Below are 72089 nucleotides of genomic sequence, written 5' to 3' on the forward strand. Positions count from 1 at the left end.
CTGGCTTATGGGACCACCTCTTAGGTACTTCTTTCTTCTAGTGTTTTTAATATTCCAAAATAAATGTACGTAAAATTTGATGTCATTTTGACCTCTAGGGAATTATTTTCTCTGTTGTAGCTTTTTCAGGTCAGAATTCCAGCTGTCATAATCTCCTCTTTTGATATATCTTGCATTTTAAGAGAGGAAAAGCATTAGAACTGCATCATAATATGAAATATAACTACAAGATAGGATAAATAATAGTAGAAAATCATGATGCAAAATGGACATATCATCATGCAAGATCATTGGTTTGCAGCAACGATCTCAGTCACTTCATGGGTGCCTTATTGGTCTTATTTGAAGGTATTACTAAAGCGCGAAATAAGATTTGCTGAAATCACACATGAATGGGACAAGCTCATATGTATGATTTAGCTGGACTTAGGAGAAGCCCAAGGAAGGAGAGATGGGAACATACATATGCTATTGAACTAAGGTCTGAAGAAAGGCCCATGCTTGGGCAGCTCTTTGATGATCCAAAAATATAGGGGATCATGAGACTTTGAGGGAAGTATTTCAACCCAAATTTATTGATTCCACACAAATGGAGCCAAAGAATATTTATAAGTCTTAGTAGTTGAGTTTTCAATAACCACACATGGATAGATAACCTGCTTGCAATAATTAATTAGTAGCACAATAATATGATAGCAGTAGTGATAAAGTAACAAATTTGCAGAGTAGTAGTAGAATGCAACAATAGTAATTGTAAAGGAAGCAACAATAGTAGGAACTGTAGGCATGGAGTAAATGATGGGTATATAAAGATGAGATTCGATATGCAACGGTCATAACCTAGAGTGACATCAAAACTAGCTCCACTTCATCAATCATATGTAGACATGTATTCCATATATAGTTGTACGTCCTTGCGATAAGAGTTTGCACAACATCTTTTGTCCTATCCCCCCGTGACAATGGGGTCCTAATGGAAACTAAGGGTAATTAAGGCGCTCCTTTTAAGAACTAGAACAAACCATTACCACATGATGAACACATCTAATCCTCAAGGTAACATCTGTTGGGGATCGTAGCAGAAATTAAAATTTTCTACGCATCACCAAGATCAATCTATGGAGTTTACTAGCAACAAGAGGGGAGGAGTGCATCTACATACCCTTGTAGATCGCGAGCGGAAGCATTCAAGAGAACGGGGTTGATGGAGTCGTACTCGTCGTGATCCAAATCACCGATGATCCAAGCGCCGAACGGACGGCACCTCCGCGTTCAACACACGTATGGAGCGGTGACATCTCCCACGCCTTGATCCAGCAAGGAGGAGGGAGTGGTTGATGAAGAAGGCCCCAACAGCAGCACGACGGCGTGGTGGTGGTGGAGTGACAGTTCTCCGGCAGGGCTTCGCCAAGCACACGCGGAGGAGGAGAGGTGTTGGGGAGGGGAGGGGCTGCGCCTTGGACGTGGTGCTGTAGCCCTCCCCTCACCCCTCTATTTATAGGGAGAAGGGGGAAGGGGGCCGGCCCCTCTAGATGAGATCTAGAGGGGGGGAGGCGGCCAAGGGGGGAGGGAGCTTGCCCCCCAAGCAAGGGGGCACCCCCCCCCTTTAGGGTTCCCCCCAAACCCTAGGCGCATGGGCCCTAGGGGGGTTGGCGCCCAGCCCACTAAGGGCTAGTTCCCTTCCACCTACAGCCCATAAGGCCCTCCGGGGCAGGTGGACCCCCGGAACCCCTCCGGTGGTCCCGGTACAATACCGGTATACCCCTGAATATTTCCGGTGACCGTATGGTGACTTCCCATATATAAATCTTTACCTCCGGACCATTCCGGAACTCCTCGTGATGTCCGGGATCTCATCCGGGACTCCGAACAACATTCGGTAATCACATACAAACCTTCCTTATAACCCTAGCGTCATCGAACCTTAAGTGTGTAGACCCTACGGGTTCGGGAATCATGCAGACATGACCGAGACACCTCTCTAGCCAATAACCAACAGCGGGATCTGGATACCCATGTTGGCTCCCACATGTTCCACGATGAACTCATCGGATGAACCACGATGTCGAGGATTCAAGCAATCCCGTATACAATTCCCTTTGTCAATCGGTACTTTACTTGCCCGAGATTCGATCGTCGGTATCCCAATACGTCGTTCAATCTCATTACCGGCAAGTCACTTTACTCGTTCGGTAATGCATGATCCCGTGACTAACTACTTAGTCACATTGAGCTCATTATGATGATGCAATACCGAGTGGGCCCAGAGATACCTCTCCGTCATACGGAGTGACAAATCCCAGTCTCGATCCGAGCCAACCCAACAGACACTTTCGGAGATACCTGTAGTGCACCTTTATAGCCACCCAGTTACGTTGTGATGTTTGGTACACCCAAAGCATTCCTATGGTATCCAGGAGTTGCACGATCTCATGGTCTAAGGAAATGATACTTGACATTAGAAAAGCTTTAGCAAACGAACTACACGATCTAGTGCTATGCTTAGGATTGGGTCTTGTCCATCACATCATTAGGAAACCGTAACCATCTAGTGCTATTCTCCTAATGATGTGATCCCGATATCAATGACATCCAATGTCCATGGTCAGGAAACCGTAACCATCTATTGATCAACGAGCTAGTCAACTAGAGGCTCACTAGGGACATGTTATGGTCTATGTATTCACACATGTATTACGATTTCCGGATAACACAATTAAAGCATGAACAATAGACAATTATCATGAACAAGGAAATATAATAATAACCATTTTATTATTGCCTCTAGGGCATATTTCCAACAGTCTCCCACTTGCACTAGAGTCAATAATCTAGTTACATTGTGATGAATCGTACACCCATAGAGTTCTGGTGTTGATCATGTTTTGCCCGTGGAAGAGGTTTAGTCAACGGATCTGCGACATTCAAATCCGTATGTACTTTACAAATATCTATGTCTCCATTTTGAACATTTTCACGAATGGAGTTGAAGCGACGCTTGATGTGCCTGGTCTTCTTGTGAAACCTGGGCTCCTTGGCAAGGGCAATAGCTCCAGTGTTGTCACAGAAGAGAGTCATCGGCCCCGATGCATTGGGAATAACTCCTAGGTCGGCAATGAACTCCTTCATCCAGATTGCTTCATGTGCTGCCTCCGAGGCTGCCATGTACTCTGCTTCACATGTAGATCCCGCCACGACGCTTTGCTTGCAACTGCACCAGCTGACTGCCCCACCATTCAAAACGTACACGTATCCGGTTTGTGACTTAGAGTCATCCAGATCTGTGTTAAAGCTAGCACTACTAGAAAAAGGCCTACTAGTGGCGCACCAGTTTTGCCTACTAATGGCGCACTACTGGTGCGCCACTAGCATCACGCCACTAGTAATTTTTACTAATGGCGCACCAGTGGTGCGCCATTAGTATATGCCACGGTGCGCCATTACTATCTGACTTAGTAATGGTGCACCACATAGAAGTGCGCCATTAGTAACAAATTTTTTTCAAATATTTTTTCAGAAATATTTTTTTCAAAAAAAAAGTTTTTCAAAATATTTTTTTAATTTTTTTTCTTAATCTCAGGTCACTATGGCTTAATCTTAGGTCAATATGGTTAATTTCAAGTCAAATCGCACTAAGTGGTCAAACTTTCCGGAAGGTCACCCATCCTCACACTACTCCAGCCCGAGCACGCTTAACTTCGCGGTTCTATCCAACCCTAGCACCACCTCACTTAACAGCCACTTGTTGATATACCTATCATATCAATCCTATTAAACCTTGTTGATGTCTAGGACTTTGTTCATATTCATGAGTATGATGAAATTTTAAAAAAATATTTCAAACTTCCCTGTCAAATTACGAATCATTTTTTGAAAAAAAAAATTCAAAACCAATATTTTTTTTCTGTTACTAGTGGCGCACCTAGCAACCGGTGCGCCACTAGTAAGTTTGAAAAATTTTGAATTTTTTTGCCTCCAGATCTTGAAAGCCCCATATCTTTTTTTCTGTTAGGTTTTTGAGGATTTTGAAAATGTTTAACGGGGTTCCCCAGTTAAATTCGGATGTAACTTTTCGAGTAGATGATTTTTCATATAAAAAACTTTTTCATCCGAGTTCGTATGCAAAAGTTATGCCCATTTTAAGAAATTCCAGAGAGATTTTGCAAATAAAGTCGAAATTCATATTTGTTAATTTTCCCAACAACTAGGCCACATATCACATGGGAAACTTATTTTATTTTATTTTTTTGACATTTCCATCATTTTCTTTTATTTTTTTAAAAAACTGAAAAGGCGGTCCACAGGGGGGGCTGCATTCGGTGGAATGGGCCAAGTTACTAATGGCGCACCGTGGGGGTTCGGGGGAATTGACAAGGGAAATTGGCCCCAAACAGAGTTGTACCGCCGATACAAGTTTTTTTTAAGGAGAAGCGTACCCATTCAAGTGAGGGCGCTGCTGTGTACTCAAAGCGAGCGCTACCCTCACGTCCCTCGCGCGAGATGGGGCCTCGCACAGCGAGCGAGTGCACGTCTGTTTCTCTTTTTCCTCTTTCCTCATTTCATCTTTTGTTCGTCTGTTTATTTTAATTTATAATTAATGAAAATCGCAAATACAAAAAACTTTGTCAATTTCAAAAACAATCATGTGTATTTAGGAAAGTTCATAAATTTGAAAAATATTCCCGAATTCAAAAAAGGTTACTGAATTCAAAAAATATTCAAAAATTTCTCGTCATTTTAAAAAACTGCTTGCGAGTATACAAAATATTCATGAATTCCGAAATTCATAAATCCTCATGAATTCAATAAAAATAATGACGTATAAAAATTGTTCATGGATTTGTAATAATGTTTTTGAATTCAAAAATCGTTCACAATTGCAAAAATAGTTCACGAATTCAAACAATCGATAACCTGGAAAAAAACTGTGAATTAAAATATTGTTCACAGATTTGAAAATATGTTCACGGATTCAAAAAATGTTCGTGAATTCAGAAGATGTTACTCCCTCCTTCCCAAAATGTAAGACATTTTTTGACACTAGTGTAGTGACAATAATGTCTTATATTATTGGACAGAGGGAGTAGAAAATTCGGATGTAACTTTTTGAGTAGATGATTTTTCATATAAAAAACTTTTTCATCCGAGTTCGTATGCAAAAGTTATGCCCATTTTAAGAAATTTCAGAGAGATTTTGCAAATAAAGTCGAAATTCATATTTGTTAATTTTCCCAACAACTAGACCACATATCACATGGGAAATTTATTTTATTTTATTTTTTTGACATTTCCATCATTTTCTTTTATTTTATTTTTAAACTGAAAAGGCGATCCAGGGGGGGCTGCATTCGGTGGAATGGGCCAAGTTACTAATGGCGCACCGTGGGGGTTCGGGGGAATTGACAAGGGAAATTGGCCCCAAACAGAGTTGTACCGCCGATCCAAGTTTTTTAGGGAGAAGCGTACCCATCCAAGTGAGGGCGCTGCTGTGTACTCAAAGCGAGCGCTACCCTCGCGTCCCTCGCGCGAGATGGGGCCTCGCACAGCGAGCGAGTGCACGTCTGTTTCTCTTTTTCCTCTTTCCTCATTTCATCTTTTGTTCGTCTGTTTATTTTAATTTATAATTAATGAAAATCGCAAATACAAAAAACTTTGTCAATTTCAAAAACAATCATGTGTATTTAGGAAAGTACATAAATTTGAAAAATATTCCCGAATTCAAAAAATGTTACTGAATTCAAAAAATATTCAAAAATTTCTCGTCATTTTAAAAAACTGCTTGCGAGTATACAAAATATTCATGAATTCCGAAATTCATAAATCCTCATGAATTCAATAAAAATAATGACGTATAAAAATTGTTCATGGATTTGTAATAATGTTTTTGAATTCAAAAATCGTTCACAATTGCAAAAATAGTTCACGAATTCAAACAATCGATAACCTGGAAAAAAACTGTGAATTAAAATATTGTTCACAGATTTGAAAATATGTTCACGGATTCAAAAAATGTTCCTGAATTCAGAAGATGTTACTCCCTCCTTCCCAAAATGTAAAACATTTTTTGACACTTGTGTAGTGACAAAAATGTCTCATATAATTGGACAAAGGGAGTAGAAAATTCGGATGTAACTTTTCGAGTAGATGATTTTTCATATAAAAAACTTTTTCATCCGAATTCGTATGCAAAAATTATGCCCATTTTAAGAAATTCCAGAGAGATTTTGCAAATAAAGTCGAAATTCATATTTGTTAATTTTCCCAACAACTAGACCACATATCACATGGGAAACTTATTTTATTTTATTTTTTTTGACATTTCCATCATTTTCTTTTATTTTATTTTTTAACTGAAAAGGCGGTCCACGGGGGGCTGCATTCGGTGGAATGGGCCAAGTTACTGATGGCGCACCGTGGGGGTACGGGGGAATTGACAAGGGAAATTGGCCCCAAACAGAGTTGTACCGCCGATCCAAGTTTTTTTTAGGGAGAAGCGTACCCATCCAAGTGAGGGCGCTGCTGTGTACTCAAAGCGAGCGCTACCCTCGCGTCCCTCGCGCGAGATGGGGCCTCGCACAGCGAGCGAGTGCACGTCTGTTTCTCTTTTTCCTCTTTCCTCATTTCATCTTTTGTTCGTCTGTTTATTTTAATTTATAATTAATGAAAATCGCAAATACAAAAAACTTTGTCAATTTCAAAAACAATCATGTGTATTTAGGAAAGTTCATAAATTTGAAAAATATTCCCGAATTCAAAAAATGTTACTGAATTCAAAAAATATTCAAAAATTTCTCGTCATTTTAAAAAACTGCTTGCGAGTATACAAAATATTCATGAATTCCGAAATTCATAAATCCTCATGAATTCAATAAAAATAATGACGTATAAAAATTGTTCATGGATTTGTAATAATGTTTTTGAATTCAAAAATCGTTCACAATTGCAAAAATAGTTCACGAATTCAAACAATCGATAACCTGGAAAAAAACTGTGAATTAAAATATTGTTCACAGATTTGAAAATATGTTCACGGATTCAAAAAATGTTCCTGAATTCAGAAGATGTTACTCCCTCCTTCCCAAAATGTAAAACATTTTTTGACACTTGTGTAGTGACAAAAATGTCTCATATAATTGGACAAAGGGAGTAGAAAATTCGGATGTAACTATTCGAGTAGATGATTTTTCATATAAAAAACTTTTTCATCCGAATTCGTATGCAAAAATTATGCCCATTTTAAGAAATTCCAGAGAGATTTTGCAAATAAAGTCGAAATTCATATTTGTTAATTTTCCCAACAACTAGACCACATATCACATGGGAAACTTATTTTATTTTATTTTTTTGACATTTCCATCATTTTCTTTTATTTTATTTTTTAACTGAAAAGGCGGTCCACGGGGGGCTGCATTCGGTGGAATGGGACAAGTTACTAATGGCGCACCGTGGGGGTACGGGGGAATTGACAAGGGAAATTGGCCCAAAACAGAGTTGTACCGCCGATCCAAGTTTTTTTCGGGAGAAGCGTACCCATCCAAGTGAGGGCGCTGCTGTGTACTCAAAGCGAGCGCTACCCTCGCGTCCCTCGCGCGAGATGGGGCCTCGCACAGCGAGCGAGTGCACGTCTGTTTCTCTTTTTCCTCTTTCCTCATTTCATCTTTTGTTCGTCTGTTTATTTTAATTTATAATTAATGAAAATTGCAAATACAAAAAACTTTGTCAATTTCAAAAACAATCATGTGTATTTAGGAAAGTTCATAAATTTGAAAAATATTCCCGAATTCAAAAAATGTTACTGAATTCAAAAAATATTCAAAAATTTCTCGTCATTTTAAAAAACTGCTTGCGAGTATACAAAATATTCATGAATTCCGAAATTCATAAATCCTCATGAATTCAATAAAAATAATGACGTATAAAAATTGTTCATGGATTTGTAATAACGTTTTTGAATTCAAAAATCGTTCACAATTGCAAAAATAGTTCACGAATTCAAACAATCGATAAGCTGGAAAAAACTGTGAATTAAACTATTGTTCACAGATTTGAAAATATGTTCACGGATTTAAAAAATGTTCGTGAATTCAGAAGATGTTACTCCCTCCTTCCCAAAATGTAAGACATTTTTTGACACTAGTGTAGTGACAAAAATGTCTTATATTATTGGACAGAGGGAGTAGAAAATTCGGATGTAACTTTTCGAGTAGATGATTTTTCATATAAAAAAACTTTTTCATCCGAGTTCGTATGCAAAAGATATGCCCATTTTAGGAAATTCCAGAGAGATTTTGCAAATAAAGTCGAAATTCATATTTGTTAATTTTCCCAACAACTAGACCACATATCACATGGGAAACTTATTTTATTTTATTTTTTTGACATTTCCATCATTTTCTTTTATTTTTTTTAAACTGAAAAGGCGGTCCATGGGGGGTGCATTCGGTGGAATGGGCCAAGTTACTAAAGGCGCACCGTGGGGGTTCGGAGGAATTGACAAGGGAAATTGGCCCCAAACAGAGTTTTACCGCCGATCCAAGTTTTTTTTAGGGAGAAGCGTACCCATCCAATTGAGGGCGCTGTTGTGTACTCAAAGCGAGCGCCATCCTCGCGTCTCTCGCGCGTGATGGGGCCCCGCACAGCAAGCGAGTGCACGTCTATTTCTCTTTTTCCTTTTTCCTCATTTCATCTTTTGTTCTTCTGTTTATTTTAATTTATAATTAATGAAAATCGCAAATACAAAAAACTTTGTCAATTTCAAAAACAATCATGTGTATTTAGGAAGTTCATAAATTTGAAAAATATTCCCGAATTCAAAAAAAATTACTGAATTCAAAAAATATTCAAAAATTTCTCGTCATTTTGAAAAACTGCTTGCGAGTATACAAAATATTCATGAATTCCGAAATTCATAAATCCTCATGAATTCAATAAAAATAATGACGTATAAAAATTGTTCATGGATTTGTAATAATGTTTTGGAATTCAAAAATCGTTCACAATTGCAAAAATAGTTCACGAATTCAAACAATCGATAACCTGGAAAAAACTGTGAATTAAACTATTGTTCACAGATTTGAAAATATGTTCACGGATTCAAAAAATGTTCGTGAATTCAGAAGATGTTACTCCCTCCTTCCCAAAATGTAAGACATTTTTTGACACTAGTGTAGTGACAATAATGTCTTATATTATTGGACAGAGGGGGTAGAAAATTCGGATGTAACTTTTCGAGTAGATGATTTTTCATATAAAAAACTTTTTCATCCGAGTTCGTATGCAAAAGTTATGCCCATTTTAAGAAATCCAGAGAGATTTTGCAAATAAAGTCCAAATTCATATTTGTTAATTTTCCCAACAACTAGACCACATATCACATGGGAAACTTATTTTATTTTATTTTTTTGACATTTCCATCATTTTCTTTTATTTTTTTTAAAACTGAAAAGGCGGTCCATGTGGGGGTGCATTCGGTGGAATGGGCCAAGTTACTAAAGGCGCACCGTGGGGGTTCGGAGGAATTGACAAGGGAAATTGGCCCCAAACAGAGTTTTACCGCCGATCCAAGTTTTTTTTAGGGAGAAGCGTACCCATCCAAGTGAGGGCGCTGCTGTGTACTCAAAGCGAGCGCTACCCTCGCGTCCCTCGCGCGAGATGGGGCCTCACACAGCGAGCGAGTGCACGTCTGTTTCTCTTTTTCCTCTTTCCTCATTTCATCTTTTGTTCGTCTGTTTATTTTAATTAATAATTAATGAAAATCGCAAATACAAAAAACTTTGTCAATTTCAAAAACAATCATGTGTATTTAGGAAAGTTCATAAATTTAAAAATATTCCCGAATTCAAAAAATGTTACTGAATTCAAAAAATATTCAAAAATTTCTCGTCATTTTGAAAAACTGCTTGCGAGTATACAAAATATTCATGAATTCCGAAATTCATAAATCCTCATGAATTCAATAAAAATAATGACGTGTCAAAATTGTTCATGGATTTGTAATAATGTTTTGGATTCAAAAATCGTTCACAATTGCAAAAATAGTTCACGAATTCAAACAATCGATAACCTGGAAAAAACTGTGAATTAAACTATTGTTCACAGATTTGAAAATATGTTCACGGATTCAAAAAATGTTCGTGAATTCAGAAGATGTTACTCCCTCCTTCCCAAAATGTAAGACATTTTTTGACACTAGTGTAGTGACAATAATGTCTTATATTATTGGACAGAGGGGGTAGAAAATTCGGATGTAACTTTTCGAGTAGATGATTTTTCATATAAAAAACTTTTTCATCCGAGTTCGTATGCAAAAGTTATGCCCATTTTAAGAAATTCCAGAGAGATTTTGCAAATAAAGTCGAAATTCATATTTGTTAATTTTCCCAACAACTAGAACACATATCACATGGGAAACTTATTTTATTTTATTTTTTTGACATTTCCATCATTTTCTTTTATTTTTTTTAAACTGAAAAGGCGGTCCAAGGGGAGGGGTTGCATTCGGTGGAATGGGCCAAGTTACTAATGGCGCACCGTGGGGGTTCGGGGGAATTGACAAGGGAAATTGGCCCCAAACAGAGTTGTACCGCCGATCCAAGTTTTTTTTAGGGAGAAGCGTACCCATCCAAGTGAGGGCGCTGCTGTGTACTCAAAGCGAGCGCTACCCTCGCGTCCCTCGCGCGAGATGGGGCCTCGCACAGCGAGCGAGTGCACGTCTGTTTCTCTTTTTCCTCTTTCCTCATTTCATCTTTTGTTCGTCTGTTTATTTTAATTTATAATTAATGAAAATCGCAAATACAAAAAACTTTGTCAATTTCAAAAACAATCATGTGTATTTATGAAAGTTCATAAATTTGAAAAATATTCCCGAATTCAAAAAATGTTACTGAATTCAAAAAATATTCAAAAATTTCTCGTCATTTTAAAAAACTGCTTGCGAGTATATAAAATATTCATGAATTCCGAAATTCATAAATCCTCATGAATTCAATAAAAATAATGACGTATAAAAATTGTTCATGGATTTGTAATAATGTTTTTGAATTCAAAAATCGTTCACAATTGCAAAAATAGTTCACGAATTCAAACAATCGATATCCTGGAAAAAAACTGTGAATTAAAATATTGTTCACAGATTTGAAAATATGTTCACGGATTCAAAAAATGTTCGTGAATTCAGAAGATGTTACTCCCTCTTTCCAAAAATGTAAGACATTTTTTGACACTACTGTAGTGACAAAAATGTCTTATATTATTGGACAGAGGGAGTAGAAAATTCGGATGTAACTTTTCGAGTAGATGATTTTTCATATAAAAAGCTTTTTCATCCGAGTTCGTATGCAAAAGTTATGCCCATTTTAAGAAATTCCAGAGAGATTTTGCAAATAAAGTCAAAATTCATATTTGTTAATTTTCCCAATAACTAGACCACATATCACATGGGAAACTTATTTTATTTTATTTTTTTGACATTTCCATTATTTTCTTTTATTTTTTCTAAAACTGAAAAGGCAGTCCACCGGGGGGGGGGGGTGCATTCGGTGGAATGGGCCAAGTTACTGATGGCGCACCGTGGGGGTACGGGGGAATTGACAAGGGAAATTGGCCCCAAACAGAGTTGTACCGCCGATCCAAGTTTTTTTTAGGGAGAAGCGTACCCATCCAAGTGAGGGCGCTGCTGTGTACTCAAAGCGAGCGCTACCCTCGCGTCCCTCGCGCGAGATGGGGCCTCGCACAGCGAGCGAGTGCACGTCTGTTTCTCTTTTTCCTCTTTCCTCATTTCATCTTTTGTTCGTCTGTTTATTTTAATTTATAATTAATGAAAATCGCAAATACAAAAAACTTTGTCAATTTCAAAAACAATCATGTGTATTTAGGAAAGTTCATAAATTTGAAAAATATTCCCGAATTCAAAAAATGTTACTGAATTCAAAAAATATTCAAAAATTTCTCGTCATTTTAAAAAACTGCTTGCGAGTATACAAAATATTCATGAATTCCGAAATTCATAAATCCTCATGAATTCAATAAAAATAATGACGTATAAAAATTGTTCATGGATTTGTAATAACGTTTTTGAATTCAAAAATCGTTCACAATTGCAAAAATAGTTCACGAATTCAAACAATCGATAAGCTGGAAAAAACTGTGAATTAAACTATTGTTCACAGATTTGAAAATATGTTCACGGATTCAAAAAATGTTCGTGAATTCAGAAGATGTTACTCCCTCCTTCCCAAAATGTAAGACATTTTTTGACACTAGTGTAGTGACAATAATGTCTTATATTATTGGACAGAGGGAGTAGAAAATTCGGATGTAACTTTTCGAGTAGATGATTTTTCATATAAAAAACTTTTTCATCCGAGTTCGTATGCAAAAGTTATGCCCATTTTAAGAAATTTCAGACAGATTTTGCAAATAAAGTCGCAATTCATATTTGTTAATTTTCTCAACAACTAGACCACATATCACATGGGAAACTTATTTTATTTTATTTTTTTTGACATTTCCATCATTTTCTTTTATTTTTTTTTTAAACTGAAAAGGCAGTCCATGGGGGGTGCATTCGGTGGAATGGGCCAAGTTACTAATGGCGCACCGTGGGGTTCGGGGGAATTGACAAGGGAAATTGGCCCCAAACAGAGTTGTACCGCCGATCCAAGTTTTTTTTAGGGAGAAGCGTACCCATCCAAGTGAGGGCGCTGCTGTGTATTCAAAGCGAGCGCTACACTCGCGTCCCTCGCGCGAGATGGGGCCTCGCACAGCGAGCGAGTGCACGTCTGTTTCTCTTTTTCCTCTTTCCTCATTTCATCTTTTGTTCGTCTGTTTATTTTAATTTATAATTAATGAAAATCGCAAATACAAAAAACTTTGTCAATTTCAAAAACAATCATGTGTATTTAGGAAAGTTCATAAATTTGAAAAATATTCCCGAATTCAAAAAATGTTACTGAATTCAAAAAATATTCAAAAATTTCTCGTCATTTTAAAAAACTGCTTGCGAGTATATACAAAATATTCATGAATTCCGAAATTCATAAATCCTCATGAATTCAGTAAAAATAATGACGTATAAAAATTGTTCATGGATTTGTAATAATGTTTTTGAATTCAAAATCGTTCACAATTGCAAAAATAGTTCACGAATTCAAACAATCGATAACCTGGAAAAAAATTGTGAATTAAAATATTGTTCGCAGATTTGAAAATATGTTCACGGATTCAAAAAATGTTCGTGAATTCAGAAGATGTTACTCCCTCTTTCCCAAAATGTAAGACATTTTTTGATACTAGTGTAGTGACAAAAATGTCTTATATTATTGGACAGAGGGAGTAGAAAATTCGGATGTAACTTTTCGAGTAGATGATTTTTCATATAAAAAACTTTTTCATCCGAGTTCGTATGCAAAAGTTATGCCCATTTTAAGAAATTCCAGAGAGATTTTGCAAATAAAGTCGAAATTCGTATTTGTTAATTTTCCCAACAACTAGACCACATATCACATGGGAAACTTATTTTATTTTATTTTTTGACATTTTCATCTTTTTTTTTATTTTTTAAAACTGAAAAGGCGGTCGGGGGGGGGGGGGGGGGGGGGTTGCATTCGGTGGAATGGGCCAAGTTACTAATGGCGCACCGTGGGGGTTCGGGGGAATTGACAAGGGAAATTGGCCCCAAACAGAGTTGTACCGCCGATCCAAGTTTTTTTAGGGAGAAGCGTACCCATCCAAGTGAGGGCGCTGCTGTGTACTCAAAGCGAGCGCTACCCTCGCGTCGCACAGCGAGCGAGTGCACGTATGTTTCTCTTTTTCCTCTTTCCTCATTTCATCTTTTGTTCGTCTGTTTATTTTAATTTATAATTAATGAAAATCGTAAATACAAAAAACTTTGTCAATTTCAAAAACAATCATGTGTATTTAGGAAAGTTCATAAATTTGAAAAATATTCCCGAATTCAAAAAATGTTACTGAATTCAAAAAATATTCAAAAATTTCTCGTCATTTTAAAAAACTGCTTGCGAGTATACAAAATATTCATGAATTCCGAAATTCATAAATCCTCATGAATTCAATAAAAATAATGACGTATAAAAATTGTTCATGGATTTGTAATAATGTTTTTGAATTCAAAAATCGTTCACAATTGCAAAAATAGTTCACGAATTCAAACAATCGATAACCTGGAAAAAAACTGTGAATTAAAATATTGTTCACAGATTTGAAAATATGTTCACGGATTCAAAAAATGTTCGTGAATTCAGAAGATGTTACTCCCTCCTTCCCAAAATGTAAGACATTTTTTGACACTAGTGTAGTGAAAAAAATGTCTTATATTATTGGACAGAGGGAGTAGAAAATTCGGATGTAACTTTTCGAGTAGATGATTTTTCATATAAAAAACTTTTTTATCCGAGTTCGTATGCAAAAGTTATGCCCATTTTAAGAAATTCCAGAGAGATTTTGCAAATAAAGTCGAAATTCATATTTGTTAATTTTCCCAACAACTAGACCAGATATCACATGGGAAACTTATTTTATTTTATTTTTTTGACATTTCCGTCATTTTCTTTTATTTTTTTTAAAACTGAAAAGGCGGTCCAAGGGGGGTTGCATTCGGTGGAATGGGCCAAGTTACTAATGGCGCACCGTGGGGGTTCGGGGGAATTGACAAGGGAAATTGGCCCCAAACAGAGTTGTACCGCCGATCCAAGTTTTTTCTAGGGAGAAGCGTACCCATCCAAGTGAGGGCGCTGCTGTGTACTCAAAGCGAGCGCTACCCTCGCGTCCCTCGCGCGAGATGGGGCCTCGCACAGCGAGCGAGTGCACGTCTGTTTCTCTTTTTCCTCTTTCCTCATTTCATCTTTTGTTCGTTTGTTTATTTTAATTTATAATTAATGAAAATCGCAAATACAAAAAACTTTGTCAATTTCAAAAACAATCATGTGTATTTAGGAAAGTTCATAAATTTGAAAAATATTCCCGAATTCAAAAAATGTTACTGAATTCAAAAAATGACAGCCATTAGTTCTACTTCTAATAGGGAAAAAGAACCTTCGATAAACTATACCGTTGGTTAACCAATAAGTCATGCAAAGCATATTTGTTATTAAAATTTCTTGCTCAAATGGATGATTCGTTGGCAAAGTTCGATGGAGCAAGAACAAGAACTTGAACTTGGCCAATAGAGAAGCATGAGTTGCACACTTGCATTATCCTGAATTTATTTTTTTCTTAAGAACTAAAAAAAAATAAGAACAGCCTGGTGCACGTAGAAGTCTCACAATGCAACAGCTGTACCGCTAAAAAATCTGGGTTTAATTGCTTCAGTGCATGCCTTCAGTTAATTCAGACGTAGCTCATGGACAATAGAAGATACAGAGCGAACGACTTACCCAGTCAACTATAACAATGAACAATAGATTATCCCGGGTGTGAAGATCCTTTTTATTCCTTAGAGCAAAGATATCCTTATAAGCAAGGCGCAAACTCCACATAAGCTGCAGGATCAACGCTGCAATCAAGTAGCTGAAATAAAGGGAGACCAGAATACACTCATTAGATGATTGATGTCCAATATTCAGTTCCATTTTTGAACAAATAAGGAGTTGTTCACAGAAAACATTAATAGAGGACAACAAAGGATAACAGAACACTCCAGTTTTTGTTATGAAAAAGAACACCCAAGTTTAAGTAAACTCCCCAGATTCTTGACAATTGAACATAAATATGTACGATGCCAAGTTTGTAGTCCTCGTGCAAATAAGCATGAACTCTGTGATGGAACGAAATCCACTGCATAAACCATCTTAGAACTCCAATAAGGAAGTCGTGTAATGAAGTCTCATATCCTTCCTTCTCCTCTGCCTCTGGCACCTTTGGAAGCGGAGGGACGCTGTTGTCTTCAGAGATGCCTCCCCCTCCTTGGAAGCTACCCTCAAGTGCTGCAGGGACGACGTGGTGCTTTGGAGGGGCAGATTTCGCGAGGAAGATCGAGGGCATGTTGATGTTTGGCTCCAGGCTCCTGTTAAACCGCATGGCTGATCGCGGTGGCCTCTAGCCCTCCCCCCCCCCCCCCCCCGGCACGTCTCGTACCCTCTAAATTCCTCTCTTTATTGATTTTCTCGTTTTTCTCCGTACTATCTTCCAGCCCAGATCGTGTGTGTATATATATATACACGCTCGATCGGAGCAAACCCAAACAGGAACCGACTAGGACTCAGCCTAAACTAAACCTACTACGTAACCGGCTAATACCTAAATCGACTATGAAACCAATAAAGTAACCGACGCAGCCAAGTACTACTAGACTCACACGTATATGACTAGTACCAAACTCAGACTTACCTATTCCTAATTACATGGCAGCGCCGATCACTTCATAGGTAAACAAACTCAAACACAACTTAGTACTACTAACTCGCAGGCATGTTTGGATTATCCAACCCCCCCCCCCCCCCCCCCCCCCCTCCCTCCCTCTCCCCTACTTGTAAATCTTCCATAAACTCTTGTTGTTGTGGCCATATTCTTTCTTCTGCTCCGGTGAGGCCATAAATTTACTACGTACTAGTTGGTGGGTGACAGGACAAGTACCAGTTAATAATTTTGAGAGCATTGAAGGTAGTCATGGAGATATTTATCAAATGAGAGCATTGAAGTTTTAAGCCTAGAAACTTTTGGGGCGAGCTCAGCTTGCAAGCCTCTATCTTATTCCTACCCAACCCAAGACCAAAGCCTTGAAAGACCCGAACTGAAACATAGTAGTTAATGCTCGATCGGCAGTGCTAAGACACTGGAAAGAATCGAACTGAGCCGTAGGGGAGGGATGCCATCTCAAGGGCTCCGACCAAAGTAACGTGGCCTTGTCCTCCAAACCCAGATCAAACACAACAGAGGGAGGACACTCACATAGCTTGCTACGAGTGATGCTCATGGATTTGCAAGAAAACACACGAATGGGGAGGACATTCTACAGTAGAAAAAAAGAAGCAGCATTTGCGGGGGGATGAAATTAGTAGTAGGGGGAGGGAGGGGAGGGAGTACAAGAAGGCGCTGTAGTTGGAGTAGCCGAAGCCGGAGACCATGGCGAAGGTGGAGGCGGCGGCGAAGACGCACTGCGACAGCCGTAGCGCCATGCCGCTCCATGTCCCCGGGCTCCCCGCCACGCGCTTCATCCCCTGCCTGCCTGCCTCTGCTCTGCTTGCTGCAGAGAGGTGAGGCGGAGACGCCGATGGAGCCCTTCCTGGCGTGGATCTGTGGCAGTTGCTGTGTGCGCTTAGCTCGTGTGGGGAGGGATGGGAAAGGTGATGGCTATGATGAGCAGGAGGTGGCCATAGAGCACTTGTTATGTGCGCAGTGCGCTTGGCTTGGGGTAGACCAGATGGGAAAGGTGATGGAAGAGCAGGGTACCTCTGCCTGGTGGTTTTCGAGATACAAATGGAACGCAAGTAATAACTCAATTGAACTGAGTAACCACATCGTACGTACATTGGTTTGTCACCTTTACTCCTCGTTCCAACATATCCCTTTAGTCCTCTTATTATTATCTTGCCCGCAAAAAGAAAAAAGGTCCGTCTGCATACAGTCGGCCGTGTGAGCCGGACATGTTAGTGCCATCCAACATAGTTCTGTATCAGTCAACTGGGCGGTCCGGACGCATTCCCCCACCCCCACAAAATAAAGATAAATTGGAGGGAGGGGGGCTTACGGGCGTCCGGACCGCTGCTATGCCCGCTCCTGACTGCCCTAGCCCACGCAAAACCCTACTCTCTCACCCGTGTGTGCGTTCCCACCCCGGGTCAACCGCCCGCATTCACGTCGTTGTAGAGCGGCCGCTTCACAATGACTTTCCGCGCGGGTCTTCATCACACTGTCCGGTTCTTCCTCGCCTACTTCGAGTATCGTCGCCGCGCTCCTAACCGGCGGTCGCCGCTCTTCCTCGGGGCCACTGCTGCTCGCTCACACAAGTTGCACCGTCCATCCACCCCCTTCATCTTCGTCCAGCACCAGCCCGTCGCCAACGTCGTCGTCATCTTTCCCGACCACTTCGTCTACTCCGACCATCATTAGTGACATCGGCCCCACGCCGATTGGCACGACATCCGTCGCCGAGTCTCCTTGGCCCCTCCGACTCCTCGACATGGCATTCAGCTCATGCAGGTCCCTAGTCTACGCATGCCCGGTGCTGGCAACACCGATGTGTGCCTTCATCCACGACGTGTCCATGGGCCTGACAAGCCTGTTGCGGCGCTTCGTCAACTTCATCTTCATCCATCTATGCATGCCCAGTGCTGGCAACACCGATGCTGCCTTCGTCCACGATGTGTCCCCGGACTTGGCAAACCCGGCGCGACATGTCGTCAACAACGTCTTCTTCCAGGCGCACCACTACTTCGGCACCACTGCGCCCATGACTAACTCAGCGCCTCATTGCACCCACGGCTCCACGGCGACTACCTCAACACCGGCCACCCCGACTCAACATCGACCATGCCGTTCTTCGCACGGCTACACCACCCCTACACTCTCGGCTACCTCGACAATGGCACAAAGGGCTACCATCTTGCTTGAGCAACCTCGTCGGTTTCCACTCTAGCCACAACTTCAGCGATGCATCGACCATTACGACCGTGGGGGGATGTTCGTCAGCTTACCTTCGGATTCTCTCCAGTCTCGCCGTCTGCGTCGTTATCATTGTGACTGCAGGGTGATGTTGAGTATATTGATTATTATGAAGTATAGGATAGACTAGAATTTGTTCTTGCCTTGTTTCTAGTCCAAGCTGGTCATTGTACTCCTATATATATGCTCACAGGGCTCAAGCAATAAACATCAATTCCACCAATCCCTCTCTGTCCCTTCTAACATGTAGGTCATTCAACTTACAAGTTTTTTTATCGACTTTTGATCAGTTCTGCTTCTGTGCAACTCTAAACACATCAACGGATGAGATCTCTTCATATCACTTCATAATAAATGATAGGATGGTCATTTAAAAGTATGTCGTCCGCGTCGATATGCAGTACCCCCACACACACCCTTTGCACTGTTGTAGCCTTAGTACAACCGCGGTAACCAACTAGACTACCTTCTTGTTGTGCCTAGTTACCTTCTTTTTGCTTCTTCAAGTAGTATAGCACTAACCAATGAGAGCATGTATGGTTTCTTTTTTGGGGTTTTGGTTTGTCCGGTTTCTTCTATCTTTTTTCTTTTCTCAGTTTACTTTATTCATTTTTTAAATTCATGAACTATTTTTAAATGGTGAATTTTTCTAAATCCGTGAACTTTTTAAATTCATAAACATTTCTTAAATTCACAAAGTTTGTTTTAAATACAGGAATTTTCTTTTCAAATGCATGAACACTTTTCAAATTTTATGAACTATTTTTCAAAGCATGCGAATTTTGTTCAGAGTCGTTAATTTAAAAAAAATTGATGAACTTTTTCCAAATACGCGAATGCTTGGGCCGGCCAAACAAGCGTATGATGGGAGCGACGCCGTTGACTAGTTGGGCCAACACCTAAGCCTTTTTTTTCTTCTTCAATTTTTTTCTTTTTCTTTTTTATAATTCCAATTTCTCCTTTTTGAACTTTTTTCCTGAAACCTGATAAAAATATGAAATATTATTTGGAACACCAAAAACTATTATTGTTTTCAAATATTTTTTACAATTTTAAAAAATGTTTTGGAATTTATAAAAATGCTCTTGTTTTCAAATTTTTATTCACAAATTTAGGAAATATTTGTGTTTCAAAAAAGTTGATAAATTTCTTTAAAAAGGTACGTGTTTTGTAATTTGTGTTCAACATCAATTGTTGGGAACTTGTTAACGTTTGCTGGACCAAGTAGTAATTTATATTGTCGCCAACATGCCCTTTTTAGACTGGCGATGAACTGCATGCATGAAAGAGCTGTTGGATTTTTGCAATATGCTTTCAAATAAATCTAGTACGCCTTTATCAGTTTAAGATTGTGCAGGCCTTGAATACCTTTATGCTTGGAATTATATTAATCGACGAAGTTGCTATGATGTTTTTAATGGATGCTTTTGCAAACTACGACCTAAACCTTTCTGTCAATGAATATATATTGTTTCCCTCTGAATTTATGAACCAGGTTGAAACTACAGAGCAGGGCAAAGACTAAACTGAACTTCCTTCCAAAAATGTGTTCAACACATTCTTTTTGTTTGAAGAGATATAAAATTCCATTGCACAATGTAAGGTGATGGATAATGGAGGGGAATCGATCTATTACAGCTCTCCGAAGTAGTAGAAATACAGATCAATACAGGGTTCAGTTCTTGCGGAAGGGGAAACTACAGGAAGATAAACTAGGTAGCCGCCGCCGGGTTCTGCCTTGATCCTCTGGATGGTGTCTTCAGTGGCTGGCTGGTGCTTAAGTAGTCGCAGGCTTGCCTGTCACCCACTCTGGGCCTTGGATGTGTTACAATTAATTAACCATGTGTTAATTATGGGATTAATCCCTGCTTGTACTAACCGCAGGCCGTTGTAAAACTGCCGCGTCGGTTCCCGCCGAACAGGCACCTCCTCTGAACAGACACCTTTTCCAGTGGTGTCCTTTCCCTTGTATAAATAGCAGATGGCATCTAATAAAGATGAGACTTGATTCATTCAAAACACGTTATCAGCACGCTCTGGCGAGAGCAGAAGGCCACGAGAGATTAGGCCATCCCGGCGGTTACGGATGTCGCCGATGGCTTACAGGCGATGCAACCGGAAGCGGAAGCAGGAACCGGAATCGTTCCATTGAGCGCTCGCGGCGAGACATCTTCCGGTGACGAGGCGATGGAGCCCAGGTGTCAGCGCTCGACCGCAGCGTCCTCCAGCGCATGGTTTGGTCTCACCCTCTCCTTCCCCTTCTCCCAGACGCCGTCCACAGTGGCCGCATAAGCGGCCCTCTCCGGCACGGCCGACCGCGGCGCATCTGCGACCCCGGCCTGCTACGCAAGCGCCTCCCGACCGGAGACTCGGTGCCTATAGCGGGGAACAACCCGGCCTCGACCTCCCGGCGCGCGGAGCCCACAGCGAATCCTCGACAGCGGCGCACCCGCATCTTCTACGTCCTGGCGACGACGAAGACGGGCGATGGAGGCGAGGCGGCCAGCGCCCGACGCGGCTCCCGGCATCTGCGTGGAGTTCCTGCAGCCACGGTCCTGCCCGTGGCGAAGATGGAGCGGGCTCTCCCTTCAGCTGACTGTGTGCAGCCCGCCCCCGACGGTCGGCCAGGCCCGAACCTGGCACAGGCCTCCTCCGGCGCGGCAAGGCCCAGCGCGCGAACGGTGTCGTTTCCACCGCCAGACTACGGCGGTGGCGACCCTCGACCTGCGCTCCTTCCTCCGGCTGGTTGGTGCGCGGCTACGCGGAGCGGGACGTCGAGTACGGCCTCGGCCCGGTCCTCCTCGCGTAGCCATGGCCCTCGGCCTAGGTTGACGCGGACCTCCACGGCACGCGGCGCGGTGCCCGTGGCGTCGTTCAGCGTACGTCGACGAACTCTGGCGCGAGGCAACTCAGCACCGCGCGCGAGGCGAAGGCATCCATGGCTGGATCTCCCGGAAGCGGCGGCGATGGCTCCTGTGTAAAGCTAACCGAATCGATTGATTCGTGTACTAATTACAGGCCACACACAGGACAACGATGGGAACCTTATCTCTTTGAAGGTTTTTTCATTGTAGCCCTCTGGTTATGCACTAACCCCGCACAAGTGGCTATGTATTTGCATTGACCATCAAATCAGGCCACAGGCTGTGCATTGGAAACCGTCAGATATCTCCATATCACATTTACAATATATGTAAATGATGATTTCAGATATACTCTGTGAAAATGGGACATGTTCATCGTATTTGCTCTCTAGCAATTCCTATAACATGTTCTGCATTGCGATCGAGATTAAGTTTTCTCGCACAACAATATTGATTTGCGATTGACAGTTTTTTTTTCTCGCAAAATAATTGCGGTTGAGATCAATTTTCTCTCGCAAAATATTAATTCACTTTGCTGAATTATCTTGCAATTTGATACAAGATCTCATTTAATTTGAGATCTATACAATTCAAGTTTTTCACTTGAGGATCAAGTTTGCAACACCATTATTATTCATTACATTAGTAATGTACATCTGTAGAGTACCTTGTATTCTAGAATAAACTATAGTGTTATATATCTCCATGTTATTCTACATGTTGAGATTAATTACATCTACTATTTGCAATTGAGATTTTCAATTTCTTGCAAATAAAAAATCAATTCATCTTAATTGAGTCTTTTGACTTAATACGAGGAAGAATTGATATGCAAAACTCAAAGTGATTTTCGTCAAATTGATGTATTGAGATCACAAGGTAGTGTGTAGATCTACTGCTTTGCAGATTATCACCACTATTGTTAAAGCTTACATTTTGTCGTTTCGACATTATGATTGCTTTACAAAGTGCTCTCCCACACATTTTACTAAGTCATGACATAAGGCATTAGGAATGAGTACCTACTGATTTCATCAGATTATACTCCCTAGTGCTGCGAGATCTACTCCCTTTCGGAGATTATCTTCAAGATGTCATACTTAGCAATTTGAAGTTCGCACTGATGGTTTCAAGATAACTTCTTGAAATACCCATCAATTTTGCAAAATTCATTACAACACTAACCATGATGGTCTTTAATTTACTACTCGTAAATTAATTATCTCTGGTTTGCCCCTTTAAGTAATTGATGGCTAAGTAATTTGAGGCTCTTGCCCTCAATGGCCAGAACTTGCTTAAGCGGGTCATGGACATCAAGATCAGTCTTGCCTCTCATGGGATAGCGCGTGTAATCCAAGCCACGCCACCGGGACACAAATTACCTCAAGGGTAAAGGTTTGAAGCTCACTTCAAACCTTCAACCTGACACCATCATGAAAGTCAGTTGTTTGCATGATGTTCTTCTAGAACCGAGCAATAAAATGACTATCCAGCTGTCACGGGACCCTATGAGCACGGAGAACATGAAGGTTGGATATGCATCAACTGACATGTTTGGAGACTACATTTAGTCCCTCAAACTCCTTAGTGATCTATTAATTTATGTCCATTTCTGATGTTCTAATACGAACATGATTATTGTTGTCATCATATATTGTGTATCACAATATATTGTATCAGCACTTTAGTACAACACATTTGTATGTATTCTATATATCTGAGTGATTTTCATATTGAGAATCTTCAAATCTATATATAGACTTCTACGGGGGTCAATCTGATGAAAGATCATATGTGCCTTGTGGACATATGCACCACGAACTCCATACTCAGGGAAGTGAAATATTTCCACTCTCGTTGAGAGAAAGGGGATATTTTAAAATCGCTAGACGTGATGAAGTATTTGTTGGCTCAACCCGAGTCATATTTACTATCCCTGTGGGTACTCGAGTAACATCGGGATGCTTTATTGCTTCTCAGGTTCAATTCGTACCCTACTAAACTATGGAGGTATCCGTCAAAATAGTTTCCATAGCGAAACTTATGATGACAACAAAGAGAAATAACTTCTCTTTACTATATGCAACGGATATGGCAAGCACATTCCCTGTGTATCATCTGGATTGTACTACACATACGACACAACCCGTAGCACATGTTGCATACGAGATAGTTTTTCGGAGTGTCTGGTACATGACAAACTTGGCATACTCGCCTTGGTCATCGAGACATTGGGTTGAAACCGAAACTATCAGCAATTCCATCGGTTTATGATTATTATGATGCTAAATTCTAACAATATTTGGATTTTGTGTGCACTACATATGACACAGGGAAGCTAATTTTAAGGATTGCGCACCTTAAAGTTTACGTTGAACCACTCAGACTCCTTGAATGCATCAAGTCGAGGTAAGTGGTTTTTCCCAACCATTGACTAGAGTATTCAGGTATCCATGGTATTCCAAAGACACATCTACATGATGGTCTCAAGTGTGCTTTATTCACACGAAACCATTGACTCATTATCCTGACATCGGTTTCAAGCAAATCGAATGGATAGCATTGCAGAATTCTCCTTGAGTGCGTTTTTCTATGGCCCTCAGATTGAAGTTTAGCAATTTGTCCTAATGTCTAGACTCAAAATGGTTTGGTAGAATCCCATCCAAAGAATTGAGCTCATTTCATGATCTTTACTTTGAAATTGCAACTTACCAACTTTACGTTGGAGTCATGGAGTTTTACACGCTCATGACCAAACTGCATAATTTTATTCCCCTCTATCTTTGATACGTGGAAATCTACCAAGTATTTCCTTTCTGCGGTAATTCGGTTACACACCGATATCATCACCCCGACATACATCATTGGCCCCTCAACATATAGTTTGGATCTATGTGAGGAATAACTGTATTACCGTCAATACTTCAAGCCCCTCACATGGGGAGTTATTCAAGGCCAGTATGTTGATTCAATGAGGAATATTTCCAGACATTAGGGGGAGAATTCAAGTACCATAAAGAATGCCAGGAAATTAGTGGAATGTTCAACACATTTCTGCCTCATATCCACGTAATCAAAGAGCTGAACCATGTGTTCAGAAGATTTGCAACATATTGCAAATAACCTGCAGATTCATTTATTGATTATAAAGGTGTCACACAATCCTACAATCCTGCAAAAGTATGCCTGAAAGAGTGGAGGTACCAACAAAATCCACTCCACTCCCCGTTCAAAGCAACAGGGGGAGATGTATGGCGGAAGTACATCAGGATTCAGCTTCTCGCAAGCAAGGATATCAAGGCCTGTGAATCAGTAAATGCAAGTCAACTTCACGTTGGCAGACACCTAATGGGTAGTATACACCCAGTGGACGGGAAACCTCCACCAACCCAGGTCATAGTGCACACAATGACGGGGACATCGGAATACCCGACTCAATCGCATTGGGAAATCGCGAGCAGTCACCATGGGTAACGATATTTCCATCAACTATATATTGATATATAGATTCTGGAGAATCATATAACCGGAAGTCTACAATTGTCGACATACATTTCTCAACTAGATTGCAAAAACCTTTTAAATAATTCAGATCCAAAGACCATGGCCATGGCAAAGTGTGAACAACACTCGGACTGAACTCAAGCAAAGGGTATAATCTAGGTAGAAATGATCTTGCTCAATAATGGGAAGGTATTCATAAGCAATACCTACACCAGTTTTCTTCTGGAAACAGAATTGAGAACAGCGAGGTGGTGAAACAAAGAGCAAGTATTGTAGCACAAGGGTTTACGCAGATACCTAACTATTCTCCAGAGGTGGAATCTCATTCCGATAACTTATATCATTGGCAGTACAAAATCATCTATCTCTGCAGTTGATAGCTGTAGTGATCACATATCCATGTGGCTCACTAGATTCAGACATGTATGATTGATTTCCAATGGAATCTCAATTTTGAATCGAAATACAAAATGCAACATACATTGTGTAAAAATCAGTAAGTCACCATATGACTTATTGTTGTCGGTACATTTGGTACAACCGACTTAGTGAGTTCCTTTCCACAAGGATTACTCCTACAATGATGGTTATCCATGTTTGTCTGTCATACACAGTGATTACTCCTGCAATGACGATACATGTAATCATCTAAACGACGGAGTTTAAATGAAGGATTTGGGTAAAACCAAGATACCGCTCGTTACTACAACTTGAGCACCTTCACTCATACATTTTGGTACACTATGTTGTCTATATCCAAAATATATTGGAGAAATTCATTGTGGACAAGTCTTATACATCCATAACTCTCATGGTGGTTCATTCTCTAGACGTAGAGAAAGATCTATTTAGACCAAGAGATGATGGAAATGAAATATTGGGACTCAACGTTCCTTAATGTCATTGGATCCACCAAACACAATTGGTTGGTACTCAAGAATATCTTTCAATATCTCCAAGGCATCAAACATCTTGTCCTGGTTTTCAGTTTCACAGAAATGTGAACACCGATATCATTGGATACATCGATCAGATCCCACTATATCAGATCGTAGACAAGCTTAGTGTTCCTACTAGGTGTGGTAGCCCTCTCATGAAGAGTCTTCGAGACAGACCTCATGGCTACATCCACCAACCATTATCTCAAGGATAATGTTTCTTGTGTTGCCCGGATGCAAACAGGTTACATAATAAGCAATATCGCTATATTGCATATCTTGCAAGTCAAATCATGCGACTGATTTGTTCACCAGGTCTCTACCAACTTCTATGTTCTAGAAATGTGTTCATGGAATTGGTATATAACGACTTCGGAATATGCAGGAATCAGGGGAGTATCTTCCTGAATTGTTCCTGTTGAAAGCATCATATTATACTCTTTTTCCCTTCATGAGTTTACTTTATAGGTTCTCATAAAGATTTTTAACGAGGTAATATCAACACAAGAACATATGTCATATTTTCTGTTTTCCCCACCGGGGTTTTTAAGAAAGTATATTAGACATATTTATTGTCCTCTAAACTCTATGGGTTTTTCTCATATTGAGTTACACAGACAATAATCATTATATGTTGCGGCATTTTCTCCTTATTTTTCCTACTAGGTTTGAAGGAGTTTTGGCAACATATCAAACACCTCTATCCTCATTTTTCCCACAGGGTTTTTGGAGGAGACTTTATCAAGATGACGTCTGCTCACAAGATCAAGCATTGATTAGGGGGAGTGTTACAATTAATTAACCATGTGTTAATTATGGGATTAATCCCTGCTTGTACTAACCGCAGGCCGTTGTAAAACTGCCGCGTCGGTTCCCGCCGAACAGGCACCTCCTCTGAACAGACACCTTTTCCAGTGGTGTCCTTTCCCTTGTATAAATAGCAGATGGCATCTAATAAAGATGAGACTTGATTCATTCAAAACAGGATGCGCGAGTCCAGCCACGTACCCCTAGGCTGGTCGCTGCTTGCAGATGGGGTCACCTTGTCAGCAACGCTGACACACAATAACCAGAGCATTTTTCGGGTACCTTGGATGGCGAGTTATCTCCATATATGCTACTCTTAATATTAATGAATCCCACATCATCAAGCAGTAACTGTTCCACCACAAGGCGCTCATAACCAACTCCTAGAATAAAGATGAGCTACTATCAAACAGACAATCCATCTATCCAAGAAGGGATGAAATCTAGCAAGTGTCCGAGAACATTTCAGCCAATTTACTCTCCTGAGTCCTGACTGACAATTAGCATGACGTGACGGCTATTATGAGCACGTGAGATCACTAGTAGAACGAAACCAGTAGCCAGAACGCGGAGAAAGAAGACGCAGCTTGCAGCAACCACGTGATGAACGCCAGGACGACCGAAAGCGCGAACTGTCGGCAGGCCAGCTTCGAGTATGTCTCGCAGAAGTGCACATCCCACATGAAGAAAATTGTCAGGCTCGCGGAGGCACAGGCTCCTGAGAACATGAAAACCGCCACGACCTGCAATGCATTCACAATTGATGCTTTCACTCAGATAGACCTTTGCTAGCTCAAGATTCCAAGAACTGCTCAAGTAAAAAATTGATTTCACAGGGTATCTGGACTGTGCTTGTGAGATGTAACAACTTTGGCTATGAGAAATGACAGCCATTAGTTCTAATAACAGGAAAAAAGAACCATTCATAAACTATACCGTTGGTTGACCAAAAAGTCATGCAAAGCATATTGGTTGCTAAAATTTCTTGCTCAAATGGACAATTCATCAGCAAAGTTCGATGGAGCGCTTGTGCAAACAAATCTCTTTAAGACTACCTTATTCTTAGAGAAGGAGGCAGAACAAGAACTTGGCCACTACAAAATCACAAGTTGCACATAACCTGAATTTTTGTTCGTAAGAACTAATGATAAAAAATCTGGGTTCAATTGCTTCAGTGCATGCCTTCAGTTAATTCAGACGTAGCTCATGGACAATAGAAGAGATAAATTGAACGACTTACCCAGTCAACCATAACAATGATGAATAGATTATCTGGGGTGTGAAGATCCTTTTTATTCCTTAGAGCAAAGATATCCTTACAAGCAAGGCCCAAACTCCACATCAGCTGCAGGATCAACGCTAGACTCATGTAGCTGAAATAAAGGGAGACAAGATTACACTCGTTAGATGATGTCAACAAATCATACTTGAGCCAAACAATTCTGACTAGTAGTCAAGAAACTGAACACTTTATATATGCAGTTCATAGTCTCAATGACATGAACTTGATGTGAAAAATATAAATCATTGCCACACACCAGCACACAATCAGGACATGCATGTGGACTGATTAGCAGATATAGCTTAAGAAGTTATCCATGTGTTCCCCAAAAATTTGCGCAACTGAATTAGTTTCCTAATTGATTTGCTTTTTCAATGCCGAGGAGATTTAGTAGAACATTCAGAATCTATTGCACACAAAGAAGTAATCACCAGGTTTTCAATTGAGAAAAAAGCATCACCCTGCTTGGAAGGCGTTAAATCTGCCTCATCCGAGTACTCTTAAATAAGGGTCTCTACCTTATTCCCCAAAAATTTCCCTTGAAAGAAAGAGTAAAACTCACCCGACCTAAGAGTAGAACTCGGAGAGCATGCTAGATGCTACTTGAGAGTGATGCTCATGAATTTGCAAGAAAACACACGAAGGTGGCAAGAAAGAAGTAGCATTTGCGGGGGAATGGAATTAGTACAAGTAGGCGCTGTAGTTGGAGTAGCCGAAGCCGGAGGCCATGGCGAAGGCGGACGCGGCGGCGAAGACGCACTGCGACAGCCGCAGCGCCATGCCGCTCCATGTCCCCGGGCTCCCCACTACGCGCTTCATCCCCTGCTCTGCTCTGCTTGCTGCGGAGAGGTGAGGCAGAGAAGCCGATGGAGTCCTTCCTGGCGTGGATCTGTGGCAGTTGCTGTGTGCGCTTAGCTCGTGTGGGATGGGATGGGGAAGGTGATGGCTATGAGCAGGAGCCCGAGAGGTGGTGCCTGACTTGTGTGAGACGAGATGGGAAAGGTGATGGGAGAGGTGGTGCTTGGCTTGCGTGAGACGAGATGGGAAAGGTGATGGATGAGCAGGAACCATGAAACTTCGCGGTAGGTTCCTTCCTTGGCCACATCGTCCGAGTATACGTACATTTTTGTGCACCCGGCTTGTCACTTTCAGGGCATCTCCCCAAAACCCTAAAAATTCATCCTTTCGAAGCAAATTTGAACAAAAGGATGGATTTTATGCAAACCGAATGATTTCATTTAATCTGAATCAAATTCATTACATGGTCAACATATTTCAACTACGTAAAACGAGGATGAGACTTTTTTACCTAATTTAAAAGATGGAAAAAATATATTTTTTGTCCCTCAACTCTTTTGAAAGTCTCGGTTTGGTCCCTCAACTTTAAAACCGGCAAAACTTAGTCCTTCAACTCTTCAAACCGGATATATTTGGTCCTTCATACCGCTTCTGGTGGTTTTCATCTGATGTGGACATGGTTTTGACTAAAACTTGACACGTCATCTGGGTTTGACTGCCACGTCACCGCCACTTCAGTGCAAGACTTAACGAGGATGGCATCCCTCATCGTGCAAGTGCAAGACTCCACTCCAGTGCGAGACTTAACGAAGATGGAGTCCAGGGCATGGAGGCATGGAGCAGCGACCACTAATAGAAAAAGGGTCTAATGTGAAACTCATTAGTCCCGGTTTAGTATTGAACCGGCACTAATGTGACCATTAATGCCGGTTCCAACGGCCAGGCGGGCGGCGCTCATTAGTACCGGTTCGTGGCGAACCTTTAGTACCGGTTCGTGCCACGAACCGGTACTAAAGCGGTGATGGCCTTTAGTACGGGTTGGTGGCTCCAACCGATACTAAAGGGGGGGTCATTAGTACCGGTTGGAGCCACCAACCGGTACTAAAGGTGGTGGCCTTTGGTACAGGTAGGTGGCTCCAACCGGTACTAAAGAACCCCCCCCCCTTTAGTACCGGTTGGAGCCACCAACCGGTACTAAAGGTGGTGCGCTGCCACCCGCAGTACATAATGTTTAGTCCCACCTCGCTAGTTGAGAGAAGCTCGCACCGGTTTATAAGCCCCGCCGTGGCTACCGTGTCGAGCTCCTCTCTAAGCAGGCCTTTGTGCGCCTATTGCAAGTCTTCTGCCCTGTGGGGCCTACTGGGCCGTACGGGCCTGCATCCTGGCCCAACTAGAGATTGGGTTTCTAGTCATATGCAGGCCGTGCCGGCCCAGTAGGCTGGCTGTTTTTGCTTTATTTCAAAAATAAAAATAAAAAAAATCCTTACCAACCGGGACGGGACTAGGGGGGACCTTTAGTCCCCACTCTTTAGTACCGGTTCCAGAACCGGTACTAAAGGTGCTTACGAATCGGTACTAAAAGCCGTTTTTCTACTAGTGGACGGTGGACGTTGGTAGCCATGTCTCTGCTTCCCTGGAGGCGCTAGTGCCTGGCGGCGTCGGCGGGGTAGGACGTAGGAGGCCTGGAGCTTGGCAATGGTGCGTTGCTCCTCAAGCTCGGTCACCGTGCGTGCACCTCGAGCCCGGACAAGGCACGGGCGTGCACTGGGGCAACGGCGGTGAACTGCGCACCACCAGCACGCACGCATCTGTCTGCTCGCCAGCACGTACGCGTACAAGCTCGTTCTGGTGGCAGCCGTAGGTGCTCGCACTGTCGCACATGCCTTCCACGTATTTTTACTCAGCCAAGGAGCCGCCGGCGCAGTGTCGCTCTCCGTCCTCGTACCTGAGCAGCTCGGAAGCTAAACGTCATCTCCAACGTCCGCGCCACCGGCGTCGTGTGACGTGTGCTGCGCGACCACAGCCGCGTTGACGTGCTTGTCAACAATGCATGGATCGGGTGCAGCCTCCGGGTAGACAAGCATGGGTCCTGGCCAGGAGTCCTGGACTGCCTGGCCGAGCTCTTTTGAGACAACAAGCCATCGATGATTCCCTCTGCCGCTTCCACGTGCTCTTCATTGTTAGGAATAAGCAACTTGTATTTCCATGAGGTCATAGGTTGATATATATACATGTATAGGTGTGGAACATACGCAGGAAACCCCTTATACAACGGGATAAATACAAAGGGGTACATGACTTATATTATAACTCTAACACACCCCCCCCCCCCCTAAACTTATGGTGGATGAACAACACTGAGTTTGGAGAGATAAAAGCCATGTTGTGCTCTAGTCTGGGCCTTCGTCAGGAAATCCGCCAACTGTAACTCGGAAGGCACATACTGAAGAGCAATAACCTGATCCTGCACACCAGCACGCACATAGAAAGCATCAACACCAATATGCTTGGTGAGCTCATGCTTCACAGGATCGCGCGCAATGCTAATAGCACCTGTACTGTCAGACAAGAGCAGAGTCGGTGTAGTGACAGAAACACCAAAATCCTGAAGTAACCACCGTAACCAGGTCACCTCTGCCGTCAAAAGAGCCATGGCTCGCAACTCAGCCTCAGCACTCGAACGGGAAACTGCAATCTGTTTCTTCGTCTTCCAGGCAATGAGAGAACCGCCAAGAAAAACACAGTAAGCAGAAAGGGAACGGCGATCAGAAGGATCACTAGCCCACGTAGCATCCGAATAGGCCTGAAGCTGTAAAGAACTGGAGCTAGGAAAGAATAGACGGTGAGAGATCGTGCCCCGAAGATATCGAAGAACACGAAGGAGATGACTATAGTGAACCGATGTGGGAGCAGAGACAAACTAACTCAGAATATGAACCGGATAAGAGATGTCCGGACGAGTGACAACTAGATAGACAAGACTGCCAACGAGATGACGATAACGCGTCGGGTCAGGGAGAGGATCACCATCAGTAGCACGGAGGTGACCATTGAGCTCCATGGGAGTCTCAACAATGCGCTCGTCAGTAAGAGCAGCACGAGCAAGAAGATCCTGGATATACTTTTCCTGGGATATAAAAAAGCCATCAGAGTTAGAAGAGACTTCAATCCCAAAAAAGTAGCGAAGAGGTCCAAGATCAGACATAAGAAACTGCTCACTAAGACGCGCCTTTACAAAGGCAATATACTCGGGGTCATCCCCAGTGATGATCATGTCATCAACATAGAGAAGAAGAAGAGTCCGACCACGAGGAGAAAGGTGAATAAACAATGCTGGATCATGAGCACTTGCTGAAAAACCAGCAGTAGTGACCACAGAGGCAAAACGCTCAAACCAGGCGCGAGGGGCTTGCTTAAGGCCATAGAGAGAGCGACGAAGACGACATACCATTGCCATCAGGAACAGAATACCCAGGTGGTGGCTGCATGTACACCTCCTCACGCAGCTCACCATTAAGAAAGGCATTCTTAACATCAAGCTGAGATATAGACCAGTGGCGTGCAGAGGCAACGGCAAGAAGTGTACGAATAGTGGTCATATGGGCCACAGGAGCAAAAGTCTCGTCATAATCACGACCATGCTCCTGCTGAAAACCACGAGCCACAAGACGAGCTTTGTGACGCTCAAGAGAACCATCGGAGCGAGTCTTAACCTTGTAGACCCATTTACAAGTGATGGGACGGACTCCAGGAGGAAGAGAAACAAGATCCCAGGTACCAGTGCGTTCAAGAGCAGCAATCTCCTCTGCCATCGCAAACTGCCATTCAGGATGAACAACAGCCTGACGGTAAGAAGTCGGCTCAAGAACAGCAGCACCAGCGGTGGGAAATCCAAAGCGATCAACGGGCGGACGAGGACGAGAACGCAAGCCATAGGTAGGCTGAGAAGAAGAGGACGACTCATCCAATGAGGCATCCACAGGTCATGAACGACGAGTGTAATGCTGAGGAAAAGAGGGTACAATAGAAGGAGGAATCGCCAAGGGAGAATCGGGGGGTGGCGACGAAGAAGTCACCGGAGATGAAGGTGTAGAATCCGGTGACATGCTAGGCGAGGAGACCGGAGAAGATGGTGGCTGCAAATCGACTAGAGGTGGAGAAGCAGATGGAGTGGAACGAATAGGCACAGTCGCGACGGGGGTGAGAGGTGAGTCAGGAAAAGTGAGGAAAGAGATATCCTCCACTGAAAAAATCGAGGAAGATGGGCGTGGATAGAAGGGACGAGACTCATCAAAAGTCACGTCTCGAGAGATACGCATCCAACGACCAATAGGATCCCAACAACGATAGCCCTTATGCTCATCACTGTAGCCTAAGAAGACACACTCAACAGACTAAGCGGTCAGTTTGGTGCGTTCGCGAGGGGAAAGAAGAACATAGCAAACACAACCAAACAAGCGAAGCATCGAATAATCGGGAGAACGATCAAAAAGACGCTCGAAAGGAACACCACCCTGTAGAGCAGCGGAAGGCTGTATATTGATAAGATAGGTGGAGGTGGAGACGGCCTCAGCCCAAAAATGAGGCGGGAGAGAGGCAGCAATCATCAATGCACGAGCCGTCTCAAGAAGATGTCGATGCTTTCGCTCAGCCACACCATTCTGAGCATGAGCACCAGGACAAGAGAATTGAGAGAGAGTTCCTTGCTCAGCAAGAACACCACGCAACATCTTAGAGATATACTCGCCAGCGGAGTCAGCACGAAAAACACGAATGGGTGAAGAGAACTGAGTATGAACCATGGCAGCAAAACGCTTATAAATAGACAACACCTCACTACGAGAAGTCATGAAATAAAGCCATGTGTAACGAGAGAAATCATCTATGAAAATAATATAGTATTTATGACCACCTTTCGAAGCGAAAGGAGACGGACCCCATACATCAGAATGAACTAAATCGAAAGGACGCTTAGACACTGACTCACTATGTGAATATGGTAACTGAATCTGCTTGCCAAGACGACAACCCTGACACTCTAAAGAGACATCTCCTGAGACAGACCCCAGAAGACCTCGACGAACTAAAGACGACAACCGAGAAACACACAGATGACCAAGTCGATGATGCCACTGCTTGAAGGAACCAGTAACGGAGGCGACAGAAGCGGAGGAACTGGCGATGGTGGTGGCAGCGGAAGGAACATGAAGCCAGTCCAACTCCCAAAGACCCTGAGAATCACGGCGGCGAGGGCCAGCCCCAACCAGAGTGTGCGTGCGACGATCCTGGACAGAACAAGAGTCGACGTCAAGGATGACACGACAACCAGAATCAGTAAGTTGACCAGCAGAAAACAGATTCATGGTAAGGCGAGGAACATGAGCAACATCAGGAACAGAATAAGAAGGAGTGGAAAGATTGCCTCTACTAGCAACAGAAAGTGGAGTACCATCAGCAGTGAAGACATGAATAGGAGAATCCAGCGATCGAAGAGAGGACAAAGTGGAAGAATGAGAAGACATATGAAAAGAAGCTCCAGAGTCCAGAACCCATGGGGATGTACCTGACTGTGTAGAGGGCGGTTGCTCAGTGCGGGAAGCATCAGTCACAAAACCAGCAGTACCCGTCGAGGAAGAACCTGAAGCCGCGAGCAGACGCTTAAGTCTCAGAATATCCTGCTCAGTCAAAGCAATGGCTGAAGCTGTCGAGGGAGATGACGAAGTCCCTGAGGATGATGATCGCGCCTTGCACAGGTGTTTCCGCTTTGTGTAGCACTGGGACTCAATGTGACCATCATTGTTGCAGTAGTCACAATGTCGACGGGGGCGACCTGAGCCTCCAGAAGGAGTGGGCAAGAGCGGCGGAGCACTCGAGCGAGAATGGGTCGGTGCAGCAGGTGGAGTGGAAGAAGCCCGAGTAGCGAGCACAGAGGGACCCTCCAGCAAACCAGCACCACGTAAGCGAGTCTCCTCAGCACGAATCTCTGAAAGCGCCTCCATGAGAGAAATACGGCCACGAGCAAACAACTGAGCACGCCGGGGCTCAAACTCCTTACGGAGCCGAGACAGGAACTCGTAGACGCGATGAAACTCCAAATTGGCCTGGACAGCCTGGCAACAGGGGCAAGTACGACAACCAGCACTGCGGAGAAAATCAAGCTGGCGCCAGATAGCAGAACTCTGTGCATAGAAGTCATCAACAATAGAGTCACCCTGCTGAAGAGCATGCTCCTGACGAACCACAGAAAGGTATAAGGCATCACCAGAGGGCTCATAGCGCTGACGAAGACAGGTCCACATCTGAAAGACAGTAGGAAGACCCAGAAACTCAGAAGCAAACTGAGGCAGAACACTAGCAGTGAGAACAGCTGCAGCACGAGCATCATCATCAAGCCACTGGGTGTAAACAGACAAAGCACCATGATACATCTGAAGAGCCTCCTCATAAGCCAAAACCCTTTCATCATAAGCACGATCAGCAGCCTCATCAGCAAGCTTAGCCGCATCCTTGGCGGCCTGATTAGCGTCCGTAGGAAGAACCAGTGGAGTCGGCGGAGTAGGGGCCACCGGAGGAACCAGATGTGGTGGACAGCAGACCTCGCCAGAAAGAACACCCCAGAGACGGATGCCACGCATGTGAATGCGCATGAAGCCAGCGAACTCGGTGTAGTTAGTACCATCGAAGATCACCGGACAGTGAGGGACAGCAACATAGCCCGATGCAGCAGACATTTAAAAAAAACAAAAACTGACGAGAGAGCTTCCAATCGGGACGGGATCCGGAAGCGGCAGGCAACCGATCGGAACCCTAGTAGCACTGACAATCGGCGGCTGAGGCACCACGCAGCACCAAGGAGCAGTAGTAGCACCGCGTAGGAGCACGTAGCAGCACCAGGTAGGAGCAGTACGCTCCTTTGTTTTTTTACGAAGAAAAGAGCTGGGGCTGGAGGCCAGGAACAGCAGCAGCGGACGAACACCTCAGACTGTACGTCTTGGGCTGCGGCGGGTGACCCAGCAGGCGAGGAGTGGATCAAGGCGACCCGATCTGGAGGGCGCGACCCGATCCGGACAGGCAGATGGATCGGGGCAGCAGCGGCCAGCGGAGAATCGGGTGCGGATGAACACAACAGCGATCAGGAGAGTTGTGGTCGTGCGTACACAGATGAGCAGCAGCAGTCGGCCGGAGAGAGGAGCAGCGGCAATCGACGCCGGAAATTGGATCGAAGAGCACGAGTTGCGCGTGCGAAAAAAACCCTAGGGCTCTGATACCATGTTAGGAATAAGCAACTTGTATTCCCATGAGGCCATAGGCCGACATATATACATGTACAGGTGTGGAACATATGAAGGAAACCCCTTATACAACGGGATAAATACAAAGGGGTACATGACATATATTATAACTCTAACATTCATCATACCCACACACCTCCGGATCAGCAGCCTGCCGGCCTCTCGCTGCGGCAACGAGTACCACACCACCATGGAGCATCCGCGACAAGGACGCGTGTAAGTCCGGCCGGTGGTGCCGGCGGCGTGCTCCTAGCCGGTGTTGCCTAGTCGTAGTCGGACGACGAGTTGGTGCCAGTGCAGTGGCGGAGCTAGCATTTGACAGCAGGGTGGTCTGCCTTCAATTTTTTTTTGAGAACTATGACATGTAAATATTTAAACTAATTGCAGGTATCACATAAATAGATCAATATGGTCTTATAAACACACTAAAATTCTCATTCAAGTCTCAATTTTGCATAAAAGAAGCTTACATAGTACATACCTTGAGAAGTGAAAGAAGACTGTTTCCGGCCTACGCTTTTGCATAGCCATGAATATATTCATTATATCATCATCATTCACCTCGGAAAAAAGCATCCATCCCAATAATGTGACAAGACAATCATCCAAAAGAGTATCATCCAAATTATTTCTCAACTTGCTCTTGACGGAAACATGTTGGTGAAAAAGTTCTACAATATCTCCAGTCCTCTTCATCCTTCAATAATTCTGCAATAAGAATATACTCGCTGTCAATCATAAATTCATAATGACACAACTGATAGAAATAATATGCTTAATTAGGTGTTTGTTCATCGGTTCATCTTCATCAGTTTATGTATTTGTACTGTCCAGTGCACAACACAAAAAAATAGCAAGCAAACCCTAAGTAAAAGATTAGGTAATTGGGGAGTGGATGAACGGTACCTCAGATCAGGTCGAGCCGAGTGCCGTAGTGCGGACTAGGCGGCTACAGCCCGCTTGCAGGGGCGCCAGGCGGCTGGGACAGGGCAGGATCTCGGCCTGGGATGGTGGATTGGTGGTGTAGCTCGCGCCGAGCGATTGGCAGACCGAAGGCGCAATGGGGAGGCAGGAGCGGAGGAGCCTAATGGCTGCTGAGAGGCCGGCAAGGGCGGCGACCGGTGATGCAAGCAGAGGCGGGGACGGGGCGGCCGGCGGCTGGGTATCGGGCAGAGGGAGTCGCGCGCGTGCGTGGTGTCTCGCTATGAGCGAGAGGTGTTTTTTGGTTTTAGGTTAAAGTGTTGCTGGGCTATTTTTTTCTTCTCTGGCCCATCCCTATAGGTATAGGTATATAGGCCGGGTCAAAATCCCAGGGTGGGCCGCAGCCCACCCTGGCCACCCTGTAGCTCCGCCAGGCGCGCACGCTAAGGCCAACCCCACCGCGCGACCCTATCCTGTCGGTCCGCGTCCTTTTGGGGTAAAAGGGACAAACCGGGCGGCCCAGCGCGCGGGAGCAAACGGACTTTTGTCCGTTTTGTGTCCGCTTTCAACCCATCCCCGGCCCAAGTTTGCGCCGCTTTGGGGGTGAAACGGACACCACGCGGACGCGTCGTCCGTCTGCGCGTGTCCTCCCCTAGCCCGCCCGTCGGTGGCACAGGGCGGGCCTTTTTCTATCCACCCCCCTCCCTCCCTCCGGCCGCACCCCACTCCACTCTTCCCCACTCTTTCCCTCGCCGCCGCCGCTGCCATTGCAGTCGTGCAGCTCGGACGCGCGCTCGCCCAGCCCCTTCCCCTCGGTGCCGCCGAGCTACCCAACCACGGCCACCTGGTTTGCGCACCCACCGGCAGGATTTGGGGCGGATCCGGTCGGTCTTGAGCTCGCCCGGCTATGGGAGGCTGGGCCGCGCCATGGACTGGCCGGGCACCTCGCCGGAAGGCCCTGGCAGGGCCGCAAGGCCACATGCAGGCAGTGGCTCCTCCTCTAGCCGCTGCTGCACCGTCGGTGGTCCGCCGGCAGATACACGAATGGCGGCCGGCCGGGCTCGGTGCTTGCCCAAAAGCTCGTCGGCGCACCGTTGCCACTCATTAAGTGCGACCACTGCCCAAGGATGGCCGTGCGCCGCGTGTCTACAACGCCGGAACATCCCGGATGGGTGTTCATCAAGTGCTTAAACGATGGGGTATGTGCTCTTTTTAGCTTCGGTTTGTGCTCTCGGAGTAGACTAGTTGTGCTAACTTCAAATTTTATTGTGTAGAATGGATGCAAGTTTTGGTATTGGGAAGAAGAGTACATCGATATATTGATAGAGCGAAATTTAGTACATGTTCGTGCACTTTTAGCTAGCATAGAGGCTGTAGATGAGACAAGTGCACTTGTTGCTAAGGCTAGACACGAGACTAGGTATGAGGAAGCAACATCGACTTCTGGCTTGAAGAAGAAAGGAGGGTGCAACATCGAGCCTCCTCCACAGATCAACAATGAATGCATCGAGAAGGCCCTAACCCAACTCAAGGGAGCAGTTATGGAAGTTGGGTATCTTCTAAAATGTATTCTTGTGGTTGTTATTTTCTTTGGCCTTGCTTTACTAGTCAAAATGTGATGATGTATTGTCATGTACCAAAAATGAATGATAAAAAAAAGTTAAGGACTTGCAAAGAAAAATGCACGCGGACAGGATGCGGCCGGGATGCGTCCGCGCGCTGGGCGCACGGCCACCGCATCCCAGGACACGCCCGGACACGACCCCAAATCCCTACCCAAACGGACAGAATCCGGACAAAACGGACGTCCGTTTGGGGTCGCGCGGTGGAGTTGGCCTAACTAGCTCGATCAAATGCCCACTAGAGAGATTAAAGGCAAAAAAGATAGGACGACAATGAGAGAGAAAGTTTGCCACATCAGCAAAGACCGGTCAAAACCGGGTTGAGTCAGCAAAGATACCGGGTTTGCTGAGACGAAGGACTAAACTTGTCCGGTTTGAAAAGTTCAGGGGCTAAGGTTTACCGATTTTAGAGTTGAGAGACCAAATCGAGACTTTCAAAAGAGTTGAGAGACCAAAAATATACTTTTCCCTTCAAAGATCGCCGGTCGTGGTGGAGTCCATATCCCACGTTATATCTTCCCCATATCGGGCAAGCTCAACGGTCCTGAGGCCCAGGAAGTGAAATAGAAGGAGGAGGAGAATGGGAGTGGCCTTCCTGGGACCCAAACCATAGTGACGTCCTATGTGCTACTCTTCCTCGCCTGAGTCTGGCGTGGATGGCCCAGCATCCTGGTCGTGTCGGCGGACGCGAACCACGGTGGCGGCGTGGTCAACGCAGAGTTGGCACCGTCCACGATCGGTCGGTCGCATGTGCATCCTCTTCGGCCACCTCTACGTCGATCTCCGTGAACAGGGCGTCCCTCTCCGCCCGAAGCACCCGCAGCCACCATCGCTCGCGACAGATCTCGTTTGTGTTGTGCATGGACTAGCTAGTATAGCGTTCGTTGCTCATCCAAAAAGCTTGGATCCTACACAACCATGATCATGACGTCATCATAGTTCGCCTACTTGCCGATGATATGCTCCTCTGTGAGCCGGTGCTTGTCGAGGAGCCGAAGGTTGTAGCTTTGTTCCTACTACGCCTGCCGGGACACCGACAGTGGCGGCACCTGGTGCTATTTCACCAGTACGGCGTCGAAGTGCACCCGCGCCTGCTCCAAGGTGATGCTGGCATGGACCGGCGAGGGCGGTGGCACCGATGCCTCATCGTACGCCTTTCTAACATCTCGTCGGCGTCGCTATCCTCCGACGAGCTCGACAGCAAGCCAGCCTCTATTCGGCTCGCACAACGGGCCTGCCAGACGCCCGGAATGCCGACCAGCTCCTGCTTCTGTTCGATGGAGAGGTTCTCGCATGGCGCTTTGGAGCTCGAGGTCATGACAGATGTGATGTACGGAGGAGATTGGGAGTGGAGTTTGGTGTTGTGCGGATCATGTCGGGCCTGGCCATGCATAAAAAGTGGACGCCGGTCGGGTCAAGCGGGGGGTTGTGTGAAACACGGGCACCAGAGTTGGTTTCTCGGCAGCCGCACTTGTTCAATGTCAGCATGAGGATGGATGGGCAACCAATTTGAATGCGGAGAGAGTCGTCCAGTCAAGTCTCCCTGGCATTGAGCAGGCACGGAGAGCGGCGCATGGCATGGGCAATGCTCTCGGTCAGTGCGCCCCTTCAGTGTCGGCTCTAGTAAGAGGTTGTGTCCACTCTAGTCTGGCATGAATGCGGCGCTGACTCTCTGGAGCGGCATTGACCGGCATGAATTCAAGGCAAACGCTTCGTGCAAAGAGGGTGTGGGCGCGGGAGAAGGTTTTGGGTGGGACTGTTGGGAATCGTAGCATAATTTTAAAATTTTCCTACGCTCACCAAGATCCATCTATGGAGTATACTAGCAACGAGGGGAAAGGAGTGCATCTACATACCCTTGTAGATCGCGAGCGGAAGCGTTCCAATGAACGTGGATGACGGAGTCGTACTCGCCGTGATTCAAATCACCGATGACCGAGTGCCGAACGGACGGCACCTCCGCGTTCAACACACGTACGGTGCAGCGACGTCTCCTCCTTCTTGATCCAGCAAGGGGGAAGGAGAGGTTGATGGAGATCCAGCAGCACGACGGCGTGGTGGTGGATGTAGCGGGATGTCAGCAGGGCTTCGCCGAGCTTCTGCGAGAGAGAGGTGTAGCAGGGGAGGAGGGAGGCGCCCAAGGCTGTAATGTTGCTGTCCTCCCTCCTCCCCCTTTATATAGGCCCTCTGGGAGGGGGGCGCCGGCCAGGAGCCCATCTGGATGGGGGGGCGGCGGCCAGGGGGGTAACTTACCCCCCAAGTCAAGTGGGGCGCCCCCCCACCCTAGGGTTTCCAACCCTAGGCGCAGGGGGGAGGCCCATGGGGGGCGCCCCAGCCCACTAAGGGCTGGTTCCCTTCCCACTTCAGCCCATGGGGCCCTCCGGGATAGGTGGCCCCACCCGGTGGACCCCCGGGACCCTTCCGGTGGTCCCGGTACAATACTGATAACCCCCGAAACTTTCCCGGTGGCCGAAACTGGACTTCCTATATATAATTCTTCACCTCCGGACCATTCCGGAACTCCTCGTGACGTCCGGATCTCATCCGGGACTCCGAACAACTTTCGGGTTTCCGCATACTCATATCTCTACAACCCTAGCGTCACCGAACCTTAAGTGTGTAGACCCTACGGGTTCGGGAGACATGCAGACATGACCGAGACGCCTCTCCGGTCAATAACCAACAGCGGGATCTGGATACCCATGTTGGCTCCCACATGTTCCACGATGATCTCATCGGATGAACCACGATGTCGAGGATTCAATCAATCCCGTATACAATTCCCTTTGTCAATCGGTATGTTACTTGCCCGAGATTCGATCGTCGGTATCCTAATACCTTGTTCAATCTCGTTACCGGCAAGTCTCTTTACTCGTACCGTAATGCATGATCCCGTGACTAACGCCTTAGTCACTTTGGGCTCATTATGATGATGCATTACCGAGTGGGCCCAGAGATACCTCTCCGTCACACGGAGTGACAAATCCCAGTCTCGATCCGTGCCAACCCAACAGACACTTTCGGAGATACCCGTAGTGTACCTTTATAGTCACCCAGTTACGTTGTGACGTTTGGTGCACCCAAAGCACTCCTACGGTATCCGGGAGTTGCACGATCTCATGGTCTAAGGAAAAGATACTTGACATTGGAAAAGCTCTAGCAAACGAAACTACACGATCTTTTATGCTATGCTTAGGATTGGGTCTTGTCCATCACATCATTCTCCTAATGATGTGATCCCGTTATCAATGACATCCAATGTCCATAGTCAGGAAACCATGACTATCTGTTGATCAACGAGCTAGTCAACTAGAGGCTTACTAGGGACACGTTGTGGTCTATGTATTCACACATGTATTACGATTTCCGGATAACACAATTATAGCATGAACAATAGACAATTATCATGAACAAAGAAATATAATAATAACCATTTATTATTGCCTCTAGGGCATATTTCCAACAGTCTCCCACTTGCACTAGAGTCAATAATCTAGTTACATTGTGATGAATCGAACACCCATTGCGTCCTGGTGTTGATCATGTTTTGCCCTAGGGAGAGGTTTAGTCAATGGATCTGCTACATTCAGGTCCGTATGTACTTCACAAATATCCATGTCTCCATTTTGAACACTTTCACGAATGGAGTTGAAGCGACGCTTGATATGCCTGGTCTTCCTGTGAAACCTGGGCTCCTTCGCAAGGGCAATAGCTCCAGTGTTGTCACAGAAGAGAGTCATCGGGCCCGACGCATTGGGAATCACCCCTAGGTCGGTAATGAACTCCTTCATCCAGACTGCTTCCTGTGCTGCCTCCGAGGCCGCCATGTACTCCGCTTCACATGTAGGTCCCGCCACGACGCTTTGCTTGCAACTGCACCAGCTTACTGCTCCTCCATTCAAAATATACACGTATCCAGTTTGTGACTTCGAGTCATCCAGATCTGTGTCGAAGCTAGCGTCGATGTAACCCTTTACGACGAGCTCTTCGTCACCTCCATAAACGAGAAACATATCCTTAGTCCTCTTCAGGTACTTCAGGATATTCTTGACCGCTGTCCAGTGTTCCATGCCGGGATTACTTTGGTACCTTCCTACCAAACTTACGGCAAGGTTTACATCAGGTCTGGTACACAGCATGGCATAAATAATAGACCCTATGGCCGAGGCATAGGGGATGACACTCATCTTTTCTATATCTTCTGCCGTGGTCGGGCATTGAGCCGTGCTCAATTGCACACCTTGCAATACAGGCAAGAACCCCTTCTTGGACTGATCCGTATTGAACTTCTTCAATATCTTGTCAAGGTATGTACTCTGTGAAAGACCAATGAGGCGTCTTGATCTATCTCTATAGATCTTGATGCCTAATATATAAGCAGCTTCTCCAAGGTCCTTCATTGAAAAACACTTATTCAAATAGGCCTTTATACTTTCCAAGAATTCTATACCATTTCCCATCAATAATATGTCATCCACATATAATATGAGAAATGCTACAGAGCTCCCACTCACTTTCTTGTAAACATAGGCTTCTCCATAAGTCTGTGTAAACCCAAACGCTTTGATCATCTCATCAAAGCGAATGTTCCAACTCTGAGATGCTTGCACCAGCCCATAGATTGAGCGCTGGAGCTTGCATACTTTGTTAGCATTCTTAGGATCGACAAAACCTTCCGGCTGCATCATATACAACTCTTCCTTAAGGAAGCCGTTAAGGAATGCCGTTTTGACGTCCATCTGCCATATCTCATAATCATAGTATGCGGCAATTGCTAACATGATTCGGACGGACTTCAGCTTCGCTACGGGTGAGAAAGTCTCATCGTAGTCAACCCCTTAAACTTGTCGATAACCCTTAGCGACAAGTCGAGCTTTGTAGATGGTCACATTACCATCCGCGTCCGTCTTCTTCTTAAAGATCCATTTATTTTCTATGGCTCGCCGATCATCGGGCAAGTCAGTCAAAGTCCATACTTCGTTTTCATACATGGATCCTATCTCGGATTTCATGGCCTCTAGCCATTTGTGGGAATCCGGGCCCGCCATCGCTTCTTCATAGTTCGAAGGTTCACCGTTGTCTAACAACATGATTTCCAGGACAGGGTTGCCGTACCTCTCTGGTGCGGAACATGTCCTTGTGGACCTACGAAGTTCAGTAGTAACTTGATCCGAAGCTTCATGATCATCATCATTAACTTCCTCCCCAGTCGGTGTAGGCACCACAGGAACATCTTCCCGCGCTGCGCTACTTTCCGGTTCGGAAGGGGTGACTATCACCTCATCAAGTTCCACTTTCCTCCCACTCAATTCTTTCGAGAGAAACTCCTTCTCCAAGGACCCGTTCTTGGCAACGAAGATCTTGCCTTCGGATCTGAGGTAGAAGGTATACCCAATAGTTTCCTTAGGGTATCCTACGAAGACGCATTTTTCCGACTTGGGTTCGAGCTTTTCAGGTTGAAGTTTCTTGACATAAGCATCGCATCCCCAAACTTTTAGAAACGACAGCTTAGGTTTCTTCCCAAACCATAATTCATACGGTGTCGTCTCAACGGATTTCGACGGAGCCCTATTTAAAGTGAATGCGGCAGTCACTAAAGCATAGCCCCAAAATGAGAGCGGTAAATCGGTAAGAGACATCATAGATCGCACCATATCCAATAGAGTGCGATTACGACGTTTGGACACACCATTTCTCTGAGGTGTTCCAGGCGGCGTGAGTTGTGAAACTATTCCACATTTCCTTAAGTGTGTACCAAACTCGTGACTTAAATATTCTCCACCACGATCTGATCGTAAGAATTTTATTTTCCTGTCACGTTGATTCTCAACCTCACTCTGAAATTCCTTGAACTTTTCAAAGATTTCAGACTTGTGTTTCATTAGGCAGACATACCCATATCTACTTAAGTCATCAGTGAGAGTGAGAACATAACGATATCCTCCGCGAGCCTCAACACTCATTGGACCGCACACATCGGTATGTATAATTTCCAATAAGTTGGTTGCTCGCTCCATTGATCCAGAGAACGGAGTCTTGGTCATCTTACCCATGAGGCATGGTTCGCACGTGTCAAATGATTCGTAATCAAGAGACTCCAAAAGTCCATCTGCATGGAGCTTCTTCATGCGCTTGACACCAATGTGACCAAGGCGGCAGTGCCACAAGTATGTGGGACTATCGTTATCAACTTTACATCTTTTGGTATTCACACTATGAATATGTGTAACATCACGTTCGAGATTCATCAAGAATAAACCATTAACCAGCGGGGCATGACCATAAAACATATCTCTCATATAAATAGAACAAGCATTATTCTCGGATTTAAATGAGTAGCCATCTCGAATTAAACGAGATCCAGATACAATGTTCATGCTCAAAGCTGGCACTAAATAACAATTATTGAGGTTTAAAACTAATCCCGTAGGTAGATGCAGAGGTAGCGTGCCGACGGCGATCACATCGACCTTGGAACCATTCCCGACGCGCATCGTCACCTCATCCTTCGCCAGCCTCCGTTTATTCCGTAGTTCCTGTTTTGAGTTACAAATATGAGCAACCGCACCGGTATCAAATACCCAGGAGCTACTACGAGTACTGGTAAGGTACACATCAATTACATGTATATCACATATACCTTTGGTGTTGCCGGCCTTCTTGTCCGCTAAGTATTTGGGGCAGTTCCGCTTCCAGTGACCACTTCCCCTGCAATAAAAGCACTCAGTTTCAGGCTTGGGTCCATTCTTTGACTTCTTCCCGGCAACTGGCTTACCGGGCGCGGCAACTCCCTTGCCGTCCTTCTTGAAGTTCTTCTTACCCTTGCCCTTTTTGAACTTGGTGGTTTTCTTCACCATCAACACTTGATGTTCTTTTCTGATTTCCACCTCCGCTGATTTCAGTATTGAATATACCTCAGGAATGGTCTTTTCCATCCCTTGCATATTGAAGTTCATCACAAAGCTCTTGTAGCTTGGTGGAAGCGACTGAAGGATTCTGTCAATGACCGCGTCATCCGGGAGATTAACTCCCAGCTGAGACAAGCGGTTGTGAAACCCAGACATTCTGAGTATGTGCTCACTAACAGAACTATTCTCCTCCATTTTACAGCTGAAGAACTTGTCGGAGACTTCATATCTCTCGACCCGGGCATGAGCTTGGAAAACCATTTTCAGCTCCTCGAACATCTCATATGCTCCATGCTTCTCAAAACGCTTTTGGAGACCCGGTTCTAAGTTGTAAAGCATGCCGCACTGAACGAGGGAGTAATCATCAGCACGCTGCTGCCAAGCGTTCATAACGTCTTGGTTCTCTGGGATTGGTGCTTCACCTAGCGGTGCTTCTAAGACATAATCTTTCTTGGCTGCTATGAGGATGATCCTCAGGTTCCGGACCCAGTCCGTATAGTTGCTGCCATCATCTTTCAGCTTGGTTTTCTCTAGGAACGCGTTGAAATTGAGGACAACGTGGGCCATTTGATCTACAAGACATAGTGTAAAGATTTTAGACTAAGTTCATGATAATTAAGTTCATATAATCAAATTATTTAATGAACTCCCACTCAGATAGACATCCCTCTAGTCATCCAAGTGAAACATGATCCGAGTTAACTAGGTCGTGTCCGATCATCACGTGAGACGGACTAGTCAAGATCGGTGAACATCTCCATGTTGATCGTATCTTCTATACGACTCATGCTCGACCTTTCGGTCCTCCGTGTTCCGAGGCCATGTCTGTACATGCTAGGCTCATCAAGTCAACCTAAGTGTATTGCTGTGTTCTGAGGCCATGTCTGTACATGCTAGGCTCGTCAACACCCGTTGTATGCGAACGTTAGAATCTATCACACCCGATCATCACGTGGTGCTTCGAAACAACGAACCTTCGCAACGGTGCACAGTTAGGGGGAACACTTTCTTGAAATTATCATAAGGGATCATCTTACTTACTACCGTCGTTCTAAGCAAATAAGATGCAAAAACATGATAAACATCACATGCAATCAAATAGTGACATGATATGGCCAATATCATTATGCTCCTTTGATCTCCATCTTCGGGGCACCATGATCATCTTCGTCACCGGCATGACACCATGATCTCCATCATCATGATCTCCATCATTGTGTCTTCATGAAGTCGTCACGCCAACGATTACTTCTACTTCTATGGCTAACGCGTTTAGCAACAAAGTAAAGTAATTTACATGGCGTTATTCAATGACACGCAGGTCATACAAAATAATAAAGACAACTCCTATGGCTCCTGCCGATTGTCATACTCATCGACATGCAAGTCGTGATTCCTATTACAAGAATATGATCAATCTCATACATCACATATATCATTCATCACATCTTCTGGCCATATCACATTACATAGCACATGCTGCAAAAACAAGTTAGACGTCCTCTAATTGTTGTTGCAAGTTTTTACGTGGCTTGTAGGTTTCTAGCAAGAACGTTTCTTACCTACGTAAAACCACAACGTGATTTGCCAATTTCTATTTACCCTTCATAAGGACCCTTTTCATCGAATCCGTCCCGACTAAAGTAGGGAGACAGACACCCGCTAGCCACCTTATGCAACTGGTGCATGTCAGTCGGTGGAACCTGTCTCACGTAAGCGTACGTGTAAGGTCGGTCCGGGCCGCTTCATCCCACAATGCCGCCGAAACAAGATAAGACTAGTAGCGGCAAGAAGAATTGGCAACATCAACGCCCACAACTGCTTTGTGTTCTACTCGTGCATAGTAACTACGCATAGGCCTGGCTCATGATGCCACTGTTGGGAATCGTAGCATAATTTTAAAATTTTCCTACGCTCACCAAGATCCATCTATGGAGTATACTAGCAACAAGGGGAAAGGAGTGCATCTACATACCCTTGTAGATCGCGAGCGGAAGCGTTCCAATGAACGTGGATGACGGGGTCGTACTCGCCGTGATTCAAATCACCGATGACCGAGTGCCGAACGGACGGCACCTCCGCATTCAACACACGTACGGTGCAGCGACGTCTCCTCCTTCTTGATCCAGCAAGGGGGAAGGAGAGGTTGATGGAGATCCAGCAGCACGACGGCGTGGTGGTGGATGTAGCGGGATGTCGGCAGGGCTTCGCCGAGCTTCTGCGAGAGAGAGGTGTAGCAGGGGAGGAGGGAGGCGCCCAAGGCTGTAATGTTGCTGCCCTCCCTCCCCCCCCCCTTTATATAGGCCCTCTGGGAGGGGGGCGCCGGCCAGGAGCCCATCTGGATGGGGGGGCGGCGGCCAGGGGGGTAACTTACCCCCCAAGTCAAGTGGGGCGCCCCCCCACCCTAGGGTTTCCAAACCTAGGCTCGGGGGGAGGCCCATGGGGGGCGCCCCAGCCCACTAAGAGCTGGTTCCCTTCCCACTTCAGCCCATGGGGCGCTTCGGGATAGGTGGGCCCACCCGGTGGACCCCCGGGACCCTTCCGGTGGTCCCGGTACAATACCGATAACCCCCGAAACTTTCCCGGTGGCCGAAACTGGACTTCCTATATATAATTCTTCACCTCCGGACCATTCCGGAACTCCTCGTGACGTCCGGGATCTCATACGGGACTCCGAACAACTTTCGGGTTTCCGCATACTCATATCTCTACAACCCTAGCGTCACCGAACCTTAAGTGTGTAGACCCTACGGGTTCGGGAGACATGCAGACATGACCGAGACGCCTCTCCGGTCAATAACCAACAGCGGGATCTGGATACCCATGTTGGCTCCCACATGTTCCACGATGATCTCATCGGATGAACCACGATGTCGAGGATTCAATCAATCCCGTATACAATTCCCTTTGTCAATCGGTATGTTACTTGCCCGAGATTCGATCGTCGGTATCCCAATACCTTGTTCAATCTCGTTACCGGGAAGTCTCTTTACTCGTACCGTAATGCATGATCTCGTGACTAACGCCTTAGTCACTTTGAGCTCATTATGATGATGCATTACCGAGTGGGCCCAGAGATACCTCTCCGTCACACGGAGTGACAAATCCCAGTCTCGATCCGTGCCAACCCAACACACTTTCGGAGATACCCGTAGTGTACCTTTATAGTCACCCAGTTACGTTGTGACATTTGGTGCACCCAAAGCACTCCTACGGTATCCGGGAGTTGCACGATCTCATGGTCTAAGGAAAAGATACTTGACATTGGAAAAGCTCTAGCAAACGAAACTACACGTTCTTTTATGCTATGCTTAGGATTGGGTCTTGTCCATCACATCATTCTCCTAATGATGTGATCCCGTTATCAATGACATCCAATGTCCATAGTCAGGAAACCATGACTATCTGTTGATCAACGAGCTAGTCAACTAGAGGCTTACTAGGGACACGTTGTGGTCTATGTATTCACACATGTATTACGATTTCCGGATAACACAATTATAGCATGAACAATAGACAATTATCATGAACAAAGAAATATAATAATAACCATTTATTATTGCCTCTAGGGCATATTTCCAACAGGGACCAGGGTGTCGAACGTGTGCGTGGCAGCAGTCCAGACACCCGCAAAGTTATGGCTCCATAGTTTACGCATCTTTAGAGCTCATTTGTTGCACATTATCTCCATACATCAAGCTATATCATGTCCCATTGTGCCAATTACATGTCCATATGCATGATGTCCAGTTTTTATCCTTTTAACCATGAGCATTGCATAATATTTATTCTTTGTTACTTTTGATTAGTCTTATTTGTCTTTGTGTGTCTTTTAGGCAATGTGGACTTCTCATGCACTTAGCACAATGAAGGGAGTTCGAACGTAGAGATCCAAGCCCCAGACTTGGCCGTTTCGGAGAGTGAAAAAGGTCATTTTTTTCATATGCTCAAAACTAAGATCTAATACAATAAATGGACCGGCATTTTTCATACGAATCCAACAAGCCCAACAATGTCAAATTCCGAGTTCGTAGGAAGAAATGGTGGCCGATTTACCAAAGAGGTCCAGAGTAAAAGACGATGTTTCATATGACCACACCTGGTCGTATGCGCAATCAGGCCCAAAAGTTGCCTCTTCACATGAGATTCTTCACTGATTCCATCCCCGTTTGTTCCTATGACGTCCTTGGCCTTCAAGGGATGTTCTAGGAGAGGATAATGCTGACCAAGAACCCTTGAACGATCAAAGGAGAGATACTATATCAATAGAGAAGGCTATGGGTGAGCTCTTATATATACACATCCAACCCTAGCGGCCGCCATCAAGCTTCATCACGCCTCATTCATCATTCATGTTGATGTCCATTAGTCATCCACATGAAAAACACCATTGTTGCAACCAAGAGGGAGACCGGAAGGAGCCGCGCCATCATCATCACCATCATCACCCCTTCTTCCTCCTCCATCACGGTCTCCGTGATGGGTTGCAACAGCTCTTGAACCCTCTTTATGTGACTTTATTTGAGTAATTGTTATCTATGGGTCGGTCGATTAGTATGTGGTTATTTGATATGTTTATAGTCTATTTATGTTTGTTGCTTCGTGTTGCTTATTTACCTCTGCGGTAGTTTAGTGATTGGAGATGTTCAACTCTTAGGCCACACATGAAGTTGATAGATGGTTGTGGAAACCAATAGACCTGCAACGTGACAAGTGCAAACATCTTAGGGTAACACAATTATTCTAGGAGCAAGGTTGTCCATAGAACCTACTGCCTATATCCGGTCCTCGTGACATTAATATCTTTACGTTAGCCTCCGCAGGTATGAGACAAGAAATAGGATGAATGAGTTATCTCAATATGGCGCGTCTTGAGGGATAACATTATGTGAGGGACCGCCTACCATCAGTAGATTGGTGTACCCTATAATGCAGGTACTAACTTAGCCACCACGTGGCATAGTCATAACTCATAAAGCTTAACTCCATTCTGCGGACGTACCTAACGAGACCGTACCTAGATGACAACAACCTCATCTAAAGCATCACATACTTTTCATAGTTTATTTTAGTTTAGTATTTATTTTCCGTTTCTCTAGTACCTTAGTTTAGTTCGCCCTTTTTTCGTTCCCTAGCAACGTACGTAAGTGAACATAGTTGTGTTAAATAACAATGCAGCAGCGGGGATTGTGGTGCCATCCTATTCGCTCCCAGTGGGATCGACAAACCTTACTTGTCACGAAATTGCTACATAGACCTGTGCACATGCAGACCATCACAAAGCTCCTGGTTTACCTCCTGTTTGTAGGAAATTGGACGACCGATCTGGTCAGCGGACCGATGGGGTAACGTGTTAGATGGCAAAATTCGTCTGGACTACACGGTCCGGACGGATGTAGGCAGTTTGGGGGTCCGTGTTGGAGATGCCCTTACTGTTTGTCCCAACCGATCAGAAGTCAAAAGATGGAGCTGATTCTTTTACTCATTTATTGGCAAATGATGGATTCGTCGGATGATGATTTGATTACACTGAGCTTGATGACTACATATTCGAAGAGTTCATTGATTCATTCAATTTTTGAGACATTGATAATGACGAAAATGATGAAATGATGGTGGTGATTGGCATCCACGAAGAAATTGATAAGAAACGGGAGTGTGTTCTCAACTTCAAGGGTTCGATAAATGGCATGATTGTTGTTGCCTAAGATAGAATAAGTGGCAGAAAGAATCTCTACAATGGCTACTTGAAACTCTACAATGGCTACTTGAAACTGACCAGGTATATCTCTTAGAGTAATTGTGAACTACATATATTTGTAGGTTTGATCTACGTTGCAATTAATAATATCTACGTGTGACTGGTATTTTTTGGCAGTCCTGGTTTTAGATGCTCTAAGAGATATAGCTCTCCTCAGCATGAAATTAATAATATCTATGTTACGGCCGAATTGCTTAAAAAGTGTCGCAATTCATCTTTAATACTCTCTCCATTCCAAAATACATGTCATTGTTCTATTCACAAATTTGAACTAAAACCACGACAAGTATTTTGGAACGTAGTATAGAATAGCCACTTCTCACATTACTATACGGTGCTCAATTTGCGCAAATCTATTTGGAGCTTTATACGTCAGTTACGGTGCATTTGGTGTGCAACGTTGGTTTTTCCTTTTGTTTGTTTCTTTACCGGTTTTTGTTTGGTCATTTTTCTTTATTTTCCCTTTTTCATTTTAATTCATGAACATTTTTCAAATCAGTGAGCATTTTTTAAAATCCATGAACACTTTTCAATTTCATGATTTTTTTAAAATTAATGAACACTTTCAAATAGTGTACCTTTTCAAATCCGTGAACATTTTTGAAATCAACAATATTTTACTTAAATTATCAATTAAAACAAATCCATGAACATTTCTTAAAAAGTCAACAGTCATGTTGGCGGTGGAGAGGCGTGAGTGCCAATCACTCTTCAAACGAGCGAGCGAGCAAAACAAGGAAATAACTACCCCATGGGCTGCAGCCGGCTGCGTCCCGCGTGAGTGCTAAGACCTCCTAGTTAGCGCTTTAAGCGACAACTAGAGCATCTTCAATAGATGGTCCAAAATTTAGCGGTCCAAAACTGAAGATGTAAAATTTGAACCGTCAAAAAATGCGTTTTGGAGCTCCGAAAAAAGCTCAACTCCAACAGATAATCCAAATTGATGGTCCAAAAAAGCAACTCCAATAGATGGTCCAAAATGAAGATGTAAATTTCTTAAAACGACAAACTACTAGCATTCAACATAGTTCAAACATCAAATTCAACATAGTTTCATACATGAACTTCAACTACTACTTATTCAAACTACTAGATAAACTAGTCCTCATTGTCGGAGCTGCGGAACTGCGCCCAGAACTCCTCCTTCTCCGGGTCGTCGCACCCCTCCTCCGAGAAGTCTGCCTAGTCCTCCTCGGAAGAGGACTCGATGGGGATCACCGTCGAGGCACCGGCCTCGTCCTCCTTCTTCGCCCCCTTCTTCTTCTGCTCCGCCTCACGCTTCCAGTAGTACTCCAGCTCGGCCTGGACGTACTCTGGATGCTCCCGAGCAAACCTCGCCATCGCCTCCTCGTCGGTCTCGCCGGCACTGACGACAACCGACGGCTTCTTTGTCGTCTTCTTCTTCGTCGGGATCTCCTTCATCTTGATGCCCTACGGCACAAGCATCTCCCCTTCCGCCCGACTCTCGATCTCTGGGAAGTTGAGGTGCTCCTGAGGCCTCTCGGCACGCCACACTGCCACGTCGTAGGCACACGCGGCCTCGTGGGCGGAGGGGTACGTGTCGATCCACCAACGCCTCCCGGCGTCGGAGAACTCCACTCCGAAGTTACCGGAGGGCTTCTGCCTCACGCCGAAGAAGCCCGGCTTGCCCTTCAGCGTCTTCTTCGGCACCATCGGAGAGCGGTGGAGCGGCGGCGGCGTGCGGACTGGGCGGTGGCGGACGGAGCCAGGCGGGCCGGAGCTGAGGGGCGGTGGCGGACGGAGCCGGGCGGGACGGAGCTGCGAGACGGCGGCGGCGTGCGGGGCGGTGGCGGACGAAGCCGGGGCGGGTTGGAGCTACGGCGGGCGGGCCGGGACCGGGCGGAGCTGCGGCGGATGGGGCGGGGCGGACGGGGCGGCGGTGTGCGCTGCGGCCGCCGCCGGATCCGCGGCGGGCGGGCGGCGGGGCGGCGTGGAAACAGCGGCGGGGGGCGGGGTCGGATCTGATGCGGGCGGCGTGCGGCGGGGCGGCGGCGGGGTGTGGAGGCGGCGGGGCGGCGGACGGGCGGGAGGTCGCGGGCGGGAAAGGAAAGGAACTGGCGGTTGGGCGTTCGCGGGCGACGGCTGGTTTTGGACCAGATGCACCTCGTAATGTAAATTTGCATCGCGAGGTATTGTATTTTACATCACGAGGAGGCCGCGGTCTAATTTTTTTACATATAGACCGTCTGTTGAAGCTGCGTTTTTGGCCTCAGACAGTCCAAAAGTTAGTTACTTTACATTTGGACCATCTATTGAAGATGCTCTAAGGGGAGCTCCGATGCACCGTGAAAGGAAGTTGTCGCTCACAGCAGTCCCTTGAAACCCCCCCCCCCCCCCCCCCCCCACCCACAAATAAAGGTGGCCTCTTCAAGGAATCTATTTCACACCCTTATACTCCATCTAATAAAATTAGTACAAAGTTGAGACATTTATTTCGAGACAGAGGGAGTACTAGTGTACATGTTTGGGTAACCACCAGACTACTTATCACTAGTGACTGAATTGGTACCACCAGACTACTTATCACTAGTGACTGAATTGGTCGCGAACTAGTTAAGAACAGCTCTAGCCGCACTATTTATTGCACTGCATATTATATGGCTTCCTCTATACCTTAGACTTTGAATTACTAGAATATATTTTGGAAATACGTGATTTTTTTGAAAAAAATGAACAACATTTGAAGTTCTCAGATTTCAAAAAAAGTTCAAGAACATGGGAAAAAGTTCGCATATTCAAAAAAAAGTTCACGAAATTGAAAGAAGTTCATGTATAAAAAAATCAGCAATTTCAAAAAATTCACCGAATTTCAAAAAAATATCATTGAGTTTAAACAATTTATCAAATTTTGAAAGAAAACATCAATTACTAAAAATGTTCATCAAATTTGAAAAACAAATCATCAAATTTATGGAAAATTTTCATCAGTAATGAAAAAAAGTTCATTGATATGAAGAAAAGTTCACAAGATTGAAAACAAGTTCAGCGATTTTGGAAAAAAAATCACGAATTCAAAAAAATTGTTCATCGCTTTTGAAAAAAGTTCATCAACTTTTAAAGAAAGTTTATTGATTTTGAAAAAACATCTCACGAAATATTAAAAAAAAGTTCACAGATTAGAGAGAAAAGTTTATAAATTTTAAGAAATTATTCAGATTTGAAAAAAGTTCACACATTTATAAAAAATAAAGGAAAGGAAAAATGAAAAGAAAAGAAAAAGAAAGAAGAAAAAAACAAATAAATAATGTCAGAAAACTAAAAGAAGAACAACACTATCGGAAGCTTCTAGAAGTTAAGGGCATGTACAATGGTTGATAACATCGTCTTATCTTAAGTCTTGGATGTAATTTAGAGATGACATAAAAATATGTCTACAATGGGTCATCTTTTAGCCTTATCTTCAATAATTAGTTATTCCTAAAAACATGGTGAGACATATTGTGCTAAGAGATCATCTCTTGTCTTCTCTTAAGAGAATACAAGCCTTATCTTATGATTTCTCTCTCATCCACCTCATCATTTATCCTACGAGACATTCTTAAGATAGAACGATTGTACATGCCCTGAGGCACAACAAAAGAAGCAAAACGGTAGGTAAGCACGGAACCGGGATGTTCTAAGATCAAACCCCAAGTACGCCAATTTTTTATATTTGAAGGAACCAAGAAAAAAATGGGCCAAGCCCAGGTCAAGGGCGGTGCGCGCCTGGTAGTAAAATAGCCTCTAACGGGCGCTTGCAGCGTCAAATAGAAAACGCCCCATCTAAAGTATGTAGCATTCGTAGGTCCCCACAAGGGCCACACCCCAGCGCGCCTCACCGGCTCAAGTTTTTTCTTTAGTTTTCTCTACTGCTGTTATGCACTAAAAAAACTATTGCTAGTTTTTTAAATTTAAAAAGTTTACAAATAGTTCACGAACTGAAAAAAAGTTAACAAAGTTTTCAAAAGATTGTGAATTTTTAAAAAGCTCATGAATTTGCAAAAAATGTAATTTGAAATAAATCCACAAATTTGAAGGAAATTCATCTATTTTAAAAATTGAAAATTAATAAATGTTCACTATTTTAAAAAGTTCTTGAATTTGATGAAAAAGTTCATGCATTAAAAAGATAAGTAGAAAATAAAAGTAAATACTAAAAAGGCAAAATGAAAACCCGACAAACTAAACAAAAACTAGTGAAATACAATCCGGAGCAAACCAGCCAGAAAAAACAGAGGAATAGAAAAAATCAGGAAAAGAAAAAAGTTGACCGAAGGAAGCTTCTAGAACTTTCCCAAAGAGTGTTGTGCTTCCCTGTTATATGGGCCGACCCGTTTAAGAAGTATGTGGCGACCCCCCCCCCCCCCCCCCCCCCTTGCGCTTTCTATGAGCAATGAAGAAAATGGCGCCGGATGCGCCGAACAGGAATTCCCTAAGGGCATCTCCAATACTAAGCCGCTTGTGCGGACGGTAGAGGTTTTTTTGTTTTGCAATTTACTTTAGTGTTGATGGTAGAGTCCTTGTCTGCAACTCGGCAGGTGCTACAAGAGCAAAATATATATATACTCCCTCCGTTCCTAAATACAGGGTGTATAGTTTTTGGCACGGAAATTAAAGAACGCACATGGAAGGAAAATTTCACAAGTGTTGGGCGAGATTACCCCTGACTAATTGACATGAGAAAATATAAAAAAATTGGCTAGCGCTTACCTCTCAAACCCATGTGACCAAGTGCCTCTACCAAGTTAGTTGAAACAAGCCTAGATTCTTGTAGCTTTGTTTGCACCATGCATACCGCCAGCCTCTAGTAAAATTAGCGCGCGCAATAAATCGGCATGTAGCACTCGATGACTGGTTAGGGATCGACGCAAATCTGAATCCAGAAACTGTCAAATTGGCCACAAATATGATCCTAGCGCCCACCACAAGCGGCTGCGTTGTATACACCCTAAAGAGGAGGACTCCTTATTTTGCGTGAATGTTGGACTCCCCATTGTTCCATAATGTATGTTTGTTTGTTTCTTACTATATTAAGCTATTGTTCCATTTGACGAAAAAGTTTGCTAGTTCATCCTATTTATCACACAGGTTGTTGGGTAGCGACCAATCGCATAGCTCTGTGTTTTCGCTACACGCAAATATTGGGCCGACCCATGTAGAAATTATTCGAAGTCTCCCTATTCCAGTTTTTGGAAGGTTCTAAAACCTTGCCAGCTTGGTTTTTCCTACGCACATATATTTCCATTTCTTTTCTTTTGGCTTTTCCTTTTTCATTGCGAACATTTTTGTAATTCACAATCATTTTCTAAGTCATGAATTTTTTTAAAAAAATATTAAACATTTTTAAAATTTGCAAATATTTTTTCATTCACGAACATTTACGAATTCAACAATATTTTAAAAAATTATGAGCAATTTCTCAAATCGGATTTTTCTCAATTCTCAAACATTACTTGAAACCACCTTTTTTTTGACAAGCAAACCTTTTCCAAATTGGAAAGATTTTTTGAATTTGGGAACAATTTTCGTATTCATGAACAGTTTTTTAATCACAAAAAAAATCATGGGCATTTTTGAAATCGCAAACATTTCTCACATTCTTGAACATTTTTTGTTAATACACATTTTAAAGACTTTTCTGAACTAAAAAATGTTTTCATATTTTTCCTCAGTAAAAGGACATAATAGAGCAGGAAAATTGGACTCTGAATGGTTCGGACATAGTCCCTCCGTAAAAACAAATCACTGATGAAACAACACATGATGTGCAGCGAGAGAGGCCCGGTACGCGTTGTGTAGCCCGAGGTGTGTGTTTCCTCTCTAATGTGCGCGTTGCACGCGTAATAGGAGGTCCACCCCTGAATCACGTGTTTTCTCTTTGCATCAAATAGGCGGCTCCACACACAGGAAGCAACCTGACTGGTCCGGCCCTTCAAGCTGTACCACCAGGCGAAAAGCATAGCAAAAAGGCAAGTCAGACGCGATGCGAGGTTTCGAATGGCGACCAGTTGCTGGTGATTACCTCGTTGCCACTCCTGCTGACTAGAACAACCCATAACTTAGAGAACAAACATTAGCCATAGAACCGGACTGTTGTATTGTACCGAGCAGAATCGGTTACTGCAGTGAACAGTTCTTTTAAAACAAATTGAGAAACATTTTTTTTAAGAAGTTTATATTTTGAGTAAGTGTAAATATTTTTCGTATTTCTAGAAACATCGAAAACAGGAATTTTTTTAAATATGTGAACGAAAAATAGAAAAGCTCAAAAAAATTAACATGTGGAACATTTTTTGAATTTGTGAACAAATTTGGAAACCATGACCATTTTTTGAATTTGTGAACAAAAATTGTAAGAAGGGAACATTTGATGAACTTGCGAATAAAATTTTGAAATTCCTGAACATGTTTTAAATTATTGAGGAAATTTTGGACCCTCAAACAATTTTTGAAATTCCTGGACATTTTCTAGACATGAATTATTTTTGAATTTGTGAACCAATTTTGAGAAACAAGACCATCTTTTGAGATTCCTGACAATTTTTTGATTTTTTTTTCTTGAAAAATAATTAGAAGCCGGAACATTTAAAAAGCTGAACAAAAGTTAAGAAAGAAGAGAAAAGGAAAGGAAAACCCCAAAGAAGAAACAGAAAACTGGAAACGAAAACAAAAGCAAAAAAACAGGAAAAAAAATGTTGGTTTTGGAACTTTTTAGAAGGTTCCGAAAACCGGTCAGGAACCTTGTCACAAAATCGGTGCTCTAGTAAGCTCGGATGGGCCGTCCGTCCGTCGGTCCCCAAACGCGGGTCCGTCCATGGCGACCGTGCAGCACCTTGCAATTCACGCCGACGAGCCGACACGCCGTCCCTGTAACTCCAACGAGGAGCACGCACGCACACGAGGGCCTACCGACGCAGAGTTTCACGATTCCAGGACCCGATCGAGCGCCGAGCGCTGTGCACGCGCGCGTCCTCTCTCTCTCTTCTTCGCTCCTAAGTCTTGACCGGTGGCGTCACATCACACACCTTTCCGTCGCATGACACAAAGGCGTGAGAGAAAAGAGCCGCCGAGGACGACACGCACGTCGTTTTCTTCTCGGCCAACCAAAAAAGATTCAGCACTGGCAGCAGTCTACCAGCACCCACAGTGTCGTACTACTACGTGGGCGGTGACCACCGAGCGGGCCAAGAGGAAATCTTGGCACGGCCTGGCTGGAAAGGAGTGAGGAGTACGTGGCCGTCGGTTCGGTTCGGTTGGAGAACTTGGAGGACGCACGCACGAAACAGACGAGGCCGCAACCACCGCACCGCCGGGAGAAAAACAAAGGAAGCTCGATGGAGAAGAGCCGGCGACTTTGGGAGTAGCTTGGAAGGAAACCAACCAACCTGACGGAGGCAAACATATATAAAAATGGGATAAAGAATTATATCATGAACCGCCCTTTCGGTTGAGATATATGATTAGTGTGCACAGTCTATGATTAAAAGAATCGGATCAGGAGCTTCTTTCGTTGATCACCGGAAGGAAGGCAGCCAACTCGCTATCTACCTTGGCTATCCAAGCTTTGCTTTCCACAATAATTGATGGGAATCAGGCCAGCGCTTTGGTGTAGATACGTGCGTACATGTGTAATAGCTAATCCTCTCTAAACAAATATAAGAGCGTTTAGAGGGAGTACTACATTGTGTACCCTATAAAATAAATTAAAAAATGCTTAAAAAAACTAACATCAAATTTTTAGGTATGGTATAAATTGAACATTTTTTATGGCAATTCATGTTTTTTTTTGCGGATTATGGCAATTCATGTTGGTGTGAGGATGACAAATTTACTTGGCGAACTCAACAATTTTCTGCGAAAAGAAAAGCAACTTAGACTGATTTGCCATACTCGCCAACAAAATTTGCCACCCTCGGCAAACATAATTTGTCATGAAAAGCGTTCGATGCCATGCCCAAAAATCTGCCGCGCGTTCACTACATATTTGAGTTTACTCTCTACCACACTGTATGCATGCATATACATTATACTAATACATATACGTTCGTGCATGCGCAACGGAACGTACGGTATGGCCGCTATTCTAGTTTACTTTCAAATCGCATGGATATCTTAGACTATCATCATACAAATCAGAAAGGCGATTGATCGATCCACCAAATCGTCAGTGTTAGAAGGGAGAGAGGGATTGGTGCGGAATATGATGGATGTATTATTGAGCCTCGAGGGCGAGTATATATTAAGTACAAGACTTGGAGGGCAAGATGCCTCTCCTGGAGATAAGGTAGGAGACGGATTACAAATCCTAGACTAGCAAATACAAGTATCCCAAATATATCTCTAACATCCCCCCCGCAGTCGTAGCGGTAGCGTTGCGAACAACAGGAGCGTCGCGGACGGTCAGACTGGAGAGAATAGCAGCCGACGGACTGACATCCCCCCGCAGTCCTAGCGGGAGCGTCGTGGACGGTGTCGCGTTGCGGACGCGTTGACTGTAGAGGAAGCCGACGAGTTGCTCAAGCGGATGATAGCCCTTTGTGCCGATGTTGATGTAGCCGAGAGCGTAGGGTGGTGTAGCCGTGGTCGAGGTAGCCGTGCGAAGAACGCCGTGGTCGATGTCGAGTCGGGGTAGCCGGTGTCGAGGGAGTCGCGTGGAGCCGCAGGCGCAAGGAGGCGCCGAGTTAGTCATGGACGCAGTGGTGTCGAAGAAGTGATGCGCCAGAAAGGAGAATGGTGTTGACGACGCGTCGCGCCGGGTTTGCCAACCCCGGGGACACATCGTAGACGAAGGCACGCGTCGGTGTTGCCAGCACCGGGCATGCGTAGACTGGGACCTGCACGAACTGTACGCCATGTCGAAGAGGTCGGAGAGGCCAGCAGAGAAGGACTCGGCGACGGTTGCGGCGCCAATCGGCGCGGGGCCAGTGTCGCCCGCGGTTGTCGGAGTAGATGAAGCGGTCAGGGTAGATGACGGCGACGCTGGCGACGAGCTGGTGCTGGACGAAGACGAAGTGGGGTGGACGGGCGGCGGCGACAGCTACGGAGGTAGCCGCGGCGGCGGCCAAAGAAGAGCGGCGGCGGCGGCTAGGTTAGGAGTGCGGCGGCGGTGCTCGAAGTAGGCGAAGAACCCTGACAGCGTGACGAAGACCGGCGCAGACGGTGGCGTTCCCGCGCCAAGGGAGACGGTGCGGCGCATACCATGGGAGGTCGACGCGCGGTGACGGCGGAGCGGACCACGGGCCGCGGCACTACGGCTCGAAGGGGCAACGCAGTTGCGGCAGGCGGGTCGGGGCGACGGCGGGAAGACCTCTGGACGGCGGCGGGGACCACGGGCCATGACGTTGCGGCCCGAAGGGGAGACACAACGGCGGTTCGCGAGTCGGTGCAACCGCGGGACGGCGGCAGGGACCGCGTATCGCGACACTACGGCCCGAAGGGGCGACGTAGCGGCGACGCACGAGTCGATGCAGCCGCGAGGAGAACCACGGGGCGGCGGCGCTGCGGCCCGACGAGGCGACGCAGCGGCAGCCCGATGCTCGATCGGTGGAGAGGCGCACTGAACTCGGGGACGATCTTCACGGGACCTGCGGAGGCGCGCGTAACCGACGGGTCAGGTCGGCCGCGCGGCGTAGATGAGGCGGATCGCGGCGGCGAGCGGATGATCAAGCCGATCACGCGCGACGTCAGGGACGCCGCTCGGTGGAGGAGTGGTGGCGGCGGAGTCCGGGATGAGGCCGGCGATGACGGACGGCGGGGGACGTCTGCACCGGCACCCGGGCTGCCAAAGCAGCGCCGACGCCCGGGCAGCGAGGCCCGAGTGACCAACGGAGCAGCGGCGCCCGAGTTGAGGCGGCCGACGAGCCTGATGCAGCCGAGGACGAGGCCGGCGAGGTAGGCCGCCGAGCCGCCGTGTAGACGCGGCGGAGGCGGGTGACGTGGATCGATGGGCGGGCCGGCGCGGGAGCGTCGGCTATGATTGGCCGACGCATGGCGCGAGGCCGCCGGGTCGCGGCGATGCAGGTGTCCCGGTCGGAACAGGGCGGTGACAACCGGCGCAGGGCGACGGGCGGACCGACGCGCGGACGGCGGCTGGCCCGAACGGGCCGCCTCGGCACGCGTGGCCGCCGGGTCGGAGGAGAGGCCGGCTGGTCGCGCCGGGGTCGGAGTAGAGGCGCACGGGGATCGACGGCGGCGGCGGGCGACGCAAACCGATCAAGAATTGATCGGAAAACCAAAAAGAAAAACGCCGATCAAAAAACGACCGGCGAGAGAGCGAAAAAACCCGGAGCAAGGGCTCGGGAAAAAGACTCTCTAGGGCAGCCGGCCAACACGGCCGGCGGACGAACCCTAGGTACGGGCGACGCGGCCCCCGACGGCGGTCATGGAGGTCGACCGCCCCGGGGGCGGCGCGCAGGTGCGGAAGCGGCGGCGGTAGGGTTTAGGATCGACTTGCGATAGATACCATGTTAGAAGGGAGAGAGGGATTGATGCGGAACATGATGGATGTATTATTGAGCCTCGAGGGCGAGTATATATTGAGTACAAGATTTGGAGGGCAAGACGTCTCTCCTGAAGATAAGATAGGAGACGGATTACAAATCCTATACTACCAAATACAAGTATCCCAAATATATCTCTAACAGTCAGCCTTTGCGGAAAGATTGGCTTCACAAACCAGCCAACTTTGTATTGCACCCATGATGATTCTCATCATGTGACATGTGAAGCATTTGCATTTGCATCATTGTATTAGAAAATTTCCTTTGAGGAGCTTCTTCTCTTCCACCGCTCCGCTTTGCTAAACAAAAATAAAAAGGGAGGCATGCAGGCATGCACAAGCTACCCTCTACTCCTAGCTACGTACTACTGTTCGGCTAAGCAACATATATAACAGTATGCAAAGCCATTTCTTTTCCCTAAAGCGCTTTGCGCAATGTATAGATATAAACTTTGCGAACATGGGAACATATGTACTCCACTAACCAAACGGGGAAAAAAAGTTGAAATGCCGCTACTTCTTTTTTGCAACCACCGCCATTAGCACCAGTACTGCACTAGCTAGATGGGACTGCTCCGTAGCAAGCGTTCAGCTACCCTTGCGCCCTTGTCACAATGCTGTTCCAACAGATTGTTGCTACTGATTGACATGGTGTCATTGTGATGAAGACATGACGTGGCGAACTATGCATCCACGTGGAGACCTTGGTGCCTCGGTGGCAGGCACCTCCCGGCCAATGGGGAGGTTCCAGATGGCAGCATCCGCTTGGACCCGCCGCCTGCTTGGACGGTCCATCGACAACGATAGAGTAACGGTAGGCAGTAGCGCAGGGTCTGAATCGGGTGACCCACAGTGAACTGATAAGTTCAAATTTATTCTATTTTCAATCAAAAGAAAAGAAAAACAGTGACCTGATCATCCAACATGTGCCGATGGCAGAGAGCAGCGCTCGCTGCCTGGGCTTTTTGCGCTATCCACGTCACCGCCGACATAGCCGTGCAAGCTGCGGGCCCGCCTGACACCCTCCACCTGACAGATCCACCACAATGTTTCATGCCTGCATTTCAGTCCAAAGAACCCCAAAGGATCTTGTATTTGCAAGTATACCTGCATATGCTACATTGCCACTCGAGATTACAAGCTTGTGTACCGTTGTGCTGAGTTCCCAAGTTTATGTTCATTTTACACGCAAAAACAAAAGGGTTCATGTTCTTTTTTTTTTGTGGGGGAAAAAGGGTTCATGTTCATTTGCATCACAAGAAAAGTGTAGAGAGAACATATATACTATAAAGATTACACTTAGTGGCCTATTCATCCATTTAATTTGAAGGAATAAAGCATAAGATAAACATATAGTAGTAATTATTTTGGTATTAGTTGCACAAAAAATGTGGAAATTATGCAATAACATGGATTGGATTTTTCTAACAAACCTAGATTATAGGAATTCTTATCATTTTTTATTTTCGATGAACGTAGTCCCAAGAAATTGATAAAGACAAAGTACCATCTCCCGTAGCATGACACTAGGGTTTTGACTATGCCTCCCAGCTAGCTTTCACATAACCCTTATCTTAAGATAGTCGAACCGCCGATGGATGCAGGAGGAAGAAGATTTCGGCACCCTCGAAGATTTATTTTGAGTTTCTACAAGGATGTTTTATCATCCCCTGCAGCACCACACCCGAGGTTTTGATTGTAACTCCTATTTAACTATTACACAACTCATATCTTAAAGTAGTTTAACTATCGATGCATGCATGAGGAAAAAGACTTTGTCACCCTCAAATAATTTTCTTTTCTTTTATTACTTTCTATGAAGATGATTTTAAGACTCTGTGCTACTTAATACTCCCTCCGCACAGAAGAGAACGTCGCAAGGGTTATTTTGTGAATTTGTCCTCAAGTTTTTCCTGATTGAACCAAAAGTCCTCTCTTCCTCCTTCACTCGCCCTCTTCCTCCTTCCTCGTCTCCAACGGGCGCCACCTTGCTCCCCTTCACTACTAGGGAAAAGCCTAGCACTAGCACGGGTCAGAGGGCTATCAGTAGCGCCGAGAGCCGCGCGCGCTACTGATAAGGCGCTACAGCTAAACTTTGGCAGTAGCATTGGTTTACCCGTACTACTAACTTTACATAGTAGTAGCGTTCTTAATAAAACGCGCAGCTGCTAATAGCAGCAGCGCCTCTCTCTTCAGAGCTCGCTGCTGATAAAAGCATGCTGCTGCTACCTGCATACCCGCGCTATTGCTAAATTTTCTTGTATTTTTTCTGCAGCTTATTGGCGATGTATTTGTACGGCTTTTATAAAGTAGTCTCATCATATAATTTTATGATCATGATGAGTTATTATATCAGTTAGTGAAAGAGACGTGGATTAGATTAGTAGTACTTTCGATCTGCACCATGTTGCCTCCACTTGAATCTAATCCACGTCTCTTTCACCCACTGATATAGATAATAACTCATCATGCTCATATAACAACTCAGCATCATCATCATAATAATAACTCATTATCGTTATCATAATAAGAAGTCATACTCATCATCATCATAGTCATCTAACAATGTCTACTCGTTATCATAATAGCAAGTCATACTCATCATCATCATAGTCATAACCAACCCTAGTTAATTGTTCTTACCACATGATCATGAGTGTTAGCTAGGACCTGCTACCCCTCTCTAAGGTAAAATAACATAAAACAACATAGCCCCTGACTCTTCATTATGGAGAATGGAGATTATCCTATCTCCAATTCATGGGCTTCATATAATGTTGCTTCCAAGTAGCTCCCTACGATTATTCATAACTTTTTTTCCATTCTTTGATTGTGAGGTCTTCAACTGTTCGAGAAATCTTGTATGAACAGCGTTGACCCGTAGGCAGACTTGGCCGTAAGCTAACATCATCAATGTGACCTTTTGTATGCATCAGATGAGGCACACAATCCTTCGGGATTTTCTGTTGAAGACCATAATAGTAATGTAGTTAGCAATGTAGTTTAACTTTAGAAGAATGTATGCAAAAGATGCACTAGTGTCATACTAATAAAAAAAATCTTACCATGCCATTTTCATGGATGTTGCTGTAGTTCAGCACGTGGACTAGTGGCATGTATTGACCATAATGTGGAGGAGTTTCATAATTCTTATTGAAAGTCTCAACATCAATAATGAAGGAGACAAGATGATATTTCTCCTCGTAAGTTAATTCAGAGCCATCAGTATAGTAGGTTTTGTCTACTATTTTCCGAACATGTTTTGAAGCATGGAAATAAGCTGTCAATGGAAATATATAAGTTGTCAACTATTTTTATAAAAGCAATATAAATTACTTAATAAATATGTTTGAGAAACTCACATAGAGGTAGAAGTGGAGGCATATCAACAAGGGCCCAAATGTCGATATTAGCTTCGTCGATATTATCTTCATCGACATTATCTTCGTCGATGTCATCTTCAGGATCACCAAGATCGAAGGTGATAAGCATACCCTCCTGAAAACCATACGCCTTGCACAGTGCTTTCCAATTCGAGCAACCAAAATGTGAGTAGGTCACCACATTGTATAGCTTTGCGGCAAAAGCATAACCATGATGGGTCCTGAGGTGAGCTCTATTTGTCTCCATATTCTCATGATCTTTGAAATCCAGCTTCTCCAAGACATAACATCTTGCATGGTAGGGGATGCACTAGTCGAATTGTAAAAGACAAAAATTACACGTTGAAGAAGCAGAAGTCATGCTTAATTACGAAAAAATACTTGTTGTCGTTGCGTACCGTTTCAACATCGAAGGTCTCCTTGAGCTTAATACTGAAGCGCCGACCATCTACTAAGTGAGGCCTATCGCACAGACCCAGGTCGTCGCCGCAGTAGTCTCACTCCGGCATCCTATCGTCGTCGTCAGACATTTCCTATGTTCATAATTCAAAGATTAAAAATCTAAAATTTAATATATGTACTACAAAAACTAAATTAGATCATTATTATTCATCACGGGTTGACTATCTGTCTATCAAGTCTTTTCTTGAAAACTCTCAGGTCACGTGGCGTATATATTCGACCGTCGGCGATGGCCGCTCCTCCTTTCGTCCCCGAGTGCATTACACCAAAATGTCTAGCACACGGGAACGAAGGAGAAGCGACCCCCACGACAACAGTCGGGATTCTTCCTCTCTAACATTTGCGGCCTTCGGTGATGGTAGCTCCTACTTTCATTTGAAAGTGCATTACACCAAAATGTCTAGCACCTTCAAATGAAGAAGAAGCTTCCCCCACGACAGTTGTCGGGATTCTTCTTCTCTCATATATGGTGGAGCCCCGACAGACTTAAAGTCAACCTGAAATGTCATTTAATTATCTTTCTAGAAAACCCGGGCCACTCGATATTTCCTACATATTCTAGAAAATTCACGGAAAAATCTGGCATGACCTTTGCTAAAAAGGACATATATCGAGCGTCTGAAATTTGCCGGAATGGAAATTAATCAACACTCCGGCAAAACATAGGCCACTCTAAGGTGTTCCGTGCAAACATAGGCCACTTGGGCAAGCACTAGTGAAAGAACATGCGGTGCCCCCATGTTTGGTTTTGGTAATTGATGACAATCTCTATGGACTAATGGTTGCCTTGAGTTATATTTGAAGGTTTTGTCCATAGGCTTTTCTTGGAGTACATGTGTTGGTTTCAAGGAGAGTTTGTGACAACCAAGGTGCTATTCAAGGAATTACCTAAAGATTGGTCTTGTGAGAGGTTGATCAAGACTAAGTCAAAGAGTGAATCAAGTTGATCAACACACAAAGCGTAGAAGAAGTACCGAGAGGCAATGGTGTGTATGGTAAACATTGTCCATTATGGTTTGTGTACTAACCCATGGTCTATGTGAGAGTTCTTTGTGGGGTTAGGTTGCGGTGTGCAAGTTCAAGTGGAGCATCATGAAAAGATCAAATGCTTGAAGCTTGCCGTCCAATGTGGTGACAATGGACTTGTGAAGATGTGCAGAAGAGTGGCTCACCCATAGTGGAGTATGGGGGAGCAATCAACTAGTCTTCATCGAGCCAACGCAATCAAGAAAGGTGGTCCAACTTGAGGGAGTCAAGATCGTCATCATCTAGCACAAGTGGACCATGTGCAAGGCAAAGGTTTGCCCTTGATAGGTTTTCTATTTTACCGGTCTCATGGTGGTAGTTGGAAGACCGGGTTATAGGATCGATTGACGTACTATCAAGGGGGCTCTCGATGAGTAGCTTGATCGTATCATTCGTACAGAGCTCAAACCATTGCATCCTTGCATCTTCTTTCCTGGTTCTTGTTTGGTTTTCTTTGTGAGTCTTGGAGCTTTTGGTCATCTTGATGACAAGCTCGAGTTCATCGAAAACGGAGTTCACATGCATCTTCTATGATGTTTTCGATGTTGGAGGTTATGCCGGTTCTTTTCTGTTGGAGGTTTCTCTCCTCTATTTGTTAGGCATACCTGCTCTATTTGTTGGGCATACCTCCCCTGCCTCGTCGCTATTTTGATGCTACTCATCGTCTTGTATCCAACAAGCTTGAGTTTGCTCAATTCGGAGCTCATTTGCAGAAGTTATGGCAGTTCTGGTTTTATTGTATCCTTCTGTTGTCTTTAGCTGCGATATGAAGGCAGCCATGTGCTAAAGCCTCTGTGGCGTGCGGTAGTACTGCTCAAGGGAGTGGTAGTACCGCATGGTCCAGCGGTAGTACCGCACGGTCCAGCGGTAGTACCGCTCCTGGTGAGCGGTAGTACCGCTGCCTCTAGCCCAGAACGCTGTCACGCACGGAAGTAGGCGCGGAAGTAATTTTTTACATCCGCGCCCTACGCGGTAGTACCGCTCCCTGCGAGCGGTAGTACCGCGCCGTCTTTCTACTCGAAGCTAGCTCCAGCGGATGTAGGCACGGCAGTAATTTTTTACATCCATGGATGCGCGGTAATACCGCTATCCCCAGCGGTAGTACCGCTGCCTCACTCTGTATACTCCGTGTGCTGCACCTGTGTGGCTATTGAATACTACCCCTGCGGTAGTACCGCAAGGGCAGGCGGTAGTACCGCTCTGGCAGTAGTATCGCCCCGTTGCCCCGTTGCAGTAGTGTTTCATTTGGCTACAGCCGCCCTAGCGGTAGTACCGCTCCTTGGAGCGGTAGTACCGCTCGGTGCGGGCTGTGAGGATAACGGTTGGGTTTTCCCCCTCCTATAAAAGGGGTCTTCTTCCCCATTGAACCTTATCCTTTAAGCTCGTGTTCTTCCCCCATTGTTGACCTTCTTCGAGCTTGCTATCTCTCAATCCCTCCATGGATTCTTGCTAGTTTTTGGGGGAAAAGAGAGAGGAGATCCAGATCCACATTTTCACCAGTCACTTTCTCCTCTATGTGAGGGGAACCCCTTGGATCTAGATCTTGGAGTTCTCCTTCTTGTTATTCCTCTCATTTTCCTCCCTAGCATTAGTTGCTTTGGTGGGATTTGGGAGAGAAGGACTTGGGCACTCCGTGTGCCCTTGCCATTGCATTTGGTGCATCGGTTTGAGTTCTCCACGTGATACGTGGAAGTTACAAGTTGAGAAGCTTATTACTCTTGGGTGCTTGGTACCCTTGAGCTTGTTCCTCTTGGGTGCTTGGGTGCCCTAGACGGTTGGTGGTGTTCAGAGCTCAATCATTGTGGTGTAAAGATCTGGGCAAGCGTCGGGGTCTCCAATTAGGTTGTGGAGATCGCTCCGAGCAATTTGACGAGTACCGGTGACCGCCCCCAAGGGTTGCCATTTGTACGGGTTCGGTGACCGCCTTCAAGGGTCCCTTAGTGGAATCATGGCATCTTGCATTGTGTGAGGGCGTGAGGAGATTACGGTGGCCCTAGTGGCTTCTTGGGAAGCATTGTGCCTCCACACCGCTCCAAATGGAGATTAGCATCCGCAAGGGTGTGAACTTCGGGATACATCGTCGTCTCCGCGTGCCTCGGTTATCTCTTACCCGAGCCCTTTACTTATGCACTTTACTTTGTGATAGCCATATTGTTCTTTGTCATATATCTTTCTATCACATAGTTGCTTATCTTGCTTAGCATAAGTTGTTGGTGCACATAGGTGAGCCTAGTTGTTTTAGGTTTTGTGCTTGACAAATTAACCTCTAGGTTTATTCCGCATTTGTTCAAGCCTAAACCGTAATTATTTTAAAGCGCCTATTCACCCCACTCTAGGCGGCATCCACGATCTTTCAACTAGTAGTACACAACACTACATATCACATGTCTAAATGTTCATCATATTTGAAAGATCTACATTGAAAATTTTCTTTTCCACGGAAGTTGCCACAGCTACTCATCTACTACTCTACTACATCTATCAAAACATCTACATCATCATCGACATGGGGATTTGGCTGGTCTCACCTCGACGTCGGAGGGGGTCGGTGACGAGGACGACGGCGGGGATGATGCATGGGCTCCTTGATTTCTGCAAAAACAAAATATAAACAAAAACATTATTATCCTCATTTTGGGACTTAGTGAAACCCTATAAGCTATCAACTAAACATTATTATGCTGATTCAAAAGACCTACATTTACTAATTTTTTTGTAAAACCTAGTTCTAACCCTAACATCTATCCATCCATCCATCCATCCATCTATCCAAAGCATTACTAAAAAACCTTAGTTTAATCCATCTGTCTATCGATCTATCTATCCAAGCATTGCCAAAAAAACTAATTTCATCCACCCATATATATGAACACCTAGGGTTACATATATCTACATTCTATTGTACTAAAAAAAACCTATTTAGTGCTCTAATGATGAAATGGGCTCATATATATGAACACCTAGGGTTCATATATATGAACAAAATTAGTAAAAAATTTGAACATGTTGCATTTGCTAAATACTACTAGGAGCCCCTACATGTCGATGATTGGGAGATGGTGGGAGGGAGTGAGGAGGGACAGGGTCGGAGGGATGGAGGGATGGAGGGAGGGAGGGAGGAGGGAGCTAGGGAGGGAGGAAGGTATGGAGGAGGGAGGTAGGAGGGAGAGGGAGGGAGACATACCTGGGGGCGGTGAAGGACCAATAGCGGCAGTGACGGGCGGGGTGGATATGGAGAGTGGGGAGGGGGAGAATGAGGGCCGCGCGCGGGTGAAGGTAAGTTAGCCTTACCAATAGTGTCGTACAGGAAAACACGCTACTGCTACTTCCTTAGTAGTAGCGCTTGTTCTAGAACGGCGCTACTACTATACCTAGCTTGACGGCAACGGTGTGGCCAAAATAGTAGTAGCGCGTTTTTGGGGAGCCACGCTAATGCTATGTATGTAGCAGTAGCGCCCTATGTAACCACGCGCGACTGCTAACTATCAGTAGCGCCTCTTCATAACCAGCACTACTGATAAACCTCCATGTATAGTTTTCCCTAGTAGTGCTTGATAACCCACAAGTATAGGGGATCGTTTGTAGCCTTTTTTGATAAATAAGAGTGTCGAACCCAACGAGGAGCTAAAGGTAGAACAAATGTTCCCTCAAATTCTATCGACCACCGATACAACTCTACGCACACTTGACGTCTGCTTTACCAAAAACAAGTATGAAACTAGTTTGTAAGAGTGATGCTAGAACTACTTTGCAAGAATAAAACTAGAATTACTTTGAAAGATAATAAAAGTTAGGTGTTTAGTAAAAGGGTTTGTGTCAACAAGAAAGTTATTTGTCCCTGGGCAATCGATAACAAGTACCGGTAATCATTCTTGTAATTTTATATGAGGGAGAGGCATGAGCTAACATACTTTCTCTACTTGGATCATATGCACTTATGATTGGACCCCTAGTAAGCATTCGCAACTACTAAAGATCATTAAGGTCGTGAAACCCAACCATAGCATTAAGTATCAAGTCCTCTTTACTCCCATACGTCATCCACTTACTCGGGTTTAAGCTTCTGTCACTCTCGCAACCCACCACAAGAGAACCATGAACATATTGCAACACCCTACAGAGAGGGCCCCTCACATTTGCGCGAGAATGGAGGGCACCGTAGGACAGCACCAAAAATAAAATATACAATCATACCAACCAAGATCACGATTAACCCACAGGACAAAACGGATCTACTCAAACATCATAGGATAACCATAGATCATTGGGAAATAATATATGGAGTTGAGCACCATGTTTAATTAGAGATTACAGAGGGGGGAAGAGGTGTTGCACCGTTGCATAGAGGGGGAGAAAGTTGGTGTTGACGATAGCAAGATTGTTGATGTAGATCGCCGTCCCGATTGTTGCCCCAGCGGCACTCCGGCGCCACCGGAAGCGAGGGGGAGGAGAGAGCCCCCCTCCTTCTTCTTCTTCTTCCTTGGCCTCCCCCCTAGATGGGAGGAGAGTTCCCCCTCTGGTCCTTGGTCTCCATGGCGGCGGAGGGGCGGGAGCCCCTCCGAGATTGGATCTCCCTCTCTGTTCTCTTCTGTTTCGCGTTCCCCAGATCTTTCCGAAAACCGTTTCCTATATTCCCGGAGATCCGTAACTCCGACTGTGCTGAGATTTTAACACGATTTTTTTCGGATATAAGCTTCCTTGCGCCCGAAGTAGAGCTCCAACCGACGTACGAGGTGAGCACAACCCACCACCACGCGCCTGGCTCAGGGGTGTGCTACCTCTTGAGCATGCGTTGGTTTCCCCTTGAAGAGGAAAGGGTGATGCAGCAAAGTAGCGTAAGTATTTCCCTCAGTTTTTGAGAACCAAGGTATCAATCCAGTAGGAGACTACACGCAAGTCCCTAGTACCTGCACAAACAAATAAGAACCTTGCAACCAACGCGATAAAGGGGTTGTCAATCCCTTCACGGCCACTTGCAAAAGTGAGATCTGATAGAAATAATAAGATAAATATTTTTGGTATTTTTGTTGTATAGATTGAAAAGTAAAGATTGCAAAATAAACGGCGACAGAAATAGCACGTTAGTGGGAGTTTAATATGATGGAAAATAGACCCGGGGGCCATAGGCTTCACTAGTGGCTTCTCTCAAGATAGCAAATTCTACGGTGGGTGAACAAATTACTATCGAGCAATTGATAGAAAAGCGCATAGTTATGAGAATATCTAGGCATGATCATGTATATAGGCATCACGTCCGTGTCAAGTAGACCGAAACGATTCTGCATCTACTACTATTACTCCACACATCGACCGCTATCCAGCATGCATCTAGAGTATTAAGTTCATAAGAACAGAGTAACGCATTAAGCAAGATGACATGATATAGAGGGATAAACTCAAGCAAT

General features: G+C 44.9%; 1 protein-coding gene and 1 non-coding gene across 2 annotated transcripts; both read right to left on the bottom strand.

Moving 5' to 3' along the window:
- Nucleotides 1–15163: 15163 nt before the first annotated feature.
- Nucleotides 15164–17438, bottom strand: LOC109762261 (uncharacterized). The gene is made up of 2 exons (XR_012181073.1): nt 17041–17438; nt 15164–15525 (listed from the first exon to the last, which is right to left on the bottom strand). It is a non-coding gene; the product is annotated as an uncharacterized protein (transcript).
- Nucleotides 17439–27001: 9563 nt separating this feature from the next.
- Nucleotides 27002–29024, bottom strand: LOC109762254 (CASP-like protein 5B3). Its single transcript, XM_020321078.4, has 3 exons — nt 28702–29024; nt 27972–28104; nt 27002–27474 (listed from the first exon to the last, which is right to left on the bottom strand). The coding sequence occupies exons 1-3, from the start codon at nt 28830–28832 to the stop codon at nt 27271–27273; spliced, it is 468 nt and encodes a 155-aa protein (XP_020176667.1). The 5' UTR covers nt 28833–29024; the 3' UTR covers nt 27002–27270.
- Nucleotides 29025–72089: the final 43065 nt, after the last annotated feature.

Source organism: Aegilops tauschii, chromosome 3, assembly GCF_002575655.3.
Source record: "Aegilops tauschii subsp. strangulata cultivar AL8/78 chromosome 3, Aet v6.0, whole genome shotgun sequence".
Lineage (NCBI taxonomy): Eukaryota > Viridiplantae > Streptophyta > Magnoliopsida > Poales > Poaceae > Aegilops > Aegilops tauschii.

Coding starts and splice junctions, on each gene's coding strand:
- LOC109762254 (XM_020321078.4), bottom strand. CDS start 28,832: ATGAAGCGCGTAGTGGGGAGCCCGGGGACATGGAGCGGCATGGCGCTG. Junction 28,105..28,701: donor TCCAACTACAGCGCCTACTT/GTACTAATTCCA, acceptor CCTTTATTTCAG/CTACATGAGTCTAGCGTTGA. Junction 27,475..27,971: donor TCATTGTTATGGTTGACTGG/GTAAGTCGTTCA, acceptor AATGCATTGCAG/GTCGTGGCGGTTTTCATGTT.